The sequence below is a fragment of the Silene latifolia genome, chromosome 11 (genome assembly GCF_048544455.1).
Source record: "Silene latifolia isolate original U9 population chromosome 11, ASM4854445v1, whole genome shotgun sequence".
NCBI lineage: Eukaryota > Viridiplantae > Streptophyta > Magnoliopsida > Caryophyllales > Caryophyllaceae > Silene > Silene latifolia.
This window is the reverse complement of record NC_133536.1, coordinates 94,986,305-95,058,393: the sequence shown is the minus strand read 5'-3', so window position 1 is coordinate 95,058,393 and position 72,089 is coordinate 94,986,305. Positions and strand designations below refer to the sequence as shown.

The window sequence follows — 72,089 nt, the reverse complement described above, 5'->3', positions numbered from 1 at the left end:
TAGTCACTTGTATGAGGTGACGTCTCGAAGTGACTAGAGTGTGATGCGATTGATGGCAAGTTCAAGTGCCATAGAGTCATGTGCGATGACTAGTCGATCACATAGGCAGACTGTTAGGAACACTTTGTCGGGCCTTATGACCGCTTATAGAGTTCTGGCAAATTTATATTGCCTGGTCGTGGCGAGAGCTACTATAGTATTCTAATGAGTCGATTCTTTTGACTAAAGACTGTTCGCCTAAGGTGGCACAGTTTCAGATTAACTTTGATTTGTGTTACTACAACTTTCGTAAATGGGGTCAAATGGGCATATTTTGGGTTATGACGGCTGTGGCTAGTCGAAGGGAATAAGTGCGATAGGAATTGTCCACCCCTTTGTCAGGGTTAAAACAATATCTCAGGGCCACTCGAGGAGTAATGAACTGGAAATGCGTGGCCACGCTCGGAAGGTATCCATGGTGGATAATTCCGGTCAATCAGTTATTCTCCAGATCGAGGAAACCACTCTCGATATGATCACTTGCAAGTACGACCTGAAAGACACCTTGCATTGAGTGGGAGATAGTAATAGGACAAGAGAATTGGTGACGCACACTTGTCAAGGACAAGTGGGAGATTGTTGGAATATGTGTCCTCCGACAATAATGCGATCACAACTGTTGATCATAATGATCACATGTTTAAATCTCATTTTAAGAATACATGTGGGATGTAATATTTTACAGTCAACTGGTCCACACATATCGGTAATGATTGGCTGACTAGAGTTTGACATTACTGTCGTGCGACGGTGGTGATCAATTGATCCCCTTAGGTCATACCTATAGGGAAATACTCTTAATTGATTATTTAATTAATCGTATACCGATACGAGTTAATTAAATTGCTTAAAATTGACGGATAATTTTGTGAGTATAATTTACGTATCTTATTGTAATATGATTAAATGAGACACGGTCTAAGTAATCGAATTGTTTTATTACTTTGATGAAATTATTGTTTACAGAAACAATTGAAACGGAATGAATAAATTATTCGGGAACAATTTTGGTACAAGTAATTACGAATTACTAGTCGATTTTGTAAATGACATATTTTATGAGTATGTTGATTTTTAATATGATAAAAATACATTGCATTGTAACATGTCATGTAACATGTTACATGTGACAAATTTGACAAATGACAAAATAAAATGGATTCTTCATTTTATGCATAAAACCGAAAATAAGGGTGTGTGTATGTAGTTTATATTGTGTTGTTTATTTTTAAATGGAGACACAATCATAACCCTAGGTTGTAGGCTTGCATGTCTAGTCTCTTGTGAAGAGCAAAAATGAAAAATATTGGGAAACCTACGCAAGCCAATTTTTTCGGCCAAAAGAAAAGAAAACAGAGGAGTTTCTTTTTCCCACTTATTCATTCATTCAAGATGATAATTTTCTAGAGTAAGAAAATATATACTCTCTACATCTTATGAGATTTCTAGAGAAATAAACCACAAAAATACTCCCTCTTGACCGAAATATTCAAGAGTAAAATACAATTTATTTTGTGTCAATTTTATAGTAAAACTAATATTATTACTAGATCTAAATAATATTGGTTATTATGAGTTTTCCTTGGGTATATGCTTTTGGGAGGGATTCTACACTTGAATCCTTGTTCTTCCATTTGGAGAGCTCAAGAACAAGTGAGTAGGAGAACTCACTTGTGCCCATAAACCGAAATATCAATGTGAGATGATGATTTCTTCTTTAATTATATTATTGTTTGCATGAATAAGATCACCTTTTAATTTTATGACTAAATTAAAAATAAAAACATATATGAATATGTTTAGTAATGAGATCTAGATTTCTAACATTTTTCTCGGGTTTTGAAAAAAAAGCCATTGTCGGCGCGAAACGGGTTAAAATCCGTGTCTAGACGCGGCGATTATAACTGCGTAAAAAGGTGATTTGAAATGGTTATACAAAACCGGGTTTGAAAATCGTCATTACGACGTCCTAGAAAGGCGTGTTGAAATGGTTATACAAAACCGGGTTTGAAAATCGTCATTATGACGGCCTAGAAAGGCGTGTTGAAATGGTTATACAAAACCGGGTTTGAAAATCGTCATTATGACGGCCTAGAAAGGCGTGTTGAAATGGTTATACAAAACCGGGTTTGAAAATCGTCATTATGACGTCCTAGAAAGGCGTGTTGAAATGGTTATACAAAACCGAGTTTGAAAATCGTCATTATGACGGCCTAGAAAGGCGTGTTGAAATGGTTATACAAAACCGGGTTTGAAAATCGTCATTATGACGGCCTAGAAAGGTGTGTTGAAATGGTTATACAAAACCGAGTTTGAAAATCGTCATTATGACGGCCTAGAAAGGCGTGTTGAAATGGTTATACAAAACCGAGTTTGAAAATCGTCATTATGACGGCCTAGAAAGGCGTACATCGGTCGGCGAAAGACCGAGGTTTGAAATGGCCATTATAACGGCGCGAAAAGGGTGTTTTTGAAAGTTTGAAAATGACACGGAAGGACTTATGATCTGATAGCACATAAGCACTCACAGTTCATTATATTATGCATCATGCTGACACGGGTTTTGGCTTAGAAGGGTGGGTTACACACCAAGCAATCAAACCCCGATTTGCGAGAGGGATACCAATCCAAACAAAATGTGTAAGGAGGGTGCCCTAGCCTCGTGCTCGAAAGTGATGAAAGCTCTTTGACGAAACAGAAATGTGTAACGTCAATGGTATGCTTGACTCAATCGGGATTCGAAACGCGGGGATGAGAAACTCATGCCGACGAGACGAGTCAATTGGTCGAAAAGGGTTAGGTTATGGGCCCGGACAAGGAACCCGACCGTGATCGTAATATCAATTAATGCATTCCAACCAAGACCTCGTTCGAGTCTCACCATCTAGGGATCACAAAGACGTAAGTGTCCTAGTTTTCCCCAGCGGAGTAGCCAATCTGTGGACATGGGCCACGTCTCGGTCTATGGATTTGGGCCACCTACCAATCCGTAGTCACGGGCTACCTGCACGCCAAGCCAATCTGTGGACATGCAGCGGTCTTTTGAAAGCCACGCTCGGCGGCGTAAAGGTGCTTTCGACCGGATCGTTTTAGATCGGTCATTTTCGTCTTGGTAAGGGTCTCGAAACGATTAGAGATGTTCGGAGTCGCCACCAAGTATTTGTGGGATGCTTGGAACCCGTTCGAATTCCACTTTATACCTCGGTCAAATCGAAGCACAAAGCAGCGTTTGACATAGGTACTAAAGATAAGGAAATCGTCCCTCTTTAGCATCCTATCTCTAGAATGACTCTCGTACGCCCTGGATAAGGTCGTCCACTATCCAAAGTTTCTGAGTAAGAGGTGAAGGTATGTATTGGGAAGCCCTTTAATCAGACACCCAATCCCGCCCGCGTTTCGCGGCCTTTACTGATCGATCTTGGTTGGTTGAATGCAAAAGTTGATAAAACGGTTTAAATGCATGAATGCGCATCCAATGATTTAAACCTAACATGTGAGAGCTTTCTAAGTCGGTTGATTTAATCCAAGTATCAAGTATAAGATGTCGAGTTGGATTAATGGTTGATTTGCATGCAAGACGGAAATTAAACATCCATTTACCGTATTAGGTTTAGGGTGCATAACATGATCCATTTGTCTTAGTAAGGCATTTTGAAAATATGGTTTGAATAATCGAATAGTCATCTGATCCGTCCTATATCCGGGTTAGCCGGAGTCGGGATCATCCTAGACTAATGCTGGAAGGGAACAGGCTCTGTACCAGATGGCTATAAGAGGCGCGAGCCAGCCGGCGGTGTAAGGGGCCTCCCTCTGGTTTTGAAAATGAGAAATGAGGAGCCTGCTTGAGGCGTGGGTTAGCCAACGGTTATTCCATGTTTTGGTGCGAGCCTGTTGGCGACCTAAGGGGCTTCTGCCTCAGACCAAAAATCAGTTCTGTCTCGTTTATTCCATGTTTTGGTTCATGTTATGCATGTTTTAGCATGTTAGAGTCATGAAACAAATGAAAACATAATAAAAGAGGATTTTTACACCCTCATACTTACATGTTTGGTTATGGCGAGTGACCGACGTAAGTGTAACAACTCGTTTGATCGAAAAAAACTCGGTTTAAAACCGTTTTGGTAAGTAAAAGATTGTTTTAAAAGTTTAGTCATGGTGTAGTGGTCGAAGTGGTCGGGCAAGTGATTTAATGCACGATGACGGTAACAAACAATGTGTAAGGCTCGTGTTTACGATCGGTAGGTCGTAAATACGCGTCGGATTGTGACTTTTAGAAGTCGAGTCGAGAATTTTAAGGGAGAAAAGAGGGGGCGGACACTCGCGTAAGTCTCAAATGGGTGGCATTTGAGGGGTATTTATAGGAGAATGAGTGGTTGTGTGAGTTTTGAGCGACGTGGCCACCTGGGCTGCTCAAAGAGGCGCGAGCCACGTCGCGGGTCTTCGAGCTGTGTTGTCGCTTTCACAACAAACGCAATCATGATTTGTTCTATCCTAGGTTTTGTAGTCACATGTTTGGTACTTGACCATTCATGAATCCGGGAAAACTTAGGGTAGAAGGATTTGAGATATTTTGTTTTTGTGGTTGACTCGGTTTGACTCATTGTTGGAGTCGGGATTTGAATTTTCGAGTCGGTTTTTGGTCCGGTGTCGGTTTTGACTCTAGTTAGTGTCATTGCGACCCCGTCGCCGTGCATTAAACACTCCAGGTATTTTTGAAATGTTCTGAGATGTTTTATTTTCGAAATCGTTTTAAGTTTTCCGACGTAAAGTTGTACACTAACTGTCGATCAAACGATGCGATTCCAAGACATGTTGTACTCCGATAATCATCGGGTGTTTGTTGGAGTGTCAGCAGATACTGGGTATCTACAGAGACCAATTAGTATAAACCATCTCGGTCCTCTATGTAAGAATAATCAATTTTTCTTCTTACTTTGTATTTTTGTTATGCATGCATAAGTTCCTTTTAGTTTATAACTAAACTAATAAACACAAAGTTATTAGAAGTGTCTAATTAGAGATTGATGAATCTTACATGCGCAAGCCGAGACTCCCTCGCAGCCACGTCACCAGCAAGTGCCCTCCACCGGTTAGCCAACCACCACAAAACCTGATGACTAGCGGTCGACACCTACGACCATAAAAGTCCTTCAACACAACAAAAATGCAAGGCAAAATACAAACGAGGAGGAGTATTCAGATCAGAAACTCACCCTCAGAACTGTCAACTTCCACTTCATGCCAGCATCGGTCACCTTAGCAGCCGCAGGCTCTGGCAGGCGCAGCTGTAGCTCCTCACCACCCGACCCCTGAAAGGTGGTCTGTGTCGGGAAAATTGGGGGTTGGGTCCTCATCAACCCATCGACACCCTACAATATGTATTCACATCGAAGTTAACAAACCCTTCTATTAAAAAGAAGCAATGAAAACAAAGACAGAGGAAAATATACCTCAATCAGGTACCAGGGAAGCCTAGACAAGCAGAAGGTGTCGTAGTCGGCCTCCCGTAACAACAACTCTTCACCTTCGCGACCGTGAAGGTGCTCCTCAACCTCGTCGGGTGTCGACTCCTGGAACAACACCCTAGGCGGATCCACCGGTATCATAAATTTCTCACTAAAGCACTGACGAGCTAAACGCTCGCCCAGGTACCAAACCGGCTCGATCGCCGTCTCTAGGTACAAACGCTGGGAGCTGTGAGGTCGCAGACGCTCCCTGACAGCAGCCGGCATGCCTGTGTAGTGCTCCCAAGGCTACCCGACAAACTGCACTCAAGGCAAATCTAATCAACTAACTAGGGGCTTTCTAGGCTACCTAGTCATCCTATCTCTATCGGTTGCTACAAAAAAAAGAGGTATTGAGCAACAACTTACGTCACCAACTCGAAGGGCTTTCACCCGACGCCTACAATCCTCATAAGTCGACTTGGTCGACTTCTTCCGACCCAACGTCCAAGCCCTCACAGCGGGGTAAGCTGAAGGAACGCCACCAGTCGTCCCCGGGCACATGTGGGCGAAATAAGCGTACAACCAAGCCTGTAACAAAACATAGCAATTAAAATCAGCCAATTTTTTCGGAAATTGCAAAAACTCAAAACCAATCCAAAAATCAAACCACAAATCAAAATCAAAATCAAATTCAACAAAAAACCACAAAAACGCTCGTACCTCCAAGATGAGGCCGGGACCAACCAAAGCGGGAGAACTCCCATCCCCCATCACCTCCGGACGAACCGCAGCATGCAGGGACCGGGTGAAACTCGCCAAAGTCGGCGTCACCCAGTCAAACTGACCCAAGGCGTCAAAGTCAGCAAGCAAAGGAAGTACCTTGGTCGACAAGCTCTCACCCTTGTCACCAAAGTACGTTGTACCCAAGAAGTACCACAACCACAACCGCGCCTCCTGCGCGTCAGCCTTCGCCTTAGCCTCCGGACTCGCCAAAGGCGCCGGAACAAAGTCCACCACTCTCCCCCTGAAGTGATCCCTCACATATGAGTTCGTGATCAGGTAAGGAGTGATGTCAGACGGCGCGGGCAAAATATTGCCGATCAAACCCGTAACCACGGCGGAAGACACTCTCTCCGGCGTCTCCGTGAACTCAACATGCGTCTCGCCACAGGGAAGGCCCGATATCATGGCAAAGTCCTCTAAGGTGACACCGACCTCCCCAAACTCCTTGTGGAACGACGACGTTGTGTCCCAGTAACGGTCCAACATGGCATGGATCAGACACATGTTCGACCTAATCGAAGCCCTGTGAATATCACGCCAAGTAGCCACCAACGGCCCCATAGCCGACCTCTCTATCAACACCCTCATATCGGCCCGGAGAACGTCGTAGAAACCCAAGCAAGTCGAGAAGCCTGAGAAAGTCCTCATGGTAGCAATCTCCTGAAATTGGGAAACAAAGAGCGTCAGAATACCTATTCAGGTCTGAAACAACAAAAACAACAAGAGCTCAACAAAGCAGTAAACTCACCAAACCCTCATGTGCACGGTAGGAGATGTGAGTGTCTAGCCGCAGCAACAGCTGGCTACCGTCAAAACCCTCAGCCTAGGTAGGCGGCGCCCGCAGGTTCAACCCCCGCGGAGCTGTAACCCGTCTAACATCCCAGCCTGCGACGAAAGCGTCATCCGCTTCCGTCTCCGCTCTCCGTCTCTTCTGCCCTTGAGACTCAAAGCGACGAGGAGGAGGCCTCTCAACGACCCTAACGACGTTCTGAAGCTCATGTCTAGTGGGTCGAGGACCCCTCCTCCTAGTGGTACTAACACTCCGTCCAGAGGTGCCAGCCTTAGACCCTGTCTGAGCCCTCCCAGCACCAGCGACCTCAATAACAGGCTCCTCTCGAGCCCTAGTGGCTCCCTCAACACCAACAACCCGAACAACGGGCTCCTCACGAGCCTCTGAGGCTCCCTCGGCTCTATCATCCTCCTCAGTAGGCTCCTCCTCCTCGGAAGCGTTCTCTACCACCGCCTCAGGTGCACTCGCCGGAGTACTAACCGGCCCGATCCCAAACAAGACCTCTAAGGTCTCAGCAACGGACCCAGTAGGCCCAAAACACTCCCCTGCAATCAGGACAAAACAAAAACGTCAGCCGAAATTTCGGCATTACGACGGCACAAAATAGACAAATAAAAAAAAAAAAACACCTGCAAATGCAAAACAAAACAAGGGCAAACCCGCCCAAACCCAACCAACAAAAACAATAAAACACTTCACAAAAAATCGCACAAAAACGACCCGCCCTTCTTTTCAAGCAAAAGACGAGTCAAAACAACAACAAAATTTTTTTATAAAAAAAAAAAACCAAACAACACCTCAAGGCCCACACAAGGCCCGCAAAACAACAAAAAAAATTCCCGACGCAATTGGGTATTTTTCAGAGCTTAAAAAGGCAATTTTACGCCAATTCGGGCACGAACAGGTAAAAAAATTCTAAATACGACGACAACAAAACAATGTGATTTAATCACGTCTCAAAGTGACCTAAACTACCGTTAAGGTCCATTTCAAGACAAACTGACTCAATTTGAGCTCATACAGACGCTTATTTCATCAGACATAAGACCGTCGCGAAAAGGCATAAAATTCCAATTTTGCCCACAACACCCAACGAAGGTTCAGTATGGCAAACACGGTCTTCCCCGACTACAATACAACCTAGGAGGGCACACAACTCAAGCAAACAAACTTGGCATTGTAAATAAGATGGTTTCCTCGTCTCATTCACGTTTTCGAGCCTAGGAGGCGGGAACGGGGAGTAAAATGCAAACTAAAAGCACCCCTATACTCCTTAACAGGTTTCTAGCCTAATGCAATCATCAATTTCACTCAAAAATGGGCTAATCAAAAACGCCCAATTCAATTTTCGAAAAATTTAGGGTTTCGCCCTAATTCAATTAACAAAAAGACAAACAAATTCAAATGGATTCAAAAGGATTTACATACCTTGAGATGACATGATGGTAATGGCACAAAGTCGAGTAAGAAAAGAAACCCAAAAATGGCGATTTTTGTGATTGTCGCGGTTTTAGGGAAGAAGACGAAGTGAGAATGAGAGCAGCCACTTCTAGCGTCTTTTATTGGAAACAGGGAAGCCCCCTTCCTTTGCACAACAGCTCGCGCCTCAATGGGGTGTTCCCTGCTTTATTCAGGGAAATTTTGGGCTTTGGCCCAATTTCCCACACAAACTTCAATTATTCAACGACGATAATAAAAACCGTCATTTTTCAAAAATAAATAGTTGAATTCAAATTCGCTATTTTCACAATATTTCAACGACAGCAATAAAAACCGTCATTTTTCAAAAATAAATAGTGAAATTCAAATTCGCTATTTTCACAAAACTTCAACGACGACATTAAAAACCGTCATTTCTCGAACAAAAAAAAAATAGCGAAATTTAAAATTCGTTATTTCCACAAATTTCAAATCTTCAACGACGGCGATAAAAACCGTCATTTTCCAAATACAAAAAACAAAAATAGTGGAATTCAAATTCGCTATTCTCACAAAATTTTCAACAAACATTTTTAAATCTCAAACAAGCGGCATTAAAAACCGTCAAACCTTCAAAAAGGGATAGTGAAATTCTCTACCCTTCACAAATCTCAAAACATGAGAGGACGAAATTAAAATCGTCCTCCCTAAACACCCATCAGACAACAGAGTACACATCTCTCCTTTTTCTACAAAACGAACGGCGATAAAAACCGCTCTCTCTCTTCGAGATTCAAAATCACCGCCGACCACGGGAGCCAGGCTCACGAGCCTATTCCTTTCCGGAGCCACAAGCATCGAGATTCTCCAGTAGGATATGGGAGGCCCCCTCGCGGAGCCCGCTAACTCAAACAACTTTTCGAAATAGGCCCGTCCAACGCGGCTATTTCCCACAGTCCATCAATCGGCAATCAACATGGCTGGCGAGCCTTGCAATGCACATTCAACATGGCTGGCGAGCCTCAAAATGCAACACAATAAGTATGTCTTGCGAGCCTCACAACGCACCATCAATATGGTTGGCGAGCCTCAAAACGCAACGCAATCAGCATGGCTGGCGAGCCTCGCAACGCACATTCAACATGGCTGGCGAGCCTCAAAACGCAACACCATCAACATGGCTAACGAGCCTCAAAACACAACATGATCAACATGGCTGGCGAGTCTTACAACGTACCATCAACATGGCTGGCGAGCCTCAAAACGCAACACCATCAACATGGCTGGCGAGCCTCACAACGTACATTCGACGCGGCTGGCGAGCCCCTTCATATCCGCACGCGGCTGGCGATACCCTTTTATATCCGCACACGGTTGGCGAGCCCCTTCATATCCGCACGCGACTGGCGAGCCCCTTCATATCCGCACGCGGCTGGCGAGCCCCTTTATATCCGCAACACGGCTGGCGAGCTCCTTCATATCCGCAACACGACTGGCGAGCCTTTGTCCGCAAACAAGAAACGACTCAAGGACATATCCCGAAGGTGTCTCAGGTATGACTCCTTCTTATGGCTGGCGAGCCATTGTACGCAGTCTAACGCACTTTAAACGACCCGCACGGATAGTCGACAGACTCTAAACTGTTCTCGATGATAGGTCCTTGACTCGTACCCCCGAGTCGTCTTGGCGTCGCCCTTCCCGACGGCAGGTCCTTCGCCCAAACCCTTTCGAGCCGCCTCGACGTCGCTTCGGTCTCCAGGTTGTAATCTTCGATTGACCTGGGGGCTATACTTTGACTTTCGCCCTATATAAGCCTCAGTCAAAGTGGGGGCTCTGTAGATACCCAGTATCTGTCAAGTCTCCAACAAACACCCGATGATTATCGGACTACAACATGCTTAGGAATCGCAGCGTTTGATCGACAGTTTTGTACAACTATACGTTGGAAAACTTAAAACGATTTCGGAAACAAAACTTTTCAAAACTTTTCAAAAGTACCTGGAGTGTTTAATGCATGACGACGGGGTCACAATCACTTTAACTAGAGTCAAAACCGACACCGAACCAAAAACCGACTCAAAATTCAAATCTCGATTCCAACAAAGAGTCAAACACAAAAAACAAAACTTTTCAAGACTTCCATGTTAAGTATTTGCCGGAATGCTTTATGGTCAAGTACAAATCATGTCATCCAAAATATAGGATAGAACAAATCATGATTACAATTGCGTGATAGTGACAAGACACCTCGAAGACCCGCGAAATGGCTCGCGCCTCTTCGAGCAGCCCATGCGGCCACGTCGCTCAAAATGCACACAACCACCCATTTCTCTATAAATACCCACCTTCACACACCATAACACCTTACGCGAGTGTCCGCCCCCTCATTTCTCCCTTAAAATTCTAGACTCGACTTCTCAAGTCACAAACCGACACGTGTTTTTCATCTACCGATCGAAAACACAAGCCTTACACATTGTTTGGTACCGTCATCATGGATTAAATCACTTGACCGACCATCTCGACCAACTACACCATCACTAAACTAAAACACTCTTTTACATTGCTAAAACGGTTTTTAAACCGAGTTTTCCGACCAAACAAGTTGATACACTTTCGGCGATTTCTCGTCTCAAGCCTAGCATGTAAGTATAAGGGTGTAAAAATCCTATTCTATTATTTTTTTCATTTGTTTCATGACTATAAAATGCTAAAACATGCATAACATGGTCCAAATATGGGATGAATGAGCCAAAACCGGATTTTTGGCCGAGACAGGGGCTGCTTGTATAGCAGCATGGCTCGCGCCTAAAGCCTCTCTCAGGCCTTAATCCAGCCGTGTTTGGTCTCATCTTCCCCTTTATTTTCATTCCATATTTGTAATCGGTTTTTACCATTTCAAATACTTCAAATCATTTTTATGATAAACTTTTAACCATAAAACATTTTTCATCCTTGGTTCATAATACCATGACGGTTTAATCCGTGTTTCGGTGATAATATTTGGTTAATTACATTTTAAAAGGTATTTCAAAACCTTTTATTTCATTTCTTTACATTTTCAAAACAAATCCATTAGTCATAAATACAAAATCATCCTTGGTTCTATATACCATGTCAGATTTTAACCCGCGTACGATGATGAACATTGGCTAATCACAAACAAATGAACTTAAAACAATTAGTTCATAATCATTTTCAAAACTATTCATGCCAAGCTTGCAAAACCGAACCCGACATCGAATATTGTCAAAATAATGATGATTATTCAAGTCTCGTTCTTCACATCAACATAAAAGCGGTCTAAACGGCCTTTTCAAATCAAGACGGGTTCAAACACCCTCTTTTCAAACCATTTTGCAAACCTTTTCAATGGTCAGAAGACGTCCCGTCCATCGTCTGTTGACCCGCGCCTAAACAGGCCACTCATTTTCTCATTTTCAAATTAGGACAGGCCTGTTTGTATCGCCTGATGGCTCGCGCCTATATAGGCTGCCTGATGAAGACCCTGTTTCCTTCCAGCATTTATCTAGAACGATCCCGACTTCGGTTAACTCGAATACAAGACGGATCAGATGACAAATCTGCCCATCTTACATCGTATTTGCAAAATGCCTTACTAAGACAAATGGATCACGTTAAATGGATGTTTAATTTTTGTCTTGCATGCATATCAACATTAAATCCAACTCGACATCAAATACTTGATACTTGGATTAAAAAACCGACATAGAAAGCTCACATATAAGGTTTAAAACTTGTGGATACGCATTCATGCATTTACCCCTTTTATCAACTTTTGCATTTAACCAAGATCGATCAGTAGAGGCCGCTACCGCGGGCGGGATTTGCTGTCCGATTAAAGGGCTTTCCAATACTTACCTTCACCTCTTACTCAGAAACTTTGGATAGTGGACGACCATATCCAGAGCGTACGAGAGTCATTCTAGAGATAGGATGCTAAAGAGGGATTCCTTATCTTTAGTACCTATGTCAAACACCGCTTTTTGCCTTGGTTGACCTAGGTATAAAGTGGATTCGAATGGGTTCCAAGCATCCCACAAATGGTTGGTGACGACTCCGAACATCTCTTGCATCGTTTCGAGACCCTTGTCAAGACGAAACCGACCGATCTAAAACGGTCCGGTCGAAAGCATTTTTACGCCGCCGAGCGTGGCTTTCAAAAAGACCGCTGCCGCATCCCACTGATCGGCTGGGCGTCGCAGGTGGGCCATTTCCACAATATATATAGACACACACACACACACACACACACACACACACACACACACACACACACACACACACACACACACACACACATATATATATATATATATATATATATATCCTGGCTTTACTTTGACCCACACTTGCACATGCTCCCTTTGACCAGAGGAAGGTGGCTCACGTCCATCTTCCCCCAGCCCATTACTTCTTACGTCTCCTAGGAGAGACGATCTTTGGACGACACGAGCCTAACAACGTTAACAACGTTGAGCTGTCGATCTTAGCGGGTTACCTAAACATTGACTGCGGTGACCTCTTTGTTCTTAACATTTCTTACCTGACGGCTCAACATTTTAACGTTGTCGGGCAGAAGAGGAAGGGCCCGATTTCTTGTGGCGGGTTGGCGACCCACATTGCCCGTAGCCTCTTCACTGACTTCTCCCGCGGCCTGACACATGTAGATGGGGACATAGCTATAGATATTCAGGCCATGTCGGCCATGTTTAGGTTAGCAAAGGACCAACGAACGTGGAAGATTTGTGGTTCCACGTCCGTGACCTTACCTTCACCCGACCTACCCCGTCTTTTACCCTTGACTACTGTGTCGAGTAGGTTGCCTCCACCTCCACCTTCTTACCTCATTACACTTGCTCCTCCCGCTTCTAAGAAGCGGAAGCTGTCTTCCACTGCTGTCAGGGAGACAGAAGAGGGGTCCACACAGACTCAGGCTAGGCAGACGTCCATGTCCACGCCTACGCCCATCCCGACCCCTATCCCTACTTCTTTTGTCCCACAACACGTTCTGCCGGCTAATTTTGTTGCTCCTACTCCCTTTGTGGCGTCCGAGGTCATGGACCAAGGGCGTCGTGATGCTTTGCTTCTTGAGATGTGCAGTCGAGTGGCTCATATAGAGCGGGATCAGGCACTTGCCTTGTTCCCTCTATATGAGTACCACATTATGAGAGGGTGTCTTGTTTCTGAAGGCTGGCTACACCCTTCTTTCTACCGGTACCCGGCGGAGGGGTACCCACAGCCAGCCAGTGAGGAGGACACAGATGAGAGGGAGGAGAGCGTCAGAGCTGACCTTGCTGCTGGAGGTTGCCAGAGGAGGAGAGGAGAGGAGGAGAGTGACCCCACCTACACGGTGGTTGACGAGGAGGAGGAGGTTGACGACTAGCTGTTGGTCTACTCACTTCCCCAGTTTTCTGGCTGGTTTGGGGAAGTTCGTATATATTGTGAGTATTCTGCTTTTATTTTGTTTTTCATCTCCTTTTATTTATTTATTTAATTCATTTATTGGTTGTAATTTTCCCGTTCCCCATTTATTCTGCTGGTGTATGCTGGAGGACAACGAGGGCGTTGTCCGTTTTGGTTTGGGGAGGGTATTGCATCCTTTGAGTCTGCATTTGCATTTATTTTGCATTCACGTTTACTTATTTTATGCTTGCATTGTATTTTAATTTCAAAATCATGAAAAAATCACAAAAAATCATAAAATTCAAAAAAAATTCAAAAATATTTCACGTTTATTTTGCATTTAGGTCGAGTCGGAACGGTAGATTTCCGTGATTATATTGCACTATAATTTGTCATTTCACTTAAGCCTTGCAACAAACTGTCGTTTTATTAGTCTTGTCATTTGCATAATCTACGAGTTAATGTTGAAAATACAGCTGATCATATAGACTTGACCTGATAAATTTGGCAAGCTACTTCAAATTTCTAAGTTTTAGAGCCTAATAACTGGTGTCATTTGTGACCAGTTCATGTAGGAATTGAGAGTAGTAAACTCCTTGCATAACATGTTCATCAAATTATACGTTTATGAAATTCAATTTCTTTTTGCCTATGTACATTCGGGTTAGTGGTTGGTGTCACATGCAGGGAGGTGCTTACAATTTTCCCCTTTCTTTCATTTTTACCCATTTAGCTCCACATTAGCCAAATTAGCCTTTTTGACCCTTAACTAAATCCATATTTAGCCTGTCTTGTCAAGCTAGTTTAGTATACGTTTTAAGGTATTTTGTCCTCTTATACGACTTTGGTTTGTTTTGTATTGTTTGATGTGGTAATTTATGAAAGAAGAAAGGAGGTTGGTTAACAAAAAAAAAAGAGTTGAAAAATGAAAAAAGAATGTGAGCAGGAAAATGAGAAAAAAGAAAAAAAAAAAAAGGAAGAAACCGTGTGAAAAGAATAAGAGAGAAAAAAAGTTTGTTTATGAGGCGGTTTCACTCCTATGCTTTACTTATATCTTTTGAGGAGTTGTTGGTTGGTTGAGTGAGTGAGTTTACGTGCCAAATGAAGGGCACTTGTGTTTAATTTTGAGATGGTTGTGAATCGGATATTGTGTATATGGTTTCGTTAGGTAGCTAGCTTGACTATTACCTCACAATCCCATAATTTTTTTTCCTTTTCTTACCCGTTGCCTCACTTTACCATAATTTTTGTAAGCCCTCGGCTGTGACAGACATTGATTGGTTGGAATGTATGTATGGTGATTAGAATTGTGTATCATTTTTGTTGCAAGCATGTTTATGTGGGTTGTAGTTTAGGTGAGCGTCTACTTTTCTTCTCTCTTACATTTATATACTTACCCTTTGCTTCATGAGAGAAGAGTGACCCGTGAGAGTCCATTTTTAAAGGTCTTCCAAGGTCGACAGTTAAGCTTATTTATAGATATCATACAACTCGTTTGCACTTAACTGTTGTGGCTATAAGTGTTAGTTTTGTTTGCATTAAATTGGTTAGAGTGGACAAGTTATAGCTAGCTCTGAATTTTCTTTTCCCTTCCATTAGTTTGCATTTAGTTTACTCGAGGACGAGTAAAGGTTCGGTTTGGGGAGATTTAATACGTGCATTTTATATAGTCCTTTTTGGTCTCTTATGCACACATTTCAATGTCATTCTTGTAGTTTTGTATTGCAAAATGCCCCGAATAGGCTACTTTGGTTTAGTTTGCCTTAATTGCAGGAACCGACCCGAAAGTAGTGGAATTGTACCTTTTTCTAGTCCTTTAGCATGCATTTATGGAGATGGAAGGTTTTGAGCAGAAATTCTATGCCTCGGGAAGCGTGAAGAAGTCTCGGAAGCTAACCAAGTGAAGAACACGAGCTGTTTCAGTAGCTGGATCCTTGATCGAACTCTTTTCTGTTCGATCGAGTAAAGATGGTGGTTACCGTGACAAACATAGATAGCAGGTAGATATAATATAGCCTCTCTGTGGAGTACGATACTCGACTTACCTCTACTATATTTATTAGTTGAGCCAGTTGGTTTATTTTTTGATAGGGTTGCGACAGCCGTGTCACTTATCTTCTTGTCTTTGCTTTGTTACCTTGTGATCCGTGGGGATCATCAAGGGGTCGTGGGGTTCCTTTGTTATTGCCCATTTCCTTGCTTTATTGACTTAGGCCTTTAATGCTAGTCTCTTCTTTGGTGCTTGGTTGTTATATGTTTATCAATTTAGCTCTGGTTTACTCCGTCTAGGTAAGGTTAGTGCTCCTCTCCTACCAACGACAATAAACCTCATAGAACATGCATAATAGAAAGCTAAAGACAAGAAACGACCCTAATACACATTAAAAAATCATAGGAACTAGGATACTTAGTGTTAGAAATCTATATCTCATTGTTTAACATATTCATATATGTGATGATTTAATTTAGTCATAAAATTAAATATTGATCTTATGCATGCAAACAATAATAAAAATAAGAAAGAAATCATCAACCCTTACATTGATATTTCGGATTATTGCGCACAAGTAAGATCTCCTTCTTACTTGTTCTTGAGCACTCCTAAAATGGAAGAACATGGATTCAAGTGTAGAATCCCTCCCAAGGATTAATACCCAAGGTAATCTCTTAATAAAATTAATATTATTATTACTAGGACAATATTAATTTAAATAAAATTGACCAAAATATTATTTATGTTCTCTTATTTTTCGGCTAAGAGAAGGGGAGAAAGAGGAAGATTTTATCTCACTAAAAACTCTTATTTTTAGATGTGTGATGAATGAATGATACACTAATGTTTTTGGTAGTGTATTTTAGGTAAAAATTAGAAGAAAAAACCCATGGGTTTCCTTCTCAAAACCGGGTAGGAGGGGGGAGTATTTGATGCCCAATGCATGAGCAAGGTGCTCTTCACAAGAGGCACTAGGTTGCATGGCTAGTTTTAGACAAATATGATTATGTTTACCACTAAGTTAATTAACATAATAATTTCCCAAAACACCCCATTATTTCGGTCATATTGAGATAAAATGGATTCCATTTTATCTTTGTCAATTTGTCAATTTGTCACATGTCACATGTCATGTAAAATTGTTATGTATTTTTAACATATTAAAAATCAACGCATTAATAAAAATACGTCATATACAAAATCGACTTAGTAATTCATAATTACTTGTACCAAAATAATTTACCAATTATAAATCACAACATCTTGTATTATAATAAATTATTCATTCAAATGCAATTGTTTCCTTAAACAATAATTTCATCTAAGTAATGAAACAATTCGATCACTTAGACCGTATCTTATTTAATCAGATTATAATGAGATACGTAAATATTACTTCCAAAATCGTCCGTCAATTTTAAGTAATTTAATTAACCCGTATCGTCATACGATCAATTAAATGATCAATTAAGAGTGTTGCCCTTTAGGTATGACCTAAGGGGATCAATTGATCACCACCGTCGCACGATAGTAATGTCAAACTCTAGTCAGCCAATCATTACCGATATGTGTGGACCAGTTGACAGTAAAAATATTACTTCCCAATTGTATTCATAAAATGAGACTTAAACATGTGATCATCATGATCGACAGTTGTGATCGCATTATTGTCGGAGGACACATATTCCAACACTTAGGGGACTAAATGTGCGTAAATATGAGTCACATCAAACATCCCCAAATCGAACCTTTGATCGTCCCGAGTAAAGAGGTGACTAAAACTATGACCTTTATTTATACTAATCTAATAATATAGCCGAAGTGAGACAATTAGCGGGTCTCACTCCGCCCCTTCAACTCACAACAGGACATCCATGAGGTAAGATGCTTTCTTGTAAGGCAAGGTGGGGTTTGCCAAAATGGCGATGCATCCAAGCATTAAGCACACAAAATAAGTAATGGATGCATCCACAAAAGAATAGCCACTTTCCTCATCTAAGTGGCGGAAATCATCTACAAGGGAAGCAATTTAGGGGTACACACTCCATCATAGATATTTTTTCTCCTAATTAGTAAGTCCGAGAGGATTCAAACAAGTCACCTCCAAGTTCTGTTAAACTAGGTTACCTTTGTCCACAATTGCTAAATGTTTTTGTCAAGAGCCAAGTCCCTATGGTGTTAGAAAACACTGTAGGATCGCGGAATTCCTCCTCTAGCCTAGACAAGAAGAAGGGTCGTCCCCTCTCCACCATACAACAAAGTAGGATCATCAAAGGATTGAAAGGGTTTCAAGATGCATGAGTTTCACAATGGTAGTTTGCTTTTAATTTGTTTTTCCTCTCAAATTGTTGTGGCATTTGACTTTTTGAGAACATTTCTTTGCCATTTTTATGTTTGGCATTTTGATACTTGGCAAATTTTTCAATCTTTGCATTTTTGAACATTTTTCAAAGTAACCCGATTTTGTAGCAAGGGTACTTTTATTGAAGCATAGGAGTCTATTTTTGCTCCTCGTTTCATTGATGCAATTTTTGCAAACATTTGATTTCGATTTGGTACTTGAACTCAATTTGACATTTCTTTGTGCCCATTACCTTTTTGTTAACAAAATATGATGATAGAAGTGTAAGAACGGTTGCATGGCTTCAAAGGTCACCTTGAAATAAATGGTAGCCAAGGAGTTATCACACCACAAGGTACTCTTAACTAGGCCTTAGTCCATGGGTCAAAAGATACTAGTATGACACATCCTAGGGTGTCTTGAGGATATTCTAGCAAACAAAGTCTCAAGGAGAAACATTATCTATAAGGGCCTTATATACACTTGTCAAGCTTCCCAAGTAGGCATTTTCACAAAATTTTCTAACCATGCAAACTACATGCCATGATGAAACTATGATATGTACAACCTAATGCATATGCTTCTATCAACTATTATGCTACATAAACTAAATGCAATCCTAACACCACATAGGTACAAACCACATCAATCAAAAAGAAGCCACATTGTCATTAACATATAAGAGAAAAAAAAAGTGATTTGGAAAGATCATACCATGGAGTCTTCATATCCCTCATGTCTCGAATGTGGCATAGTCGATCCCATGTGATAAAAGTAAGCAAACTAACAACATGTATAAACAATTGTACACTACAAGGAAAGAACATGTTTTTGGTTTTTTGTAATTTTTTAAATTTTTATGGATTTTGTTTTTATGAAATTAAAGAACATATTTTTGAGATTTTTCGAGATTTTTCAATTTTTTAAGCATTTTTGAAATATAAATTCCCATCCCCCACTTTATTTTGGACATTGTCCTCAATGTACATGTAGGAGTAGGAATGAAAAAGAAATACATGTTTTTGGAGTTTTGGGTTTATGTAAATTGAAGTACAAATGCAAATGCAATGATATGAGTGAATACATGCTCTAAGTAAATACAATTCTATATGACATATATAACAAATGAATGTAATCTACACTACACTAAATGATGCATGTTCTCTATTAGGTTTGAAGATAATTTAAATTAGCTTAGATTACTTGTGATTAAACCTCCCCAAACCGATTTAAACACTATTTCTAGTGTTGGAGAAATGAGGTTTGGTCATGAGTGACCATGCATGAATGCATGAACTAAATGCAACTAACTACATGAGCTATATGACATATATTACACTGCAAGCTATGCTTTATGAACTATATAATGTAAGTGTAAATGCAATGCAAAGTCAAAGGATAGGATATCGTACAAATGGTGGTTTGAGGGAGGACTCCACCAAACTCATTTCATGTTGCCATGTTTATTGATGTTGTCCATGTTGCTCAATGCTCTCAATAACCGGTCAAAGGCTTTTGAATGGGCTTCAAATAAGCATAAATAGGAGATTGACGATGTCAAAACGTAGTTTAGCCATCTTGGCTTGGAATAGAACTTGCCAAACACTTTCCCATTTTTTTTGCCCTTGGCACTTGGCTTCTTACAACGCTTCAAACCAACAAGCCCATGATTCTTGTTAACACAAGGTATAAAGTATTGCCCATATTCATCCGGAGGCTTCCACTCTCTACCATCTCTTTCAAATTCTATGATGATAGAGTATTAATTCATCAATCCTTTAATAGTAGAAGGAGAGTTCGCATTTCTTTGATGAGGGGATAGTTGAAGGATAAGATGTGGAGGAGTCAACTTCTCACCATTGAGGTCATTCATGCTTTCATTTTCTTCACTTTCTTCTTGACCCTCCTTAGAACTTGAACCATTTCCAAAGAAGAGAGCTTTTATTTCGTCCAAACTATGATCAAAGGTGCCATCATCATAGTTTTTCTCTTGGTCTCTCAATTCTCCATACATAGTAAGTTCAATTTCATCAACCTCCTCTTTCCAAGATTTAACTTCACTCCCACAAGTGTCAAGGGTACACACTTTCTCTACATGGGTCATAGAAGGAAATTGTGATGGGAGGTATTCCTCATCATCATCATCATCATCATCATAGGTATCCCAAATTGGAGAAGCAAGGCTAGTGGGTGAGCTAGATACATGAGACAATTTAGACAAAGTGCTTGTCTTATAATTGGCCTCCAACTCACATTCATCATTTCTCTCCTCCCCAACTTCATCATATTCCAATTCATCATCAACTCTTGGTCCATAATCAACCAAGCACTCCCCATCATCAAAAGTTACACCTCCATATTCACATCCATAATGTAGGTTTGTAAAGTGGGGCACAAGTTGGAATATGGGATGTTCAATGCGTATGAATTTGGGAGGTGGTGGGGGATTCACAATAGTAGCTTCATAATGCCATCCAAATTCTTCTTCACCTTCATTATCTTCTCCTTCTTATTCAATGAGCATTTGTGTGGCTTCCATTTGGGCAATTTGATTTGCCAACTCCTCACCATTAGTAACAATGTTTTTGAGAACATTGTCCCTAGCTTGGCTCTCTTCTAGCATTTGCTTGAAGAAACTTTGTTGGTCCCTTAGCATTTGGAGAACCACACTTTGCATGTAAAAGGTATGCTCATTCTCTTGTTGTGGGTACATGGGAGATTGGTTGTATGGGTGTTTATTATAGGATGACATTTGGCATTGATTGTGGGAGGGTGGTTGTTGTGGATATTGGATGTGGGGGCTTTGGTGTAAAAAGTTGGGGTAGTAGTTAGGACTTTCATTGTATGAGTTGTAAGGTAGGTTTGTGTTGACTTGCTCCTCAAACTCCCCATACCCATGGTTGTCATACTCAAAAGAACCACCACATACTCCATGTGCCAAGCTTTGGGTCACCATCATAGCTAGGACAAAGATACAACTACATACAAGGAAACTACAAGAAAACGGTAAAAACAACCTTGAGGAACAAGTTCCTCATGGTTAAGGCACAATTAAGATAGACAAACAAACAAGAACGTAATCACAAAATACCGTCCCCGGCAACAAAGCCATTTTGATGGTGTCGTTAATCCATCAAACACATTTATAATCTCAACAAAAAACTAGATAGTGGTTAAGTCGAGGTCGATCCACGGGACGGTGTGCTTTGGGTTCTAAGCCTCTGTATCTCAATTTATGCAACTGTCATAATTGGTTTGGGTTGGAGTTGGTCAGTCTAAACTAATGAAAGCAATAAAGTAAAAAAGCAATAAATTAAAAGATGTAAACAATTGATTAAAGGTACTAGGGTGTCATGGATTTGTAGGGGAATCATGGTGAAAATCATACAAACATGTTTACATAGATGCAAACAATTATTGTTATAGTGGAATCGTGTTAGTTTATGTCTTACAATTCCTAGGAAGATTTGGGTCCCGGAGCCGAGTCGATTAAGACCGTACAACACCTACAAGTTGACTTAGTTTCTTCCTAGTCACTTATATGCATGGTCTAACAAGACTCGAGTTAGTTTATATCTTACAAGTCTTGTTGAATAGATAAGAGATGTATAAATGCAAGGTTTCATAGTCTACCATTTTATCAAGCATAACATGTGCATATGTTAACACTACAACAGCAAGAAATCTTATGAAAACATATTAGATTAAGTATGAATATACCCCCATGTTTTAGTTCCCCTAATCCCCCATTAACCCTAGCTAGAAGACTACTCACTCATGGTCATGGTAAACATGCTAATAAGGGTGTCAATCATATTAACAAGGTTAAGCATGGTGAATCAGTAAACCAATAACTAATTAAGCAAAGGGTAAAGAGATTATACCAACTTAAGGATGATCCAAATATAAAGCAAAGAATAATAGATGAGAACTTGATTGATTGATGAAGAGTTGTCAATTCTCCAATAATAACCCAATAATCTTCAATTACCCAATAATAAATCTTAAACAATAATTAAGGAAATATTAATGTGTAATTTGTGGAAAGATTAAAGACTAATCTATTCTAATCTACTCCTAATGAGAGCTTAATCTAAACTAAGGAAGCTTAATCCCTTGATTATTATAAATGAAGTATATATAGTGGTACATCATTAGGTTAAGTAAGGGTAGATTCGGAAATAATATGCTTAAGTGTTGAATAGAGCCTTGCAAGTCATAGGAAGAGCCCCACGACTCCCCATTGCGAAGACATTCTCCCTGCCAAACAATCCGCTCGTCCTGGCTTGGGGACGCCCGTCCCGAGTCTGGGACACCCGGGCCGACCTTGGGACGCCCGTCCTAAAGGGCTTCTCTTCTTGTCTTTGCTTTGCTGCCTTGTGACCGTGGGGATCATCAAGGGGTCGTGGGGTTCCTTTGTTATTGCCCATTTCCTTGCTTTATTGACTTAGTGTAACACCCCCATACTCCAAGTGCCTTACCAGGACCAATTAAGGCATGGGAATTCTACCATCTCAGTTACCCGAGGCAATGTAAATCAAATAGACAATAAAGAAACATACTTTATTAAATATGTTTAAAGTGATACAAGTCCAAAACAAAAACTGATAAAGTAAATACAACTGTTTCCAAAAAATGCTAATCCAAATAACGTAAAAGAATGTTTAAGACACAACAGAAGACTTCTAGACATCTCATGGCAACTCAACCCAGCTATCCCATGCGCATCATCTCATACCTGCTCAATAAATGCTCACCATCCCCGAATGGATCACCACAGTTTTCAAAACATTTAAACCGGGTCTGTTATTGTTTACATAAAATAATACAACAAAAGCAATACAACAATCATCCAATCTCCATCATAACTCCACACACCTGACTACACAATAAAGTGTGTAGTCCTGCCAGAATACCCATTGCAACAAGTATTCCACACCGCCAGTGAGGGACCGCAGCCGTTCCCACCTAAGCCCCGCTCATCTCATCTGAGCGATAACCCAAGTTCCTAAATGTGTACATCCCCTCTGTGGCGGGTTCCACAGAGGGCGAATCAAGGGCGTGAAACCACTCCCGCAAGTGACTCCACTCAGCCGAGGACGCACCTCGCAAACCACAGACAAGCAATCACAACCAACCACATTATACAACAACAATTACCGATTACCGATTCCAATATGATACAAATCAACAACAATGATCAACCATCAACAATACTATGTAAACGATAACCGAGTAGGGAAACCCTACCTGGAAAAAGCAACCAAAAGACGTCACACGCAGCTACTCAGTAATGTTCCTCTACGAATCCGCCTCCTCTAACACATGTTCATATAATTATCACCTAATCAACATAATACACCCAAAACCCCCAAATCTACCCAATTAGGGTTTTAAACAAACTCAACGAAACATTATAAAAATTATACAAGAATCTTACCCTTAACGCGACGAACTCAACGACGTAAAGAACAAGACAATGCGACGATCCTAGCCCTTGGGATTTGCTAATAACGCGATGAATGAAAGCTTCATAACTTCTTTTTCTCTTGAAAGGTTTTAGAAAAGGTGAAAAGTGATTAAGAAAGATGACGGAATCCTTTTATACTAATCACGCGTTATTAACAAAACCCGGCTAAAATAACCCGTAAGACTCACCTACTCGATCGAGTGACCCTTACTCGATCGAGTGACCCTTACTCGATCGAGTGTCACACGTACTCGATCGAGTACCCATCAGGCAGACTACTGTTTCGTATAAAAACATACTTACTCGACAGGGTAGGCCCCACTCGATAGAGTACCCATAGACATAGAAAACCGTAGTATTACAGTCTTCCCTCCTTAAAAAGAACTTTATCCCCGATGTTCAACCCATACACAAAAACAAAACATACTATCTCAACTCCGACACAAAAACATAACCAAAAACTCAAAACAAAACTCCCAACCAAAACTCAAACAGACTCAAAGCAACTACTAACTGTACTAAAACTAACATAAAACTACACTAAATCTTTATGCGACCATCTCCTACCCCCTAAAAGAAACATGGTTACGTCCTGGTAACCACACATACCTAATCAAAAAGAGACGGATACCGCTCCCTCATAGCCTCTTCTGCCTCCCAAGTAGCTTCCTCAACCTCATGGTTAGACCAAAGAACCTTAAGCAACATTGTTTCCCCATTCCTAGTTTTCCGAACCTTGCGATCAAGAATCTGTTTTGGCACCTTAAGATAAGACAAGGACTCATCCAACTCTATGTTCTCCACCTCTAACACATGTGAAGGATCACTCTCATACTTCCGTAACTGAGACACATGAAACACATTATGCACCCTATCCAAAGCCGCTGGTAATGCTAACCGGTAAGCAACCTCACCCACACGATCCAAAATCTCATATGGTCCGATAAACTTCTGGCTCAACTTCCCTTTCTTACCAAACCTCATAACCCCACGCATAGGAGACACTTTCAAGAGAACCTTGTCCCCAACCTGAAACTCTATGTCACGACGGTATTATTCGGCATAAATATTTTGTTGATCCTAGGCCACTTTCATCTTTTGCCTGATCAGCTTAACCTGTTCTATCATCTCCTGTACCATCTGTGGTCCTAAAACCACTGCCTCAGCTCTATCATCCCAGCAAATCGGACTCCTACACCTCCTCCCATACAAAGCCTCAAACGGTGCCATCTCAATACACGTGTGATAGCTGTTGTTATAAGAAAACTCAATCAGATCTAATCTATCCTCCCAGCTACCACCAAACTCCATCACACAAGCTCGCAACATATCCTCCAAAGTCTTGACAGTTCTCTATGTCTGTCCGTCTGTCACAGGATGAAAAGCAGTACTGATCTTTAAAGTAGTTCCCACCAGTTCCTGCAACTCTGTGCAAAACCGTGATATGAATCTCGCATCTCTATCTGACACTATATCCTTAGGCACCTCATGCAAACGAACCACATGCTTCCTATAAGCCAAAGCTAACTGTATCTTGGTCCAAGTATCTTTTATCAGAACAAAATGAGCTGACTTAGTCAAACGGTCAACTATTACCCATATCATGTTGTTATTCTAATGACTCCTCAGTAAACCCACTATAAAATCCATAGAGATAGACTCCCATTTCCACTCAGGCACCTTGAGAGACTGAATCTTACCTTGTGATCGTCGCTGCTCTCCCTTAACCCTCTAACATGTGAAACATCGAGCCACAAACTCAGTTGTTTTCTTTTTCATCCCAGGCCACCAGAAAGTCTTCTTCAAATCTTTACACAACTTGTCACCACCTGGATGCACTGAATATGGTGTGCAATGAGCTTCTGTCATGATCACCTTTTTCAACTCCTCCTCATTGGAAACACACCACCTGCCATCAAATCTCACACTGCCATCTGTATGAATAGAGAACCGAGACACTGTCCCTTTCTCTACTCCAGCTCTCCACTCCTCAATCTTAGGATCCAAAGCCTGTTTCCGGCGAATGTCATCATAAAGATCTGGCTCCACTGTCAAGTCCCCTCTAGCATCCCCTTTCTGTATCATATGTATCCCCATTTTCCCCACCTCATCTCTCAACCTCATCAAAGACATAGCTGTGCATAAAGAATGTACACTCTTTCTGCTCAGCGCATCAGCAACCACGTTTGCGTTCCCTTCATGGTATATAATATCCATGTCATAATCCCCTATCAGCTCCATCCACCTCCTTTGTCTCCTGTTCAGCTCCTTTTGAGTGAAGATGTACTTGAGACTCTTGTGATCTGAAAACACCTTAAAGGTCGCCCCATAAAAATAGTACCTCCAAATCTTGAGAGCAAACACAACTGCACCCAACTCCAGATCATGTGTCGGATAGTTCTCCTCATAAGGCTTCAATTGCCTAGAAGCATAGACAATTACTTTCCCGTTCTGCATCAACAGACATCCCAAACCATTCTTTGAAGCATCTGTATATACGTCAAAGTTCTCACACCCTTTAGGTAATGCTAAGACTGGAGCTGTGGTCAAATGCTCCTTTAATGTTTGGAACGCCTTCTCACAACTTTCATCCCAACGAAACCTGTTCTCTTTCCTAATCAACGGTGTTATAGGTCTGGCTATCTTAGAAAAGTCTTTCACAAACCGACGGTAGTACCCTGCCAAACCAAAAAAACTCCTGATCTCTGCCACATTCTTCGGTGCTTCCCACCGAGTGACTGCCTCTATCTTTGCCGGATCCAAAACTACACCCTTCTTTGAAATCGTATGCCTCAGAAAGGCAACTTCCTCGAGCCAGAACTCACACTTTGACAACTTTGCATATAGCTGATTATCACGCAAAGTCTGCAACACCGACCTCAAGTGCTCCTCCTTAGTCTTATAATAGACTAAGATATCATCGATGAAGACCACCACAAACCGATCCAAAAACTGACTAAAGACCCGGTTCATCAAATCCATAAACACTGAAGGTGCATTAGATAACCCAAACGGCATCACAACATACTCATAGTGACCATACCTTGATGTAAAAGCTGTCTTCGGTATATCCCATCCCGAATCTTCACCTGATGGTAACCCAACCTTAAATTAATCTTAGAAAAGACTGCTGCCCCGTTCAACTGGTCAAACAAATCATCTATCCTTGGCAAAGGATACTTATTCTTCATTGTAACCCTGTTCAACTCTCAGTAGTCGATGCACAACCTCAAACTACCATCTTTCTTTTTCACAAACAGAACAGGTCTAATGTATCCCTTATTAATCAAATCATCCAGGTGTTTCTTCAGCTCCCCCAACTCCTTACGACCCATGCGGTATGGGGCCTTAGAGATTAGTCTAGTCCCTGGTTTTAGCTCCACACTGAAATCTATCTCCCTCTTTGGTGGTAAACCTGGTATCTCCTCCGGAAAGACATCTGGAAACTCTCCCACCACTGGTATCTAATCAACTGTCGAACTCACCATACTATGGTCTTTCACGTGCCATAGGATCAAAGGACACCCCTTCCTCAGATAAGACTTCAATGTCACCGCTGCAATCACTTTGACTTTGGGTTTGACAACAAACCACGATAAGACGCACTAACTCCCGTAGGTCCTCTAAAGGAGACTCTCTTTTGGTGACAGTCTATTCTAGCTTTATACTTACCCAACTAGTCCATGCCAACTATCATCTCAAAACCGTCCATGGGAAACTCTAACAAATCTACTGGAAGGTCAACCTGCCCAACTATCATAGATACACCCTTATATAACCTCCCACAAGATACAAACTCACCCGACGGTATAAAAATTTCATCTTTTACAGACTGAAACTCTCTCAAGCCCAAAAGCTTAGCATGACTCGATGATACAAATGAATGTGACGCCCCCGAATCAAACAAAACAAAGGTAAAGACACCATTAACGAGAAAAGTACCCGTGATTACTTGAGCATCATCCTCAGCTGCTTTCTTATCCATCATGAAAAGCTTGCCACTGGTCTTCTGTCCACCTCCATGGACAGTACTAGCAGAAGTAGACGGCTTAGCAGCCGACCCCTGGTTGTTGTTCGTTGCTGGTTTCTAATATGAATTACCGCCATTGCGGTTAGCCCCACCGTTGATGTTGTTTTAACCACCCTGATTGTTCCATGACCCAGCCGGCCGGTTACTAGTATAACTCTGAGACGGACCTTGAGAGAAAATCCCATGTGATGGTCTCTGGAAACCCCTGCTCACAGCACTGGTGCACTCATATCTCTTGTGTCCCATACCGCCACAGTTAAAGCAAGATATCCCCCAGCTGGTACTACCACCACCGCGGCCACGGCCATAGGAAGCTCCACCACTGAACCCCGACCCCGAATATTAAGCCTTCACCTGGTTATGGTTGCCCCTCTTGTAAATAGACTGACCACCACCCTCGCTCTCAGCCTTTCTCTTCTTAGAACCTCACTTCCTATTCTCCTTGGCCATCTCGACCAACCTCTCAGCTCTCCCGGTTCGCTCATACACTTCCTTAACATCAGTAAGGACTCCTATAGGCAGCTTCTCTATGATCTTATGTGTCAAACCCTTCTCAAACATCAACACTAAGTTCACCTGGTTTAACCCCATATCCTCGGCATATCTAGACTTCTCATTGAACTTATGATAGTACTCAGCCACCGACATATCCGGAGTCATTTTAAAATCATCAAACTCCTCTCTCAGCCTACTACGGATATGCTCAGGTACGAACTCTCGGTGCATAGCTCTCTTGAACTCACTCCAAGGTATAGCCGACATCCCCTATTTCACATATAGGTCTAAGGCACTCTCCCTAACCTTATCCCACCATTCTCCGGCCCCATCTCTCAAGTAGAACACAGCTTGTTCCACTATAAAGTACTCAGAGCAATGAACCATATTAAGTATATTCTCCATCTCTCTATGCCAATTATCGAGCAAAATTGGCGCTCCGGTGCCCATATATTCTTTTGGGTTAAAACGGGCTATGGTGACACTCATCTTAGCAAAATCCACCCCAGCCTCTTTATCCTTCCCAGACTTCTTTAAGGCCTCTGTCAGCGCCTCTTGATGCTCAAGATCATCAACACTCATCATCTCGGCTCTAGCATACAACGCAGATCTCTTTGGTGGCATCTTTGAACTATATAAGAGAAGATGTAAACATAAACACACATCCCACAACTTAAACACGTATATGACCTGTGGAGAATCTTCTCGATCTAGCAACACAACCTACTCGATCGAGTTGAGGCCACTCGATCGAGTTACCCACTTACTCGATCGAGTGCCTCGACTCCAGAACCTGACAAGAAAGCCTCACAAACCTCAATCGATCGAGCTTCAAACTTACTCAATCGAGTTGACCTTGCTCGATTGAGTCCCCCTACTTACTCGATCGAGTGCCCAAAAACAGTACACTGTCTAAAAACGATATACACCCTACTCGATCGAGTCCCTCACCTACTCGATCGACTGCCCCCTACTCGATCGAGTCATGCTGACTCGTATACTACCCGCATGCTCAACTCAACTACTTTCCAACCAACTATATATATAAATCGATAAACATATATGTATATATAACAAACAACATCCTATTTCACATGTTTCTAATAAGCTATGCATTCGTCACAACATTCCCCATCCTCCACATGCATTAGTCCACCAATTCACACAACACATTTCTATATAGCTATGCAACATGCTTAGATAAACACATAACGATCCCAAGACACATCCCATAGTGACCGGTTTAAAGTTGGTGGGCGAGATCGAGACTGTACGACGTCTCCCAAGTCTTTGCATTAGCTCCAAACAACTCCTACCGGGGTTTATTTTATTTTGACTCCCTAAGTTCATTGGGTTCATTAGTTACAGGTTCCAAAATCGTCGCTCTGATACCACTTTAAAACACCTCCATACTCCAAGTGCCTTACCAGGACCACTTAAGGCATGGGAATGCTACCATCTCGGTTACCCGAGGCAATGTATATCAAATAGAAAATAAAGAAACATACTTTATTAAATATGTTTAAAGTGATACAAGTCCAAAACCAAAACTGATAAAGTAGATACAACTGTTTCCCAAAAATGCTAAACCAAATAACGTAAAAGAATGTTTAAGACACAGCGGAAGACTTCTAGACATCTCGTGGCAACTAAACCCAGCTATCCCATGTGCATCATCTCATACCTGCTCAATACCTGCTCATCATCCCCGAATGGATCACGACAGTTTTCAAAACATTTAAACCGGGGTCAGATAGTGTTTACATAAAACAATACAACAAAAGCAATACAACAATCATCCAATCTCCATCATAACTCCACACACCTGACTACACACTAAAGTGTGTAGTCCTGCCAGAATATCCATCGCAACAAGTATTCCACACCGCCAGTGGGGGACCATAGCCGTTCCTACCTAAGCCCCGCTCATCTCATCTGAGCGATAACCCATATTCCTAAATGTGCACATCCCCTATGTGGCCGGTTCCACAGATGGCGAATCAAGGGCGTGAAGCCACTCCCGCAAGTGATTCCACTAAGCCGAGGACGCACGTCGCAAACCACAGACAAGAAATCACAACCAACCACATTATACAACAACAATTACCAATTACCGATTCCAATATGATACAAATCAACAACAATGATCAACCATCAACAATACTATGTAAACGATAGCTGAGTAGAGAAACCCTACATGGAAAAAGCAACCATAAGACCGTCACACGCAGCTACTCAGTAATGTTCCTCTATGAATCCTCCTCCTATAACACATGTTCATATAATTATCACCTAATCAACATAATACACCCAAAAACCCCAAATCTACCCAATTAGGGTTTTAAACAAACTCAACAAAACATTATAAAAATTATACAAGAATCTTGCCCTTGACGCGATGAACTCAACGGCTTAAAGAACAAGACAATCCGACGATCCTAGCCCTTGGGATTTGCTAATAACGCGATGAATGAAAGCTACGTAACTTCTTTTTCTCTTGAAAGGTTTTAGAAAAGGTGAAAAGTGATTAAGAAATATGACGGAATCCTTTTATACTAATCACGCGTTATTAACAAAATCCGGCTAAAATAACCCGTAAGACTCACTTACTCGATCGAGTAAGTGACTTACTCGATCGAGTGACCCTTTCTCGATCGAGTGTCACACATACTCGATCGAGTACCCATCAGGCAGACTACTGTTTCGTATAAAACATACTTACTCGATAAAGTAAGCCCCACTCGATAGAGTACCCATAGACATAGAAAACCGTAGTATTACACTTAGGCCTTTAATGCTAGTCTCCTCTTTGGTGCTTGGTCGTTATATGTTTATCAATTTAGCTCCGTTTTACTCCGTCTAGGCAAGGTTAGTGCTCCTCTCCTACCAAGGACACCAAACCTCATAGAACATGCATAATAGGAAGCTAAAGAAAAGAAACGACCCTAATACACACTAAAAAAGCATAGGAACTAGGCTAGTTAGTGGACTTAATGTCCGTAAATATGAGTCACATCAGTAGATTCGTCGGAGGTTACGTTCTCCGGCGTGCAGGTCTTGTGCTTCTGACGATATTAATCAATCATGTGAAGCATGAAGGAGATAAACGAAATAAGAACGTGCTCGGCTATGTTGAAGGCTGACATCGCTGGCTGACTAGGTGCTCGAAGTGGGGCTGTCGGTGTTTTACGGCTGTGATTGGCGGTCCGACATCGACGATCGAAGGTTGTTGCATTGTGGCCTGTGTGTCTGGGTGAGAGAGAAAGAGGATGGCAATAATTGATTGAATGTCAGGGGAGCATATTGTGGTGGAGTGGGAGAGTAGTTTACTTTGAAATGTCAGCGCATGGTTTGAGTTTGGGTTTTTAAGCAATATTTAATCTCATCCCTTCATCTTATGTTAGATCAATGGTTTAGATTTAGAGGGGTAACTCACCCATAATGACCCAACTCATATGATCCTTTGTATATATATATATATATATATATATATATATATATATATATATATATATATATATATATATATATATATATATATATATATATATATATATATATATATCGAAGAAAATCGTCACCATACACGGATTAGATTCAATGAGGCCCAATCCCAACAACACAAAAAGCAGCCCGTCCAAAGACAAGGCCCAACAACATAAAAAACACCCATATACACAACAAAAAAAATCGAGATACCACTTACCCCCAAAATAGACAACAAATCCCAAATACCCTAAAAAGGAGCTTCATCTTCTACCTCTCAACCTCCGTCGATTTCGTTTTCACCTACTGTAAGTAATTTTACTTAACTTAATTCGATTATCTTTAACTTAAAACTTAGTTAAATTTAATTAAACTAATATTTAGTTAACTTTTATTAAATGAACTTGATTTCAGTTAACTTAATTAAACTAATTTACTGCCCCAATCTCAATCACTTGTTTATCTTTTATATTCTTTGTAAGGGGTATTGATGAGGATTATAAGTAGGTGTCGTAAAACTAGTATTAACCTATCAAATTAAACATTTATCTTAAAATAAAATTAAGAAAACAAAAACACTAAAATAAAATAATCAAATTAAGAAAACAAAACCTGATTATAAGCTAAGTCGTCACACTCAAATCAAACAATATTTATATTAACTTTACTAACATGCTAGTATAGCAAATAAGTCGAGATGAATCTACGGAGACGGTTGATCTTAGAAAAGTTATATAGATTGCTAAAAGTGGTGTCTAGTGTCACAAGTAATTGGTTTTTGAGATTGTTTTTAAACTACTAAAAGTAAATAAAAAAACGTAAATGAGAGCTAAGAGTGAAAGTATGAGATGTAAAAAATTACGGAAGAGAACTAGGGTGTCATGAGTTCCTAGGGGAATGGTCAAAGGAAGTTTACAATTGTGAGTCCAAGTTGAGTTGGGGTTCAAGTCGGACTATGAGCTGAGTCTTTCGGGCTAACAGTCCTACCTAGTTCGAGTCGGGTTAGCTTTTGGCTTACGCCCGTTCGACCCATCAACATAGTGCAAATTCTAACACTTCCTAAGGCTTTCGATCTTATATGAGTGTATAAATACTGAAGAATCATACAAGTTGTCAAACAAGCATTTCATTAAACATGTAATGTGTATTAGTTGAAACTAGAACCTTTTATCCATATACTAGTATAGAGTCCGTGCGAATACACGGTATTTTAGAATGTCATGTGTATAGAACTTAACAATTAGAGCTAATAATAATAATAATATATAAATGAACTTTGAATTTTGGTTGTAGTTATCTACAATTGTTAATGTGTAAAAATACTAATAATTAAAACAGAACGAATTTTACATTTTTACTCGGAATATGTTTATGATTAAAAAAAGAAGATTGTTAGTTTAATACAAAAACTTATGCTTATTTTTTTGCATTTGAAGCATATAGCTATTTTTGTAATTTTGTTACAATATACGGAGTAACAATTTAAACGGAGTAAAAAATTTAAAGAATAAAAAAGTGAAAAACACACACTGATTTTAATAATATGAGTAAAATCTGCATATATTTTAAATAGAAAATTTACGACATTTAAAATACATATATTTGACTAATGAGATAATAATGAATAAAATAAATTTGGCCGTACTATAAAAGCTGCGGTGTTTGATGAGATACTTTGACACATAAAGACCATATATTAGGTCCAATTTATATCTAGATAAAGTTAGGCCCAATTTCTAGTTAAAAGCATTTAGGCGGGAAAATTTTCAGTTTTCTTATTCTTTTAGTTTAAGGGGATTATACTCAACAGTCATAGATCTACCCCTTTAATCAGCCCCCTAATCCCTCATTAACCCTAGTTAAGACACTACTCCACAAATCATCATCATTAACATACTAATAACAAGATTAAAAATCATAAATAAACTAGACATGATGATTAGGAAAGGTAATAAACAAAATATTAACAAATGATTAAGAAAAGTTTAAGAAATTATACCAACAATAAGATGAACAAAGGATGGACAAATTAAATAAAAGAGGAATTAGTAAATATGTAAATTATTTACTTGTTATTTGTTACTTACTTTATATTATTTAGTGCCTTATTTGTAGCAATTTGATTAGCAGTTAGTTCCTAATTGTAAGGCGTCTATCTTGTACATATACTATTGATTTCAATCAATATAAACCAACCATTAATCTCCTTTATGATATCAAACTAGGGCACGATTCTCTACATCGCTTCTGCTCACCCAAGCCTTCATCTTCTCTAAGTCGACTAGTTACTCTCTTCTTTTTTCTTTTCTCGACCTCATGTCAACCAAACAGAATGACTAACGACACCATAAGCAAGTCGGCAGTTCATCTTGTGCTTGCCGTCAATAGCATTCGAAACCACATTACCGTCATTCTCGGTATAGACAATGACCAATACCCTTTATGGGTTATTTTATTCACGAATCACGCGAAGTCTAATCGTGTGCTTCATCAAATCATCAAACCAAAAGGGGGAATTTCTAAGCCTCCTTCCACTGACGATGAAAAAGAATTATGGGAAACCTTTGACGCTACGGTCCTACAGTGGATATACTCCACCGTGACCAATGATCTCTTGGAAACGATTGCCGAAGCCGACACCACTGCCATGAAAAAAACATGGAATCGTCTTGCTGACATTTTTCAAGACAACAAGAATTCTCTAGCGTGACACTCGAACAGGAATTATCGCACATTGACATGGCTGATTTCTCATCCGCTTCGGCCTATTGTCAACGTCTCAAAGTCGTTGGCAGATCAATTAAAGAATGTTGGCTCACCTGTCTCTAATACTCGTCTTGTTCTTCAATTGGTATCAGGTCTCATAGTTGCCTATCGTGGGGTACGGTCCATGCTCACGCTGGAAGAGGCCAGTTTCGCTAAGCAGGCTGCTTCGAATTCCACATCAACTCTCTATGCTTGGGGTTCTCTAGATAGTGATGGTCATTCCTCCTCCAAGCATCGAGTTCTCGATGCCATCATGGGAGGGCGTAACAATGGTGCAAAGAAAAAGGTTACTAGGAATAAAGGTGGTAAAGGCAACAATGGTAATGCGAAAAACCAAGGTGCAGCCTCGACTCCTACCTCTCAACCTGCTGCGGCTGCCACTCCGGTGCAATGGCCAAACATTTATGGTCCGTGGCAGTGGCCATCCTCTGCTTTGGGATATCCACCGTGTCCTTATCCCACCGGTCCTTGGGCTCAGTCTGGTATGTCTTTTCGTCAACAACCAGGTATTCTTGGTTCTCTTTCTGCTCAGTCCTATGCTAATGCTACTGACGGTTCCTCTCCATCTGAGACAGAAATTGAGTCTGCCATGTATACTCTTCGGTTGACTTCACTAGAACCGTGGGTCATGGACACGGGTGCTACGTCTCATATGACATCAAATCAAGGTAATATTTCGTCTTTTATTAATTCGAGCATTTATAATGGTATAGTCGTCAGGAGGAAAATTTACGACCGATAACAAGGTCACTGTTGAATTTGATCCTTTTGGCTTTTGTGTCAAGGATTTGCGGACAGGTATTCGTTTAATGAGATGTGATAGTCGGTGCCAACTTTGTCTTATCTCCCAGAACAAAAGGAAAGGGAAGACTAGCAACCTAAATATAATACAAAGAAAGATAATACCAGCCGTAAAGAAGAAGCTCCCCTAAACCAGCTGCGTAGTGGGGGAAGTAGTGACCAGCTGTCACTACTGCTCATCTACATCATCACCATTGCCATCACCATGGATGGCCTCATCATACTCATCAACCTCGCTCAGCAAAATGTCTATCCTTAAGTCAGCAACACGGCCAGCACGCTTCCACGTCGACCACGACCTCTAGTACGACCACCACGGACTTCACCAGTAGTCCAGAAAGAAGAAGTACCACACTGAACACCATAACCTGAGGTCTTAGCACCAAACTGACCTCCCTGAGAAGTAGAAGCTCCAAACTGATCCCTAAAGCCCCAACATGCATATCATGTTGGATATGAGTGTAGAAAGGCCGACCCAGAGTACTAAAGTTATGGCTAGACTAGCCAAACTTCGCTGAGAAAACACCATAAAGATGAAAAACCTGACTATCATCCCAAGGAGTAGTGTAGTAGCTAGGTGGAGTGCCAGTGTACGGACGTCCATCAGACAGACTAGTGGCCTCCAGCTGCTCTCACAAACGCCTATTAGTAAAGGCATTGTTTATCCCATCATGAATCCTCGCCTCCTTCTCAACAATAGGATCAAAGTGGTAACAATAATGCATAGGGGATGGAAAAGAAGGAGAAACAGGACACGGCTGAAATGATCCAGGAACATGAGTTGGTGTAGTCCGGCGTGGTCTACGGCGCCCTGTAGTGGTAGTAGTGCTAGTAGAAGGCAAAATAACTAGCAAATCGTCAGGAATCAAGTAAGTGAGAGGAAAAGGGCGAATAAAAAATCATTCTCCTCAAGAGCTTCAACAAGTGGTAAGCGATCATTTGGTAACTTCATCCATAAATCATCTTTCACCCTCCAATAATGATCAATGCCACCAATAATAGTTATATAACGGATACCATACCTCAAGTAATCATCATCCATTAGCGGCTCATAATCAGTCATTTGCTCATAATGAGCCCGACCATCAAAGTTAGCCATCCTGCGAGCCAACCGAGTAACAATAGCTCAACAATCTAGAGTTGCAGAATTTTCTGTCATACGTTCTAAGGCACTAGCAATAACTGCAGGAGGGGTAAATTGGAATGTAGCCTCTTGGAAGGGGTTCAAATAGCTAGCAAGTGAGCGAACCTCCATTGAATGTACCTTACTCCTATCATAACGACCACATATGATATAGCTCAGCATCCTTAGAAATAACTTCAAGCAAACATCTTGCGCATTACTTAGCGCCATGGTACTAACATCCACATCAGTATAACCAATAAACAAAGGGAAATATCAGATGGCATGTAGGTGCTCGGGTATAACCAAGTAGTCACCATTAGTATGAGGATCAATGTTCAAGTACTCAGCTAGATCACAAAATGACAAATTAAGCTCACCATTAATTAACCAGAATCGCACTCTTTGTGGTAACTTGTCATAAAAAAAGAACTCAGAAATTATAGGGTTAATGGACTATAAGAGAGTTCATGAAGATCAAATAAACCAGATAAACCAATTTGATTAAACATATCTTCAATGATAGTCTCGATCTTGAAAGTACACAAGATTTTACGATCAACACACCGAGTAGGTGACATACGGCGCTCTATCAAACTCAAGAATTTTTCCCATTGCTCATCATCCCTAAACTCAAAAAAGGGATACTCGGGCATTGGCCCAAGTCCTTCCGCTTCCTCCTCCTCAGAAGACTCTACAACCGGTTGACGGATGGGAGCGCGCCTCTCCCTCCGCCTTTTATTGCTTTGGTCTTGATTAGACATGCCTAGAAATGACATTCACACAATTAAACCAATTTTAGTGCAAAACTAGCCCATGTTTTTAAGACAAAGTGAGTCGGAAAATTCGATTTCGGGGTCGAAAATCACACATAACTATGAAATGGCAAGAAAATTGCAATTATATGACAAAAATGAAGAATCCAAGCAAATAAACATAATTACCAACCAATTTAATGCCCAATTAGTACCCGAAAATATGAACCCTAATTTTGAAATTTTCGATTTTAGGCCTTTAATTCAACAATTAATGGGTGAAAAAGCAAGGAAATAGCAATTTTAGATAAGCAATGGAAGATTCAAGACAATAAACACAACAAAACAAGCAACAATTCATCAATTTCGAATTACATAAATGCCCAATTCGAAAATACCTTAATTGAGAGATTGGAATTAGCACAATAATAAGCACAAAGGAGTGAATTAAATGGTAAGAAATCAACTTAGAACAATTCAATTTTAATTATGATGATGATTTAGAGGAATTAGAGTGAAGCAATTAGTAGATCTAGGGAAAAAAGAAAGCAAGTGTAGACGGAAGTAACAATGAAGAATACAAAGAATAAGGAAAAAGAGGAAGAAAAAGGCCGCGGAACCCGGTTCACCGAGGACACTCGATCGAGTGGTGGTGGACTCGATCGAGTATTCTATTTCCAGCAAGGCCTCTCGACGTTGAATTCTTTCTATTCAATTCTTGCGTTCTCTTTTCCCAACACGTCAATATACGTGAAGTATTCCGTTGTTTCTGCTAAAACTATCATAATTAAATTTTCTCCCTCACTTCACTCAAAACATACGAGATAACACGATTTAAATACGATTAAATAAAATTAAATGCAACTAAATTCCTAAATTACATAAATATTACAAGTAAAAGTCCGGGCTGCCTCCTGGTAGCGCTGGTTTTAGCGGTCACGCGCGACTGTGTTACCTCATCAGTAAGAGGAATCAATAGTGAAGAGGTCAACGACTTCTATCACTCCAACATAGGCACCATCATAATACACTTTAAAACGTTGCACATTCATCTTAAAAGCTCACCATTGTCAGTTTGCAGTGTAACGAACCCAAATTTGTTCACTTCAGCAAAAGTGAACGGTCCTGACCATCTAGTCTTGAGCTTACATGGAAACAAGCGCAAACGAGAGTTAAATAATAATACCTTATCACCTTCATGGAATTCTCTTTGCAAGATGTGCTTTTCATGCCACTTCTTGGTTTGCTCCTTATACACTCGAGCACTATCATAGGCATGTAGTCGAAACTCATCTAGCTCGTTCAACTGCATTAATCCTTTCTCACCCGCCAATGAGAGATCCATATTCAACTCCTTTATGGCCCACATAGCCTGGTACTCCAGCTCCACAGGTAGATGACATGCCTTGCCATAGACTAAACGGTACGTTGATGCACTAATCAGAGTTTTGAATGCAGTATGGTAAGCCTATTAGGTGTCATCAAGCTTACGACTCCAATCCTTTCTGTTCTTTCTCACTACCTTCTCCAAGATTGACTTCAACTATCTAGTAGAAACCTCCACTTGCCCACTAGTATGTGGATGATAGCCTAATCCCCTACGGTGTGTCACGCCATATTTCTTCAATAAAGAATTAAAATAACGCTCATTAAAGTGCTTGCCCCCATCATTAATGACTGCACGAGGGACTCCAAACCGCGAAAAGATGATCTTCTGAAACAACTTGACAACTGCTTTAGCATCATAGGTAGGAGTGGCAATGGCTTCCATCCATTTAGAGATATAGTCAACAGCTACTAATATGTATTGGTTCCCATGAGATGTAGGAACGGCCCTTTGTAGTCAATACCCCAAACATAAAAAATCTCCATCTCAAAGATCCTAGTTTAAGGCATCTCATGCCTTTGCGAAATATTACCTGTCCTTTGACACACATCACAAAAAAAAACGGACAAAACTAGTAGCATCCTTCAAGATAGTCGGTCAAAAGAAACCCGACTGCATCACCTTAGCAAAGGTCCTAGATAGACCATGATGACCACCATAAGAAGAGGAGTGACAGTGAGAAAGAATGCCAATCTCCTTGAGCTCTTGTTAGTATGAAAGTGTGGTATTTAATGTAGAAGATATGAGGTTCAGCAAACCATATACTCTTAGCCTTTGTGAGTATGAGGGTGTGACATTTGATGTGAATAATCAGATGATGGAGAAAGAGTTAGTGAAGGGTAGTGAAGCCCCTATTTATGATTTGTATAAAGAAAGTAATGATGACGAATCTATGGAAGAAAATGATAAGGGAAAAATGGACTCAAATGATGAATGAAGTTGTGGGATTGACTTGCTTGAGGAACCCATCCTTGAGAAGTTTGAGGATTACTTAAATGAAGAAGAAGAATGTCTCATCCTTATTTAACATGAGGAACTTCTCACACCCACTATGGAACCCATGATAGTTGGAGATGACGTTATGGACCTTCTCTAGAAAGTCAAATCGTCATACAAGAACTACTTGGTGGAGAAGCTCAAGGATAAATCTAAGAGGGAGCCTATTTGTGAAAACTCGGCACCCACAATCCCAACTCCCAAGTTACCCCATCATCAATGCCATGAGGGTTCACCTTCTATTCTTGGATGATTGATTGGTCCAAGTACTTTCGTCGTCAACTTTGAAAGAAATAAAAGCAACTGGAAACCCCTCTATGCCAAAAATCTCAAGCTTGCTAGTTGCAAGAGCCGGAAGGGCATCGTAACAAAGCAAAGGAGAAGGGGAAAAAGTTCATAGAGAGGCCCTTCATGGATTGGCCTTACTCTAATTTAAAATGGTTTAAAACTTACTCATGCGTACTTGAGGACCATTCACAAGCTTTTGATCGTCTATTGAGAGCATTGAGCTCCATGGCTAAATGAAAATTGTCATTTCAACTTAGTTTGGTGGACTCCTATCTCAAACCACTATTTATAATATACTTTCCTATGCATTATATTTCATTAGATGCTAGTGGTAATTGCATTTTAGATTCATAATGTTACATTGCATCCTTTAGTCCTTACATGATAGTTGTGAAGGAGAGTTCTTATCAACTATTTAAGCCATTTTTAAGGATAAAGCATGATGATAAGAGGGTAACACAAAGGGAGCAAGGGAAAGGTTTAATTTAAGCCTTATTTTCGAAAGCACAGGCAGGATGCCCGGCCGTCGGGGAGGGACGCACGACCCGTAGTTCGAAGAAAACAAAGAAAAATGTCCTGACACGAAAACCGCGTGACCTGATCCCTGGACGCCCGTCCCATACAGAGGGACGCTCATAACCCCAACACAAAAACATCAATATAAGGTTTTTGATCAAAGTTCCTACCAACCACATCAAGAAAGAATGTTTCTAAGGAACAAAAGCAAGAACACCGGTGAATCGGGATCCAAACGCCGAAAGGTAACTACCTCAATCGCCTCACGAGAGGCAAGGGTCCAAGAAAATGAAGAGCTACCAGGTTGGTAGGCTTATCGCGTACCTAACAAAGATAAAATACCCTAGTCATAGCTAACAACAAATGAATGTAGTTAGGGAAGTAGGGGTCGATCTCAGGGAGACGGTGGATGCAATATGACAAGCTATGAGTAGAATTCTATCAAGGTCGGTCACGATTTGGTTTGGTTTGATTTGATTAAAGTAAAAGCAATGATGAAAAATAAGTTGTAAACAATTATGAATAAGGATCTAGGGGGAATGGGGTCACACATGTAGATTAGCATAAATTGATGTCAAATAAGACGAACATAAAATCAAATGTTGTTTAGGTTATTAGCAATTTCCTCTCGGTCTATTACCCAACCATAGAACGATTACTAACGAGCTCTCGCACAAATTAGATCGAACTATTAAAACATACTTTCCCTAATTCAATTCCCGACTTTCGCTCTTAGGAAATGAATAACAAATTAATCAACGATTATGGCCAACCATCAAAGATTAACAATATGAAACAAGCATGTATTATAAGCAACAATTTGATAATATAATTCTCTAATTCAACATGTGTAAATGGCTAATCAAACATGGCTTCCCCTCCCCTAGATTAAGAAATTACTCACACATAATTATAAGTAGACTAACAACAATAAGATGAATAAATATGAACATGGTAACAATATTTAAATTGGTCAAATAATAGCATAAACAATATTAAAATATAATAAAGGTAATTGATGTAAATAGTGAGAGAATGGATAGAATTTAATTTGGAACTAATTATTTTATTATTTGATGTCTATGTCTCTATGTTTTTCGTACTTCTCAAAAGCAAATCACCTCCATTATATAGGCGATCATTTGAGCTTTCAAATTTAATTATACATGTACGTTTAGAACAAATAATTAATATAAAAACATTACATATAAAATTATTCCTACGGTTTTGTGCTTTTAGTGCATGAAGTTTCTTCAAATAAAGAATGTTTCATGAATTAAAGAATTAATTTGAGATATTTCATGTTGTAATTATCAGAATAACTCTTCACCCATGTAAATGTTGCATGCGTTTTGCTCGTAAAAATCCTTCAATGTAACATCATCAAATTGAATGCTTCAAGACTTGATGTTCAATGCACTAACTTCTACGAATATGCTTCTTTATTTTATCATTTGTAAAATGATGGTCTTGTCAACATTATTCAATATTTGGCTTTCATTTTATTTTGGACGGCTTCGTTTTTATTTTGTGGACTTGGAGATTTTGAGTCTGAGCTTGAAGTCCTTAATTGTTTTGCCAGTTTATATTCATCACCTCGCTTAGCTGTTTAGCTAATATCAGTATCAAAATAGCTCCTTCCTTCCATGGCCAAGACTCGTCTCAAGTAGCCTCGTGATTCTCGGTGAATGCCATAATGATAGGAAAAATCTGACAATTGCTTCATTTTCTACAAAAACAAAATAATGCATGCAAAACACCTAGAACACGGAATTAGCTCATAAAATCATTTTATAAAGTGCAATTGTCATGTAAAATCGAGCTAAAAGAAGGGTGAAAATAATATAAAACTACGACACATCAAATTCCCCCAAGCTAAGCCCTTGCTTGTCCTCAAGCAAGCATACAAATCAAGACAAGGGCAACGAGTCACTAAATCTCATCAATTGCAAATCCCAACATCAGCTAACAAGCACAATGAATCATAATCCCAAAACAACATGGGCATAGGGAGAATGCAAAAACATGGATGAGATTTACATGGTAGCGTAGCATGAAAGACTTCATCTAAACTTTTCGGCTCTTGCATGATCTTTTGACAATGGACTCTCGCGGTTCACTCAAGCACACATCTGTATGTAAAAGGCAATTTATTTGAGTGGCACTCACCTACTCCGACTCATGAGAGTGCGCCCGCAACCTAATATGGTAATCATTCCACGTCCATAAGTCAAAGCAATCAAATGCAAGCATAGAAAGAAGCCAATGGTAAAAATAAGGTAAAGGGATATGGGTAAGAAGGGGGAACAAATGAATTATGGAAAGTGGTGCTAAGTTAAGCTAGCAACTAACCAAGATGTGCATGGATGCTCAATCCAAACTCCAACCCAATCCCAAGTAGAGGACATGAAGCCAAAATCAGCAATTCGACTTCCTTTTAATTCAAAACAAAAGTAAACTTCCCAAAAATCATGATTAACAACATAGAAGTTATTTCACAAACCTCTTCTCTTCTTTTCTAAAAATTTTCAACAAATTCATTTTTTTTCATTTTGATCATGCTTCTTTCTTTGATTTTCTTTCTTTTCGTCACTTTTTTTTCAACTTTCTTTTTTTCAATTCACTTTTTTTTTCATTCTTCACAAATTTCACTTTGTTTTTCTCAACTTCTCAATTTCCTTTCATCCTCCTTTTTCAATCTCAAGATAACATTTCAAGTAGACACAAAGGTACGAAAATCAGTAATTCCGCCCAACCAAGCTCACAATGACATAAGCTGAGCAATATCCCAATTAAGCACCCAAACACAAATGATAAAGTTAGTAGCTCAACAAGGTAGGCAAGTTTTTAATGTAGGTAGATATGAGGAAATGTGTGAGAGGGTTTCAAAATGAGCAACAATAGTCATGTGAACGGCTTCAAATGCTCGCAAAATATGAATGCAATGCTCGTTAGAAATGGGATAAAGACCATACTTATGCGTTTTGACATGACGTACACCATAAGGAGACCTACACACACCTAGATGAGACCGGATATAGATGCACCGGTCGTTAGAGGCTCTTACCTTACCAATTTTTTAGGTTGCCAATGTCAAGATCAAGCCTACTAGATTTAAATTCCATCCACTCACTATGTCAAGACATCCCCATGTATGCAAAATCCCGTCGATAAGTACGAATCATTAGCTATAAAGCTACAATTGGGATAAGCAAGGAGAGAAAACAGTAAGCTCAAGTGGGGATATGCATCATAATGTCACAAGAGAAGAACAATTTTTCAAATTTTTGATTTTTTTTTCAACTAAACTATATGCAAAGCTAACTAATATGCTCTAACTAGATGCAAATTCCTCCCCCAAGCTAAACATCACATTGTCCCCAATGTGCACACAAGAAACAACCATCAAACCGTAGAAAACGGTTTTCAGCACATTATCCAGCAAGGTACAATACGTTTAATGGGGAAAGGGAACGAAAAACTAAATGCAAAGGAAGAAAAGCTTACTAAACGATCTAGCCTCCCCCAAGCTAGTATGTACAAGGGGATCATACATTTCGTCATCAAGAAAAGGGCCATCAGCAGTGGCTCGGCTCATATTGGGTGCGTGATCACCTCCGGATCCCAACGCACCATCAAAGGAACTACCTCCCGACTTGGTAGTCACTAGCATAGTCATAAATACCCCTTGCACCACTTGAGCTGCCACCATAATAATCATAGCCTCCATAGCCGCCTCCATAGCCTTCAACTCCATAATCCGAACCACAATAGTATGGACTGGGTTATAAGTACCTGCAACATGATCAGAAGAAGACGGAAACCCACCCTCTGGCGAAGGATACAAGGATGGGTGAGGGCCCTCGGGTGGAATAACATCTCAACATCTTCTTCTTCATCATTTGGCTCCTCTTGTGCTCTTCTTCTTTCACCTACAAATGACAATTCAAATAACAACTAAACTAAAAAGAAGTCTCTAATTCTACGAAAGCAATAAATTTTTCAAAATTACAACAAAACACGGGTTGCCTCCCGAGAAGCGCTGATTTTATGTCCCGCACGACGTAATGAAGCTTGAGAATTAATTCGTCAAAGACGGAAGGTCCAAGAAAACTTCCTCCACAACTCCAATGATAGCATTCTCATGATAAATCTTCAAACGATGGCCATTGACTTTGAACTTCTCTCCATTGGTGGTCATTACTTCAATAGAGCCAAGCTTGTTGACATTAATGACGGTGTATGGTCCGGACCACTTAGATCGCAACTTTCCCGGAAAAATCTTCATTCGGGAGTTAAACAAGAGCACTTTGTCACCAATTTGAAAATCTTTCTTGAGTATTTTCTTGTCATGCCAATGTTTTGTTTTCTCCTTATAAAGACGGAGCTCATAGGCCTGCAAACGAAATTCATCAAGCTCATTAAGTTGCAATAACCTTTTCTCACCACATAAAGTAGCATCAAAATTAAGCTCCTTGATTGCCCAAAGATGCTTTTTGCTCCATCTCCACGGGTAAATGACAAGCTTTTCCATAGACCAACCTATATGGCGAGGTGCCAATAGGTGTCTTAAAAGCGGTCCTATATGCCCACAAGGCGTCATCTAGCTTCATACTCCAATCCTTTCTTGACTTGGTAACAACTTTCTCAAGTATGTACTTGAGCTCACGATTTGAAACTTCCACTTGGCCACTTGTTTGTGGATGATAGGCCAAGCCTCTTCTATGGGAAACTCCATACTTAGCAAGCAATGCATCAAGTTGTTTTTCACCAAAATGCGTGCCACGATCACTAATCACCGCCCTAGGGACACCAAAGCGTGGAAATATGATTTTCTTGAACAAGTTTATTACATGACGAGCATCATTGGTTGGAGTAGCAATTGCCTCTACCCATTTAGAGACGTAGTCAACGGCGACTAAGATGTAACGATTACCCTTTGATGAAGGAAAAGGGCCTTGGTAATCAATACCCCATACATCGAAAATTCCAACTTCAAGTATCCCGGTTTGAGGCATCTCGTGCCTCCTTGAAATAGAGCCGGTTCTTTGGCAAGCATCACATGTCATCACGAAATTCTTGGCATCTTGGAACATGGTGGGCCAATAGAACCCGGATTGGAGAATCTTAGCAACGGTCTTAGATGGTCCATGGTGACCACCATAAGGGGAAGAATGACAACCTTCTAGAACACCTTTCACATCCCATTGTGGTATACATCTCCGATACAATCCATCAGAGCAATGCTTGAACAAATAAGGATCATCCCATAGATAAAACTTGGCATCATGCATGAACTTCTTCTTTTGTTGATATGAAAGGTTTGGTGGCAACTCATGACCAACAAGATAGTTGGCAATATCGGCATACCACGGAGTATTTGAATCCACCATCATCAAGGAGTCATCGGTAAAAGAATCATTAATTGGAATATGAATACTTCCATCATCAAAGCTCAAGCGGAAAAGGTGATCGGCAACAACATTTTCAGCCCCTTTCTTGTCACGAATCTCAAGATCAAATTCTTGCAAGAGCAAGATCCATCTAATAAGCCTTGGTTTTGCTTCTTTCTTTGAGAGTAGATGTTTTAAGGCGGCATGATCGGAGTGGACAATGACTTTAGATCCAATCAGATAGGAGCGGAATTTGTCTAAGGCATAGACAATAGCAAGAAGCTCCTTCTCGGTGGTCGCATAGTTTATTTGAGCTTCATCCAAAGTTTTGCTTGCATAGTAGATAGCATGGAGCACTTTGTCCTTTCTTTGTCCAAGAACGGCACCTACCGCATAGTCACTAGCATCGCACATCAATTCAAATGGTAAATTCCAATCCGGTGATTGGATGATAGGTGCAGAGATCAAAGCCTTCTTAATCCTGTTAAATGACTCAAGACAAGCATCAGTAAACACAAAAGGAGCATCCTTTAAAAGGAGCTCGGTAAGCGGCTTGGCAATTTTGGAAAAATCCTTAATGAAACGACGGTAGAACCCCGCATGGCCTAAAAAGCTCCTTACACCTTTAACATTCACGGGAGGGGGAAGTTGTTCAATAACTTGGACCTTAGCACGATCCACTTCAATACCTCTTTCTGAAACAAGATGACCAAGCACCACTCCTTCATTCACCATGAAGTGGCACTTCTCCCAATTTAAAACCAAATCTACTTCTTCACATTTTTTCAAAACCTTGGTTAAGTTAGTCAAACATGCATCAAATGTAGTGCCATAGACACTAAAATCATCCATAAAAACTTCCATGATTGACTCAATAAAATCCGAGAAAATACTAGTCATGCAACGTTGGAAGGTCGCGGGTGCATTACATAGACCAAAGGGCATCCTACGGTAGGCAAAGGTACCATAAGGGCAAGTAAAAGTGGTCTTTTCTTGGTCATCGGGGTGAATTGGTATTTGAAAGAATCCCGAATAACCATCTAAGTAGCAAAAGTATTTATGACATGCCAACCTCTCTAACATCTGGTCAATAAAGGGCAATGGGTAATGGTCTTTTTTTGTGGCCAAATTCAACCTCCTATAGTCAATGCACATGCGCCATCCTGTCACAATTCTAGTGGGGATGAGTTCATCTTTATCATTTTTACTACAAAGGTCCCTCCTTTCTTAGGAACCACTTGGACCGGACTTACCCATTTCGAATCGGAAATTGCATAAATAATTCCCGCATCCAAAAGTTTCATGACTTCCTTTTTTACCACGTCTTGCATGTTAGGATTTAAACGACGTTGACCTTGGACACATGGTTTATGATCCTCTTCAAGATGAATTCTATGCATGCAAAAATCAGGGCTTATACCCCTCAAATCATCAAGTGTATAACCAATGGCTTTCCTATGTGTTCTCAACACATCCAACAATGAAGACAATTGACTCTCACTCAAGTGGGCACTAACTATGACCGGACACATTTCCAACTCGTCAAGAAAAGCATATTTCAAATTCAAGGGGAGGGGTTTAAACTCGGGTTTTTGTACCTCGACCTTGGTAGAAGTGGCAACCAAACCTATGAATTGAGAACTTTCCTCCAATGGTAGCTCCTCTCCATCTAATTCCACCTCCAAAGCATCAATTTCTTCACTTCCAATATCTCCATCACCTGAAAAAGATTCCAACAACAAGAGTGCCTCCAAAGGATCTTTGCTTAAAGATCGAGGCAATGAGTCATCTACAATAACATCAACAACATCCAAAACATCAAGGAAATAACATGACTCCTCTAGCATTGGACTCTTCATAGCATTATTCAAATTATAAGTGACCTTGTCATCACCTACTTCCAATGTTAACTTACCATTCTTGACATCAATGACCGCGCCCGCGGTATGTAAAAATGGCCTTCCCAAAATGATTGGGATTTGTGAATCTTCGGCAATGTCAAGAACAATAAAATCAACCGGAATGAAAAACTTTCCAACTTTGACGGGCACATCCTCCAAAACACCCAAAGGGCGTTTTATAGAACGGTCTGCCATTTGCAAGGTGACACTAGTACATTTTAAGACACCCATGTTTAGCCTTTCACAAATTGAGTATGGCATCACACTCACACTAGCACCTAGATCGCATAAGGCTTTATCAATAGTGTAGGTGCCAATAGTGCATGGAATAGAAAAGCTACCAGGATCTTTTAACTTGGGAGGGGACTTATTTTGTAAAAGAGCACTACACTCGGCGGTGAACGCTATAGTTTCAACATTATCAAAAGTCCTCTTCCTAGTTAAAATGTCTTTCATGAACTTAGTATAAGAAGGGATTTGGGTGATTAATTCGGTAAAAGGAACGGTTACCTGCAAATTCTTCACCATTTCCATGAACTTACCAAATTGAGTCTCCTTTTGGGCCTTCTTTAATCTGTGAGGGAAAGGTACTTGAATCTTTTTCGGCTCTTTGACTTGATCATCCTTCTTTGGAGGAACATCCTCCATATCTTCCACAACTATTGGCTCATCAACTTTCTTTGAAACATCCTCAACCTTTCTCGACCTATCAACCTTGTTGCCATCTTCAACATCGCCACTTTCCTTACCAACTACCCCACCATCATCGTTAGGCATAAGGGGTTCATCATAACTGGTACCACTCCTCAAAGTGATAGCATTTGCGGTGTCATGAGGTTGTGCACCTTGAGGTGGTAATTGACCTTGTTGTCTTTGGGCACTTGAGGTGGCAAGTTGGGCTATTTGGGTTTCAAGCATTTTGATTGTCGCATCCCTAGCTTGATCGCTCTTTTGAATGTGGGCGGCCATATTCCTTTGTGTCTCAACCACTTGTGTCAAAAAAGACTCAATCTTATTTGATCCTTGGTTGGATTGTTGGTAATTTGATGATTGACCTTGAGTTTGTTGATTTTGGAAGGGTTGTTGAAAGCTTTGTTGGAAATTTTGTTGATAATGAGGCCTTTGAATTTGATTTTGAAAACCCGGTGGGGGTGCTTGAACATGCCTTGGTTGTTGTGGCACATTTTGGATTTGATGTTGTGGATTTAACACATTGGTGCTCTTGTAGGACAAGTTTGGATGATACTTTGTAGCTTCATTGTAGGTGTTGGAGAAAGGACTAAGATTTTGTCTAAAACTTTGAAAAGCATTCACCTCTTCAATACATGCCCTACACAAAGCGGTGCAATGTCCCGCACCTCCACAAGCTTCACACACCATTACTTGGCTAGTAACATTCACTTGTTCATGAGATTGGGATGAGCTTGCTCCTCGGTTGTCCATTTGTTGTTGGAGAAGAGCCACTTGAGCTTTCAAAAGAGATATAGTTGTATCCTCTTCCTTATCTTTCAATGGGGTGTTACGAGAGTTGACGTATTGGGAATCATGCACCGCCATGGATTCAATGGTAGAATGAGCAAGTTCCGTATCAATTTGGTCAAACCTCCCGTTGTTAGCGGAATCTAGAACTCGACGAGACTCGGCACAACAACCATTATAAAATGTAATGGCAAGGAACCATGGATCTAACCCGTGATGAGGGCACTCTCTTTGCAACTCCTTATACCTTCCCCATGCTTCAAACAAACTTTCATGACCATTTTGACGGAATCCCGTGATTTGGCTTCTCAATTGTTGGGTCTTCTCCGGGGGAAAATATTTTTGATAAAATGCAAGAGCCAATGAATCCCAATCGGTAATTTCCATTGTGGCTCTATCAAGGCTATTAATCCACAACTTGGCTTTGTCTCTCAAAGAAAAAGGGAAAAGTATCTCCCTAATTTGAGCTTGTGTAACCCCCGGTTGCCTAATCATCGAGCATTAGTCGCAAAAATTTTGAACATGTAAATTAGGATCTTCCGTTGGACTCCCACCAAATTGTTTCCTCTCAACAAGGCTAATGAAAGCCGGCTTGATTTCAAAATCTGCCGCACCAATTTGGGTAGTAACAATGCCCCTAGGAAGCATTGATGCGGTGGGCTTGGAGTGATCGGATAAACGAACCATCTTCTTGATTGGTGGTGTTGAATTAGAATCCCCCTCTTCCTCAATAATTTGAATATCTTCTTCGTAAGATCTCCTCACACTTTCAAGTCCTTCAATAGATGTAGCTTCAGAAATCTCCTTAAAGAAGCGTAGTCGTCTATGCAAAGTTCTTTCGGGCTCGGGATCGATTGGAAGTAATTCACCAATCCGAGAGGACCTGGGCATATGACAACAACCTAGAGGAGATCGTGAGTAACGGTCTTAAGGAACAAGTGCTCCTTAAGACAAAGAAAAACAAGATAGAAATCAACTAATCCCAAAGCAAACAAAACCGTGCTCCCCGGCAACGGCGCCAAAATTTGGTAGGCTTATCGCGTACCTAACAAAGATAAAATACCCTAGGCATAGCTAACAACAAATGAATGTAGTTAGGGAAGTAGGGGTCGATCTCAGGGAGACGGTGGATGCAATATGACAAGCTATGAGTAGAATTCTATCAAGGTCGGTCACGATTTGGTTTGGTTTGATTTGATTAAAGTAAAAGCAATGATGAAAAATAAGTTGTAAACAATTATGAATAAGGATCTAGGGGGAATGGGGTCACACATGTAGATTAGCATAAATTGATGTCAAATAAGACGAACATAAAATCAAATGTTGTTTAGGTTATTAGCAATTTCCTCTCGGTCTATTACCCAACCATAGAACGATTACTAACGACCTCTCGCACAAATTAGATCGAACTATTAAAACATACTTTGCCTAATTCAATTCCCGACTTTCGCTCTTAGGAAATGAATAACAAATTAATCAACGATTATGGCCAACCATCAAAGATTAACAATATGAAACAAGCATGTATTATAAGCAACAATTTGATAATATAATTCTCTAATTCAACATGTGTAAATGGCTAATCAAACATGGCTTCCCCTCCCCTAGATTAAGAAATTACTCACACATAATTATGAGTAGACTAACAACAATAAGATGAATAAATATGAACATGGTAACAATATTTAAATTGGTCAAATAATAGCATAAACAATATTAAAATATAATAAAGGTAATTGATGTAAATAATGAGAGAATGGATAGAATTTAATTTGGAACTAATTATTTTATTATTTGATGTCTATGTCTCTATGTTTTTCGTACTTCTCAAAAGCAAATCACCTCCATTATATAGGCGATCATTTGAGCTTTCAAATTTAATTATACATGTACGTTTAGAACAAATAATTAATATAAAAACATTACATATAAAATTATTCCTACGGTTTTGTGCTTTTAGTGCATGAAGTTTCTTCAAATAAAGAATGTTTCATGAATTAAAGAATTAATTTGAGATGTTTCATGTTGTAATTATCAGAATAACTCTTCACCCATGTAAATGTTGCATGCGTTTTGCTCGTAAAAATCCTTCAATGTAACATCATCAAATTGAATGCTTCAAGACTTGATGTTCAATGCACTAACTTCTACGAATATGCTTCTTTATTTTATCATTTGTAAAATGATGGTCTTGTCAACATTATTCAATATTTGGCTTTCATTTTATTTTGGACGGCTTCGTTTTTATTTTGTGGACTTGGAGATTTTGAGTCTGAGCTTGAAGTCCTTAATTGTTTTGCCAGTTTGTATTCATCACCTCGCTTAGCTGTTTAGCTAATATCAGCATCAAAATAGCTCCTTCCTTCCATGGCCAAGACTCGTCTCAAGTAGCCTCGTGATTCTCGGTGAATGCCATAATGATAGGAAAAATCTGACAATTGCTTCATTTTCTACAAAAACAAAATAATGCATGCAAAACACCTAGAACACGGAATTAGCTCATAAAATCATTTTATAAAGTGCAATTGTCATGTAAAATCGAGCTAAAAGAAGGGTGAAAATAATATAAAACTACGACACATCACAGGTGTTGAACAACTTGAGCATTTTCCGGAAGTGCATATCGTCGAAGATACACACCGTCAACGATTTGAGGAGTTGCTAGGTAAGAGTTACGAACCTACTCAATTCATTGATCTTGATGTGGTCGAAATACTTGGTATAAGGTAACAAACAGAGTTATTCTTCAATGGCTTGGGTCTTGAGATGATGTTTTACGCTCATGAAGTCACCTACCTAAGCCCCACGCTAGAATTTCTATGTAGCCTCCGTGTTGTTACCAATCGACGAAAAGAAGTCGGTATGGAATTCCGGCTTTGCAATATGTCCCGTAGGATGAACTTAGAACGCTTTGGGCAGATATTTTATGTTGAGGTACCACATAAAGACACCGACAAACCCTCCGACCTTCTTATCGGCCACCTATGGAGGGCCATTTCCGGAAGAGAATTTAGTTCTTTCAAACAATGCTACGCTTTTGCTATCCAACACCCGGTAATACGTATAGGCGAACGATTCATAGTCGGGACCATTCTTGGAAGGGTAGAGCAAGACAAGTGCACCCTTCTAGACTTGACTTACCTCGAGTCCTACTTGAATGTGCAAGGGATAAAACTCTTCAACTTCAACGCGCCTCTAGAGATGCTCACGAGGCTTAATGATTTTGCAAAAGGGATTTCTCAAATCAAAACCTTTATGATGGAAGGGCTAATAACAATTTAGCCAATGAACTTTGCCCCAGGTTAAACTTTGATGGAAGTTATGCGAATCTCAAAGGAAATACTTTAATTGATGAACGTACCATCTCTCACCACCACCGGTGGTGTAGTTACAATGCGTCCGGAAATGTAGAATGGCACACTATGGGATGCTCATCACTTGTACTCATGGGGTGGAATATACCACCCACCGAACCTCTCTTGAGTCGATACTCACAAAAGCCAAGTTACCTTCTACCTATTGATATTTATGACCACCCACCACCGCGAGAAGCAGTGCCCCACCGACCTCCTCAAATGTCGGAATGGGGTGAAGTGCCGCACCAACAACCATCTTATGTGCCCATACCACCCTATCCCACCACGCATGTGGAATTCACTCCCCAAGATCCAAGAGCCCCATCCATGGGTGAATTGATGACACTCATGAAACGTGTTGATCTTGGAGTGCACGATGGACAGGTTGACAATTACTTGGCCCATTACCCCTTATACTACAACATGGCTCAACAAGGGTACATAAATCCTAGAGGCCCTCTTCCATCATGGGCTCAACCACACCTCTTGTTCCCTAATTATTGCAACTAAGGAGGAGAATTTGGCGGTCAAGGTGGGGGATATCATAACCAAGGAGGGCACAACGGGTATGGAGGAGGCAATGTTGATGATGATGATGTTAGGTTCATAAACCCTCTTATTAGACATCTCCAATAAAGATCTAATTTACATTTTAATTAGATGTGGTGGATCTAGTTACATGCAAACAAAAATAAAAGTAAAAAGGAGAAAACAGTTTTTCCTTACATACAAATGAAATGGAAATGGGCACAAGGTTGAACTCCTTCCAACCTTGTTCTTGAGCAATGAATAATAGGATGATCCTCCAAAGTTTCAAAATAGAAACTCTCATACCGATTGCACCCAAGATATTACCCAAATAATTTCTAGTAATATTAACTAGATATTACAAGAAATATTAATCCCTTAATATTAATTTTATTACTACTCTAGTAATTGGAAATAATATTAATGTGGTTCTGTGATTTTAGAGAGAGAGGCATGCAAAATTAGAACTACGAAAATTGAGCAACCAATTGCACTTATAAGGCACCAAAAACCATCTCCTCTAGGCCATTCGTAGGCTATTTATTTTTCTTATTTTATTAGCATGCTTTTGTAGGTAATGAGTGGATTAGGGTAGATGTTGTCATAAGCATGCAACTAGGTAATATGATTACTTACATGGGGTTGATTAAAGAAAAGACAAAAATAAAATGTTGTCCCACAACATGTAATTTTCGGTCAACATAAGATAAAATGGACCATTTTGATTTTGTAATGTTTGTCACACAAACATAAGAATCATTTAATTATTTATCTTACATAAATATATATTAGTTTGATCATACAACAATTATATAATATAAACTAATAATTAATATATACACTTAACTCTTAAGTGATAATTATGTCATTATATGAAAATATAATGAGTATTATAATGTCTAATTTAATTAATTTACAACCCTTGTAAAATATAATCAACAAATAACCTCTACCTCTAAAAATACAATACCTCGATTAATTTAATAAATTAACGCTTAATTATTAAATTAAATCTTATTTAATCACATTACAATAAATATTAAATTTCATTAGTCAATCATCGCATAATTGAATAATGAACCTGTGTTGACTCCAGTTCTAAACTCGACCTAACAAAACTCACACAACTGAATATAATATATAAATAACAGGGATTGATCAACCTGTATCAAATACATTTGATCAGAATTATTTGGGTTCCATCCTATAGGTGTGACCTTAAGGGATCAACTGATCACCACCGTCAAACGACAGTAACGTCAAACTCTAGTCAGCCAATCATTACCGATAAATGTTGATCAGTTGACTATATAATGTATCATCCCTTATGTATTCTTATCATGAGATTTATATACGTGATCGCACTATTGTTGAGGACACATACTCCAACAATCTCCCACTTGTCCGAGACAAGTGTGCGTCACCAATTCTCTTGTCCTATTACTATCTCACACTTAATGCAAGGTGTCTCACATGTCGTACTTGCATGTGATCATATCTAGAGTGGTTTCCTCGATCTGGAGAATAAATGTTTGACCGGAATTATCTGTCGTAGATACCTTCCGAGCGTGGCAACGCATTTCCAGTTCACTACTCCTCGAGTGGCCCTCAGATTTAAATAACCCTGACAAGGGGGTGGATAATTCCTATCGCACTATTCCCTTCGAATAGCCACATCTCATCATGACCCAAAAGATGCCCACTTGCACTCCATATACGGAAGTTCACGGAGCAAAAAAAAAGTCAATCAGAAACTGTGCCACCTTGGGCGAACAGTCTCTAGTTTAAGAATCGACTCAAAAAGAATACTATAGAAGCTCTCGCCATGACCAGGCTACATAAAAATTACCAAAACTCTATAAGCGGTCACTACCCGACAGAGTGTCCCATACAGTCTGCCTATGTGATCGACTAGTCATCTCTAATGACCCTATGGCACTTGAACTTGCCATCAATCGACTCACACTCTAGTCACCAGGAGACATCACCTCATATAAGTGACTAGGGGCCAATGCTATGTTAATCCAGTTTACTTTAATAGAGTTTAATGTTGTCCTTACAACCTATTTGGATTTAACAAAGTAATAAAAGAGTTTAAAATAAAACTCAAACAATAAATGCGATTATCACATATGAACAATCAATACAATATTATTGCTTCATATCTCATAATCTCAAGATTATAAAATCCATGTTACTTTATGGTGGTTTCATCAAACCTGTAATGAAAACTTGGTTGAAGATTATACAATATAACCATCACCCCAACTTCATAAACTGTAATTTCCTTCTTTCGATGTAATCTCTTAATTACATGAATCTTCTAAGTACATGTCTAGACTTGAATCTAGGTTTGGGCTCCTTTGCTTGAAAGATGCTCCCACGGTTATCAAATAACATGTGATATGATCCATAGTTTAAAGGATTTATTTTCAGTTCCTTTATAATCCATCTTATCGTTACCACAAAGTACTCAGACCCTATTTGTAGATTTCACAATGACTGACTTTTCAAAGTTGTTCTCGCTATTCGCACCTTTGACAATTGACAACAAGATCTCAGCCAAAGAAACTCGAGCTTTTATAACCCTCTATACAAAACTCCATGTACTTATCAATCATAAGTATGAATCCTTATTTCTTCTCAAGAATTCAAGGATGTACTTAGCGGCTATCCATTGACTCTTACATGGATTGACTTGTCTTGCTTAAAGTATATAATTTATCGGTGCTTACGCATATCTTAGGCTATTAAGTCGATCCAATGGCGGAAACATTGGGAATCGATTTCATTCGTTCAGTAATTTCAGATTCAGTGGGTAAATGTGAATCGTACAAAGTAATCCCACAACCCATTGGAATAGAATCCCTCTTGGATTTATCCATGCTGAAATGACGAAGGATCTTATCAAGATAAGAAGAAGAGTCTTATCAACATAAGTCTTTTGACTTAATACCAATATCCTGTTTAGGTCTATCTCCATAGATCCGGATATCAAATATGCGATGTGCCTCACCTGAATCTTTCATCTAGAAATGATTTCCCAACATTACAGAGGTAAGCATCAGTACATCATTCCAATGAAAAATATGTGAAGCCAATTTTTGCTCCCACTCAACTTCATGTATAAACATGGTTTTTCGACAAATCGAGTGAAACCATTCTCTATTATCACATGAACTCAAAATAAGCTCCCACTAAACTTCATGTATAATTATGGTTCTTTTGAAAAAATCAAATGCAACCATTTTCTATTATCACATGAACGGCAAGGATGATTTTTACAATCTCTTAATGCTTTGCTTAAAACCACATATGGATCCCTTAAGCTTACTCAGCATGTTAGGATTCTCGGACTTAAACCTAAGATCAGTGTCACACACACATCCTTTTCTAAATACCTATTCAGAAAAGCGGATTAATATCACTTGCCATATTTCATCAAAATGAAATGCGGCAATTACTAACATGATTCGATTGGATTAACATCACCGTGTTCATCTATGTTATTCTATATTTGAAAGCTTTACTTCAAAGAGACCAATATCTTAAAGTAAATATTCTTAGCTTTGCGTATAGAATCAATCAAGGATTGTAAAACCAAGACTTCTTTGCAACAAATTCAGATTTGGTTCACTTGAAGGAAAAGGTAGATCTATATACTTACATATTCATATATGTCTTAACTTAATTTGTCATAAAATTAAAGATGGATTTTATGCATGCAAACATTAAAACAAAATAAGGAAGAAACCATCATCTTACATTGTGATTTTCGGATTTATGGGCACAAGTGAGTTCACCTACTCACTTGTTCTTGAGCTCTCCAAATGGAAGAATAAGGATTCAAGTATAGAATCCCTCCCAAAAGCTTGTACCCAAGGAAAACTCTTAATAACTAATATTATTTAGATCTAGTAATAATATTAGTTTTACTATAAAATTAACACAAAATAAATTGCATTTTACTCTTGAAAATCTCGGTCAAGAGGGAGTATATGTGAGTTTATTTCTCTAGAATTATCATAAATTGTAGAGAGTTTTATTGCATTTTCTTACTCTAGAAAAATTAGATGGGAAGAATGAATAATAATGTCAAAGAGAAAAGCTCTTCTCTCTTTCTTGTGGGTGGCCGAAAAAGGAGCATTGGGTAGTATGCCCAATGCCTTTTGTTTTTGCTCTTCTCAAAAGCTTAGGCTTGCAAGGCTAGTAGGTAGTCTTTAATAATTATGTTTTCCACTAATATGAAAACACAATATTAACCCAACACTCCCTCTAATTTCGGCACTTTCATAATAAAATGGATGGTCCATTTTATTTTGTCATTTGTCAATTTTGTCACATGTAACATGTTACATGACATGTCAGAATGTAATGTATTTTTAACATATTAAAAATCAACATACTCATAAAATATGTCATTTACAAAATTGACTAGTAATTCGTAATTACTCGTGCCAAAATGTTTCCAAATTATAAATTACAACATTCTGTATTTATAATGATTTATTCATTCCGTTCCAATTGTTTCTGTAAACAATGATTTCATCTAAGTAATAAAACAATTCGATTACTTAGACCGTGTCTCATTTAATCATATTTACAATAAGATACGTAAATTATACTCACAAAATCATCCGTCAATTTTAAGCAATTTAATTAACTCGTATCGGTATACGATTAATTGAATAATCAATTAAGAGTATTTCCCTATAGGTATGACCTAAGGGGATCAACTGATCACCACCGTCGCACGACAATAATGTCAAACTCTAGTCAGCCAATCATTACCGATATGTGTGGACCAGTTGACTGTAAAATATTACATCCCACATGTATTCTTAAAATGAGATTTAATAATGATATTTAAATCATGTGATCGCACTATTGTTGAGGACACATTTCCCAATAATCTCCCACTTGTCCTCGACAAGTGTGCATCACCAATTCTCTTGTCCTATTACTATCTCCCACTCAATGCAAGGTCTCTTTCAGTCGTACTTGCAAGTGATCATATCGAGAGTGGTTTCCTCGATCCGAGAATAACCGATTGACCGGATTTATCTATCATAGATACCTTCCGAGCGTGGCCACGCATTTCCGGTTCATTACTCCTCGAGTGGCCCTGAGATATTGTTATAACCCCGACAAGGGGTGGACAATTCCTATCGCACTTATTCCCTTCGACTAGCCACAGCCATCATAACCCAAAATATGCCCATTTGACCCCATTTACGAAGGTCGTAGTAACACAAATCAAAGTTAATCTAAAACCGTGCCATCTTAGGCGAATAGTCTTTAGTCAAAAGAATCGACTCATTAGAATACTATAGTAGCTCTCGCACGACCAGGCTATATAAATTTGCCGAACTCTATAAGCGGTCATAAGGCCCGACAAAGTGTTCCTAACTTGATCCGCCTATGTGATCGACTAGTCATCTCACATGACTGTATGGCACTTGAACTTGCCATCAATCGCATCAAACTCTAGTCACTTCGAGACGTCACCTCATACAAGTGACTATGGGCGAATACAATGCTAATCCGTGTTCACTTTAACGGGGTTCAATTGTCTCTACAACCCGTTTGGATGTAACAAAGTATAATAAAAGAGTTTTAAAGTAAAAATCGAACGACAAATGCGATTATCACATATGAATAGTCAATGCCTGATTACTATTTCATATTCTATAATCTAATTTGATCTTGTATGTAGTTGTTCATTTCAATTCAATTGAAATGACATGACTCATCATGTTAAGCCTTTGAGAAGGCTTTGGTTAGTAGGTTTTATCAATTTCTTGCACCTTACTCAACCTTACTACATACTCGTTTTCCTTTGTAATGTATACATTTGCATTACAAAACTTTCTGAGTACGTGTCGAGATTCAATCAAGACATAGGCCCTCTAGCCTAAGAATAGGTCCCACTGTTTTCACAGTGTGCGGGACTCATCCTTCTTGCACATCTCATGATCGCAAGTGTACTCAATTTCCGTTATAAATATCTCTCATTGTTCTTTATTGCCTAGAACGATTCTAGAAAATCTACTTCTTAATTAACATTGCCACAATGGTATCTTAACCATCCTAATGTGTTTTGATTATGGTTTTGTCGGAAACCATGCGCAATCTCAATTGTCAATTGTCACTTGTGTAACACCCTTACACAATATTGCATCATAAACACTTTGCATCATAGCTTTAATGCTTCTGGAAGCACTTAAGGGTAATCTTTATAGCTTACTTGGTAAAGATTACTTAAATTCGATTTTGAAAACAATTCATCATACTCAAAGCATATGAAGTGTTATACATCATTTCTTTTTAATTGATTCGGCAGCGGAAGCAAATGAAATCAATCAAATATGTTCAATTTAATTGAACTAGTCATGAATCTTATCAACATAAGACTTCTTACTGACGCTAATATCATGTGGATTTATCTTCATAAATCCGGATATTCAAGATGTATTATAATACTCCAAAAGTCTTAAATCATTCTCAATGATCAATATGTCATCCACATATCGGACTAATTAAAAATTCCGTAACTCCCACTAAACTCCATGTATAAACACAACTTCTCGACTTATCGAGAAATGTTTTATCACATGATCAAAATGTTGATTCTAACTCATTAATGTCCTACTTAAGACCCTCTCTTAAGTTTCACATTATCTTAGGATTGCAAGAATCTACTAAACTTAAGACATGTATTGAATACATTCCTTCTATTGAAGAAGTGGGTTTTAGATTCACTCGCTATGTATTTCATAATAATGAAACACAATCCCTAAGAAGATCCAAATAGACTTAAGCAATTCAATTGGTGCAAAACCCTTTGCAACCAATCAAACCTTGAAATATGTCTTTATTAGTGCAAAACCCTTTGTTACTAATCAAGTCTTTTGTTTCGGATTCTCATGGCTCTAAGCCTTGTAATGAGTTGCGACTTAAACACTCTTATGTAAGTCATTTGTTGATTACTTTCCAGAAGTAATCAACTTGAATCAAACAATTTCTTTTGTAAGTTATAAGCTCTTTACTTTCTTAAAAGTAGCATGAATTCATCATCTTTAACAAGTGACGAATTTAACCTCCTAGGTTTTGAAGAAACAATGTCTTACACAAAACATCTCATGTAGCCAAGAAAGACCAGTTTCTTGCGACATAACATTCTTTGTGGCTTTTGAATAATTTCTCCCACTCTGTCTTCTAGAAATAAACTTGTATTTTAGAAAGACAGCTTCACGAGCCACAAACCCGTCGTACTCGTGATAATTGAAAAGGGAAAAATGAGCATTTGTTTCTTGTGAAAACTTAAAACATGGTACCCTTACCATTTCATATCTCATATGATTCGATTTAGTGGAAAAAAAAAATTTAGACAAAAATGATAAAATCCCCAAAAAGATCAAGTAACTCAAAGTAACTTGATTGAGATCCATCCACACATTATTTCATAATGCGTGCTAAGAGAGATTAACTTGTGATACTATATCACATTTCCTTTGGTTTATATCAAAGTCTTCACTTTGATAGTCCCATCACGACTAAATCGTGATTCCTTGAACTCTTGAACTTATTCAAAGATTTCTCTATTTACCTTATTAAGTGAACACACTAGCGTCAACTTAAATCGTTGGTAAAAGAGAATGATCAACCTATTATGGATCAATGATTTATAACCTCGATCTCCTTTTCAACCAAAAGGCATGAGACATCTTGCTTTGAATACAAGATACGCATATACCATTAACAATCTAATGGTTTCAAGAGTACTCGTTAACTCTTTGCGTTCATCATTCCAAAATTTTAAGGTTTAATCTTGGGTTACCAATTTGAGTCTTGCATCATCTTCATGATATATTATTCTAGTTTGGTTTAGAATATAATCACCTTGATGATGGGCTAGCCATACATCAAATCATGGTGTATAGGGACACAAAAGTGAAACCTCTTTTGTATCTTTAACAAATTGTATTCTTATTTAGAGTTTATGCACTTAATAGTCATAATTAAGTACAACTTTAAATCCAAAAACTAGATTGAGTACACAATTACTCTATCTCTCGACTTCATTGTTGCTAGTCGTCATATTCTAATCATCCTATGTATCAAACATAATGATGAAAACCACAACCGGTTTCTTATATTGACGAAGTAGTACTAGCAAAATTTATGTTTAATCAAATAAACATTTAAAGAAGAAGGTCTCATTAGATGTCCCACAACTAACTTGTTGATTCTTCAATAACTTGGGCTAGTTTCCTTTCTCGTGTCTAACATTTAAGACAATGGAAACTTTATTGGTCGGGATTGATAGGTTTAGTATCGTCATTTCTTAATGACTTTACTTTTAACATTACCTTGTATCAATTCCATTATTATCTTTACTTCTTGAACCTCGTCCTCATCTTAACGGTTTAAGAGAATGCTCCCACTCATTTCAATGAGTCTTTGCTTTGAGAAGCAAAATTGAATTCATGAAGATTACTCTTCATTTGTTCGTTTTAGTCTTAAAACTTTCATTGAAGTGGTTGCGATATTTTGGTCAATTACGAATTCTTGATAAAACTAATTACCAAAACAATTTATCGCTTCAATGTACTTAATTCATTTAAGTACAATGAAAAACAATCCATTGTAAGTAGATATGTTAGTCTAGAATCAAAAACCTGTTTGATAATGAATAACTTTAATCTATACTCCTTACAAGAGATCCTTAGCAATGGTTCGTTTGAGGTTTTAGAAGCAAATTCAAATTTTGTCTTTAGTTACGATGTTTTAATGGAGATTCGTATCAAAATCGAAATGATATCGTATATGAATTGTGGTAAAGAAATAGAACAATATAAAAAACGGAATAGTGGATAACTTAACATTTATCGTTTTATTAATACTTGAAAAACAAGTATAGCATTTACATAGTGACCTCTACCCAACTATGATAAATGATTCCAAGACCCAAATTCATATTGACTTAGGCACGGTGGGGCCGATACATCCTTTATCAATATAACTCGTTGGATTAACGTTTAATCGATTCTACTTTTAGAACTCTTGGTCGATAATATTACATTAACTATTAACTTTAGCCCTAAACACATTCGACAAGGGCACGGTGGGGCCGATACATCCCTTATCAAAAACTTTTGTTGAGTTCAATCCAAATTTCGAATAAATGTGTCCATGATCCAAACCCACATTAACTTGGGCACGGTGTGGCCGATACATCCCTTATCAACATGAATTCGGTGGATAGACATTTATCACCCACTTCCCCTACGTAACAAGGTTTGTACCCCGGTGGGGCCGAGCGCACTCCCTCGCTAAATAGGTTTTCATGGTTTCTACTATTTGGTAAGGCTATGTCTCAATTAATTGTTTTAGCGAGAGGTCATGTCAATTTATTATCTATCACGTTTTAAGTGAACTAAAGCGGTGAACTACGATAATTCTAATTGACACGGTCGATAAACTCGATAAAATGAGGATGCATATTTTAGTTATGGCGATTTAGCGATGCATGCGACATAAAATAAAATGCAAGCATAAAAATAAATAAATCCTAGTATGGCCTTTCCTAAAATAGAAAAACTATTTAACTATTACATATTCGGAAACCAACTCCATTGGTCCCTTGAACTTCGGTTGTGGCACGCATCTCGAGGTAACACCGTCTTTATGTATCGCCATTCTTGAAGAAATCCGTCTTTGGGAACTCCGGAATGAGTAAAATTACATAATAAATTACATAATTTCCTATTATACATTTGTAACTAAAATAAAATAAATCTATTAAATTACAAAACGGTGATACGAGATCACAATAAAATTACAACCGAATCGATATTCCCATACATTTCGGGAGGTACCAATTAAAATCTAAGGCCATACTAAGTAAAATTACATAATTCAAAAATTACATAAATTAAAATTATGACAATCATAAAGAAAATGCAGCATTATTATATGTATGAACATGCTCAATTTTATGCTAAATCACCTTTAATTAGCCAATATCGTATATTACTCGGTTTTTACGGATTTGCGTGATTTCAACATTTTACAATCACAAAAATTACATAAATTCATATTTATGCATAAGTTAATTACCCTAACCTCTTAGGACTCAAAATTTAGTCTTCACTAATAATTTGACCATAATTAACTCATATTTATAAAATTGTTCATTAATGGACCAAAAATATGAAAATAAGCTATAAACTTCAAATAAATCACCAAATTTCAAATAAATTCAAAATTTGAAATTTAAACTCATGAACATTCTGGAAAAATACCATGACACTCATAATGTTCAAAAACTTAGGTTAAAAATTTCGAAATTCTTCGGAAAAACAATGTTGCGTTTTATCGGTTTTAACTAAAATAATCATAAAAATGAGAAAAATTTTATTCATTAACTTTTCAATTTTAGATCTGAAAAAGATAATAAAAAGCAACATTAGACGTTTTTCCTAAGTTATAGATTATGTTTTATTAATTTTTCACTAATAGTGTCACTATTTATGCTATTTTTCTTCAAAAATCCATAAATAATGCAAAAAGACTCCTTTATAGTCAATTATTTTACACACATCTTGTAAAATTTCATGTGACAACATACTAAATTTTTATGACCAGATTCGAAATTTAACTCATATTAACCTATTTTTCATTTAAATCCGATTTTTATCATGAAAAATCCAGTTTTCGAGCATAAGAAATCATAAAATTATGAAAATTTCCAGATCATCTAAAAATAATATATGTGAAAACATATCCAAAAACCACCTGAAAATTCGAAGTTTAGCTAATTTTCGTCCAAAAATGACATTTTTATCATAAAAATCACATTTAAATGCCATTATTGTATAATCTGAACAATAAAAATCCGTAAAATTAACAAAAATATCCTACAACATTTTAGGACCAGAAATATTAACATGCATGAATTAATTTCGTGATATATCATAATAACACAAATTTTATAAGTTTTATATGTTATTCTTATAACTCGGAAAAACTTTTAACCGATTTGCATGCAAACAACCTTGGCTCTGATACCAATTGAAGGAAAAGGTAGATCTATATACTTACATATTCATATATATCTTAACTTAATTTATCATAAAATTAAAGATGGATTTTATTCATGCAAACATTAAAACAAAATAAGGAAGAAACCATCATCTTACATTGTGATTTTCGGATTTATGGGCACAAGTGAGTTCACCTACTCACTTGTTCTTGAGCTCTCCAAATGGAAGAACAAGGATTCAAGTATAGAATCCCTCCCAAAAGCTTGTACCCAAGGAAAACTCTTAATAACTAATATTATTTAGATCTAGTAATAATATTAGTTTTACTATAAAATTGACACAAAATAAATTGCATTTTACTCTTTAAAATCTCGGTCAAGAGGGAGTATATGTGAGTTTATTTCTCTAGAATTATCATAAATTGTAGAGAGTTTTATTGCATTTTCTTACTCTAGAAAAATTAGATGGGAAGAATGAATAATAATGTCAAAGAGAAAAGCTCTTCTCTCTTTCTTCTGGGTGGCCGAAAAAGGAGCATTGGGTAGTATGCCCAATGCCTTTTGTTTTTGCTCTTCTCAAAGGCTTAGGCTTGCAAGGCTAGTAGGTAGTCTTTAATAATTATGTTTTCCACTAATATGAAAACACAATATTAACCCAACACTCCCTCTAATTTCTAAGACTTTCATAATAAAATGGATGGTCCATTTTATTTTGTCATTTGTCAATTTTGTCACATGTAACATGTTACATGACATGTCACAATGTAATGTATTTTTAACATATTAAAAATCAACATACTCATAAAATATGTCATTTACAAAATTGACTAGTAATTCGTAATTACTCGTGCCAAAATGTTTCCAAATTATAAATTACAACATTCTCGTATTTATAATGATTTATTCATTCCGTTCAATTGTTTCGTAAACAATGATTTCATCTAAGTAATAAAACAATTCGATTACTTAGACCGTGTCTCATTTAATCATATTTACAATAAGATACGTAAATTATACTCACAAAATCATCCGTCAATTTTAAGCAATTTAATTAACTCGTATCGGTATACGATTAATTGAATAATCAATTAAGAGTATTTCCCTATAGGTATGACCTAAGGGGATCAATCGATCACCACCGTCGCACGACACGAATGTCAAACTCTAGTCAGCCAATCATTACCGATATGTGTGGACCAGTTGACTGTAAAATATTACATCCCACATGTATTCTTAAAATGAGATGTAATAATGATATTTAAATCATGTGATCGCACTATTGTTGAGGACACATTTCCCAACATCACTTGCAACAATTCACTCAATGGATAATAGTTCTATTACTTTCAAAAAACAACTCTATTTACAACACTTGTATGACTTTTAGAACATCTTCTTATGTCATTATACTACAAAATAAGTTTGTAGCGAAATTTCTCCCACTCTATCTTCTTATAAATACACCTATTTTCCAAGAAGATAGCTTTTAGAGCTACAAACAATTTTGTTCTTATTAATGCAAAAGAGCATTAGGCACATGTTATCCTTGAGATTTCAATTAAGATATGTTGCCATTTTAGAGACTAATCCCTTCCATATCTTGTATGGAGTCTCGTTAGTGATTCATATTGCGCGTTTTCACTTTAAACAATTACTAACATGGAGTAACAGCCCAAATATGAGTTCAACAACTCATTTCAACTTTCAATCGATCGATCTTATATTTCATAAGAAATGTCATGTTGCCATGAATCTTTTAATTGGGAATCAAATTCACAACTTAGGTCTTTACCATATTGAACAAATCATCATCTTTCAATATTATCGATTGAGTTGAGTTGATTTATGTTATAGATATTAATAGAGAAAGAGGAAAGATGTCTCAGAACTTAAAATACCATAAACCGAAATGACTTGGGTTGAAATCCAAGTCATTTAAAACAAAATACAATACTTGTTCGGAGATGCAAAAAAAAGAAATTTCCATGTCTAACATGGAAACAAAATAAAGTTCTTAGACAATGTCTAAACATAAGACTATTATGAAGACATATTCAAAATGAAACGCCAAGCGAAGTCCATAGGTCTCCATCTATGCGGCGGCTACTCTAGCTCCCTTTGGATAATATCCTCATGCTTGCTTAGTTTTTCCTTTCTTCTCATGCCCTAAATTCAATAAGAAGGGTGAGAAACACAACTAGTATCTTAATACAAAGTTGAGTTGGAAAATTAAAATCAATATCATAAACTCTTGGAAGAAATATTACCTACTGGAGTCACACGTCCAGCTTTGATGTCTTCCAAATATTTGCGGCAATTACGCTTCCAATGGCTATGCCATTACATATTGGCACTTGTCATCGGGTTTGACTCCCCTTTTAGGTTTGGAAGAGCTATTCTCAATGGCTTTCTCCTTACCTTTGTAGGAAGTGGGTTTCTTACCCTTGTTAGCACTTTTCTTAAACTTTCTCTTACTCTTTGCATTGATGTTGAGCACATCCTTGCTAGTGCTTGCATCAAGCCCCATGTCCCTTTCGGCTTGCACAAGTATTTTGTGCAACTCATGGAGATCGGTTTTCAAGTTTTGCATCTTTTAGTTTACTCTAAACTGAACATAGCCCTTGATTCGACTTAAGGAGTGAAGCACTCGGTCAATCACGAGTTGCTCGGGGATCTCAACCCCTTGAAACTTGAGGGTCTCAACATACTCAATCATTTTGAGCACATGAGGACTCATTTTTTGTTCTTCTTTGATATTGAAGTCAAAGAATTGGAAAGCCGCTTCATATTGAATAATTCTAGGAGCTCGTGAAAACATGGTCACAAGTCTAATATATATCTCATAGGCGATGCTCATCTTTAAGGCACTCCATAGAAGATCGGGTTCCATGGAGAAAATCAAGACATTCTTGACCCCGACGGATTCATTTTGGTAGGTCTCAAAGGCCTCCCTAACCGCAGGTGTGGACCTAGCATTAGGAGTAGCGGGAGGAGCCTCGGTAAGGTATTTGAGCTTGTCATCACCTTCCGCGGCTAAGTGAAGTTGCGCAACCCAATCGGTGAAATTTGAACCATTCTTTTCAAGTTTGCAACGATCCATAAAGGATCGAAGCCATGAAACGGTAGTGAGAGGTGGTGCGGACGAGCTAGTGGATCCCATTGTGATATTTCAATTGACTACAAAATATGAGATGAAGGAAAAATTTAACATTTATCATAAATAGACTTGTAAAAATTTTAGACAAGTTTAGCATTTATATAATGACCTCCACCCAATTATATAAATGATTCCAAGACCCAAATTCATACTAGCTCGACTGTGGGACAACGGTCCCTCTACAACCTTTACTAATACAATTTGGTGGGTTAAATCGTTTAACCGCTTCTACACTTAGAACTCTTGGTCGATGAATTTACACTAAGTTCATCTTTAGCCCGAACCTATTGAGACAACGGTCCCTCTAATACTTTCGTTGAGATCAACCAAATTTTAAAGTGTAATAACATCTTATTACCCCACTTACCCAACGTTAAAAGAAAGCACCCCGGTATAATATTTCAGTACCGTATTGTACCCCTAATGAAATTGGGATTCATGAGTTCCTACTATTTGGTAAGGCTAAGTCTCAATTTTTTTTATGAAATGTGAAGGTCTTGTCATTTTATTATCTATCTCTTTTAAGTGAACTAAATTAGTGATCTATCGATAATTATAATTGTCAAGGCCGATGAATCGATATAAAAAAGATATGCATGTGATGTTATGACGATTTGGCATGCATGCAAACATATAAAGAAAGAAAATGTAAAGAAAAACAATTTCCTAGTATGGCCTTCCTAAAATAGAAAATCTAATAATCTATTACATATTCGGAAACCAACTCCTTTGGTCCCCTGAAATTCATGTGACACGCCTCCCAAGGAAATGCCGTCTTGATCGGAACTCCTTTCTCAATGGCTCCGTCTTTAGGAAACTCCGAAATTACAAAATAATAATAAAATACATAGCTATTCCTATTATACATTTGTAATAAAAATTTAAATCTAATAAATTACAAAACGGTGATGCGAAATCACATTAAAATTACAACCAAATCGATATTCCCTTTCATTACGGGTAATACCAATTAAAAAACTAAGGCCATACTAAGACAAATTACATTATTCAAAAATTACATAAATTTAAATGACATTTGTTAGGCCTGGAAATTCGAAGATATCCCAGGATGATATTCTACCCTGACCTGACCATCAGGGTGTCAGGACGTCAAGCTACAAGGATGCAAGAAGACATGCGCCAAGCCACGGAGAGGACAACGGTCAAAATATCAGGACGATATTTGACCAGATGACTATATTATAAACAATATTCGTGCAATAAGTGGAGCATTAATGGAGAAGATTTAGCAATAAAGGACTGCAATAAAGGGAGCAATAATGAGCATTAAGGCGGATAATCAAGACAGAATATTCAGCATTAATTACAAGATTATGCAGCCGTTCAGCATGGCTATATAAGAAGCACTTAGAAATCATTTGCAGAGGACACAACGCAATATAACACATACTCTAATATACAATTCTCTCATACAATACTTGAGCTATATTTACAGTCAATTGTGCTTATTACTCAATAATATAGTGAAATCCTCTTCTGGCTTGGTGCCCGTGGTTTTTTCCCATTTAAGGGTTTTCCACGTACAAATTCCTTGTCTTATTTTTACTTATTTATTTTGCTTGACTTTTCTTATTTCGTACCTTGCCCTATATATTCACGGATAAGTTTGAGCTAGTTAACCCTACCCTGACCTGATTTCGCCTTGCGCAAAATCCATACAAAACAATTGGCGCCCACCGTGGGGCATCTAGCTCTTTAAAACCTTTTTTCCTTATCTTACAAAAATCCAAATAACCTACAAAAAATGGCCCAGCCTACCATCGAAGAACAACTAAATGCAACCCTCCAACAAATAGCTGAGTTGGAAAGCTTGAAAGACAAAGTAGCCCAACCTGAGGCTGAAATCCTTCAGTTAAGAGAATCTGAGTTGACTCTTAAACAAAAATTGGAAAAAACCCAAGGAGCAGGCTCTAGATTCCAGCCAGGAACACCATTTGCATCAATTATCAAAAACATTGATTTCTCTAGCTTTGGAAGTCCAAGTGGCTCTAAATTTATCAATGCTGATGGCAATGGTGAGCCAAATAATAACAATGAAAAACCTGATGAATCTGCAGCAGCTATCATGATGGCAGTAGTCCAGGAAATCAAAAAGCTAAATGAAAAATTCGAAAAAATAACTGGAGTCCCTGCCAGTTTAGAGGAAGCTTCCCTTGATAGCTATGCTGATTCGCCTTTTATAGACAAAATAGCAAAAGTGGATCTGCCTAAAAAATTTGTGATTCCGTCTATGAAAATTTATGATGGAACCACAGACCCACAGAATCATGTAGCTCTCTACAAACAGAAAATGTTAGCTGCATCTATCCCTAGTGAATTTAGACAAGTCTGCATGTGTAAGGGGTTTGGAACAACCCTAACCGGACCCGCTCTACAATGGTACATCAACCTGCCAACTGGGAGCATCCATTCTTTTTCCAACTTGATCAACAACTTCAACCAGCAATTTGCAAGCAGCAGGGAGTTGGAGAAGCGGTCCAGTGATCTTTACAGGATTACACAAAAGCCAGAGGAGACTCTCAGGGTATTCCTCGCCAGGTTCAACAAGGAGAAAGTGTCTATTCCCAGATGTGACGTTGGAACAGCAGTGGAGGCATTTAGGCAGGGGTTACTACCTCACAGTGACCTATACAATGAACTCACTAAGTATCTCTGCCACACCTTCGAAGATGTCCAGGCCAAGACCCTTGCGTATATCAGGCTGGAAGAAGACAAAAGCTACAAAGTCGGGTCATCCAATGGATTAAAGGACTATGAAAAGAGCAATAGGAAGAGCAACAAAGGAAACAATTACAGACCAACTCTATATTCCAGGCCAGACCATTCAGAAGTCAACCTGGCACATGAGTATTAAGGTAAGGCTAAAGTTTTCCCGCCTATTTCTGAGCATAACTTCAGTGTTGATATTGCAGGATTGATCCAAATGCTTGACAACATGGGATCAGTAGTCAGATGGCCCAGGAAGGTGGAAAATCCTAACCCTAGGAGAGACAACTCCAAGTGGTGCGAATTCCACATGGACATTGGACATACAACGGATGATTGCTTCACCCTGAGAAAAGAAGTGGCGTACCTATTGAAATCCGGATATCCAAAGGACCTGATCAGGACGAAAGGTAGAAATGCAGACCAGGGCAAAGAGAACCAGGAGCATAAACAGGACTGCAACACTTCCTCCACCATTCCCAATCTATGAAGTAAAATTCATATCTGGTGGATCCGAAATTTGTGGCCTGACCAGTTCAGCAGCAAAAAGGATAGCCAGGACGCCAAGGACTACATCACCTTGTAAACCGGATCATGTCCTGATAATCACTTTCAGTGATTGTGACCTGGTAGGAATTCTTGATGTTCAACATGATGGCCTTGTAATTTCTATGCAGATTGGAACCGCTGCAGTGAGGAGGATCCTAGTTGATGGAGGCAGCTCAGTGAACCTGATCATGCTTGATGTACTGAAAACCATGAATATTGGTGAAGATCAAATCACCAAGAAATCAAGCATTTTGGCAGGGTTCAGTGGAGAAACCAGAAGCACATTAGGAGAAATGCATCTTCCAACTTATGTTGAAGGAGTCTCATCCTATGAGAAATTTGGAGTCCTAGATTGCTTGTCATCCTATAATGCGATTCTGGGCAGACCCTGGATCCATAATGTTAAGGCTGTACCATCAACCTCTCATCGGTGCATCAAGGTTCCAGCAGACTAGGGCATAGCCACAATCAAAGGAGAACACAAAGCAGCCTAAGAATGCTATACATCAGCCTTGAAGCCTTCCAAGGCAGGTAAGTCTCTTGCTTAGCAATTACCGTACCCTGTCAGGAGCACTTATGTGGCACCATCCAGGATGGAAACAGATCAGGTAATCCTGGACCCTAAGTATCCTGACAGGTATGTTCTAGTAGGATCTGATGCCTCAGATTGTGTCAGGCCAGAACTGGTAAAATTTCTTAAAAATAAGTCATCTTGGTTTGCTTGGTCTCATTTTGATATGACTGGAATTAGTGCTGATATAATTACGCATAAACTTAACATTGATCAATCTTTTAAGCCTGTGCAACAGAAAAGACAAAAATTTGCACCTGAAAGAAATGCGATAATTAACGAGGAAGTGGAAAAACTTATGGATACAGGAATGATCAGGGAAGTAATGTACCCTGAATGGTTAGCTAACGTGGTTGTTGTGTAGAAAAAGAATGGTAAATGAAGAGTTTGTGTAGATTACACTGACCTGAATAAGGCTTGCCCTAAGGATCCATTTCACCTACCACATATTGATGCCATGGTAGATGCCACAGCAGGGCATGAGATGCTGACTTTCATGGATGCCTCTAGTGGATTCAATCAAATAAAAATTCACCCTGCTGACCAGGAAAGTACTGCATTCATTACAGAACGAGGCATATACTGTTATACAGCCATGCCTTTCGGCCTGAAGAATGCAGGGGCAACGTACCAGCGCCTGGTCAACATGATGTTCAAGGATTAAATAGGTGATATCATGGAAGTCTATATAGACGACATGGTAGTAAAATCTAAAAATGCTGAAGATCATGTGAAGCATTTTGAAATAGCATTCCAAATATTGGAAAAATACAACATGAAACTCAACCCTGCAAAGTGTCACTTCGGAGTCTCTGCAGGTAAGTTCCTTGGATATATGGTGACAAAAAGAAGGCATAGAGGCCAGCCCTAAACAGATAAAAGCCATCTTAGAACTTCAATCACCCAAGTCTGTCAATGATATTCAGAAATTGACAGGCTGGGTAGCTGCCCTGAATCGGTTCATATCAAGATCCTCTGAAAGGTGTAAAATATTTTACAACCTGCTCAGAAAAAATAAACAGTTCCATT

General features: G+C 38.9%; 1 protein-coding gene and 1 non-coding gene across 2 annotated transcripts; both read left to right on the top strand.

Annotated features, from left to right (window-relative positions):
• Window positions 1–34,052: 34,052 nt before the first annotated feature.
• Window positions 34,053–34,430, top strand: LOC141613688 (uncharacterized). Its single transcript, XM_074432430.1, has one exon. The coding sequence runs from the start codon at window positions 34,053–34,055 to the stop codon at window positions 34,428–34,430; it is 378 nt and encodes a 125-aa protein (XP_074288531.1).
• Window positions 34,431–49,333: 14,903 nt separating this feature from the next.
• LOC141615812 (small nucleolar RNA R71) lies at window positions 49,334–49,441 on the top strand. The gene has a single exon (XR_012530208.1). It is a non-coding gene; the product is annotated as a small nucleolar RNA R71 (small nucleolar RNA).
• The last annotated feature ends 22,648 nt before the right edge of the window (window positions 49,442–72,089 follow it).

What these genes read in the sequence shown, in the direction of transcription:
- LOC141613688 (XM_074432430.1), top strand. Translation starts at nt 34,053, where the DNA reads ATGACTAACGACACCATAAGCAAGTCGGCAGTTCATCTTGTGCTTGCC.